This window comes from Coffea eugenioides, chromosome 4 (genome assembly GCF_003713205.1).
Source record: "Coffea eugenioides isolate CCC68of chromosome 4, Ceug_1.0, whole genome shotgun sequence".
Lineage (NCBI taxonomy): Eukaryota > Viridiplantae > Streptophyta > Magnoliopsida > Gentianales > Rubiaceae > Coffea > Coffea eugenioides.
The window spans coordinates 11005981-11078069 of NC_040038.1; the positions used below are offsets into that span (position 1 = coordinate 11005981).

The 72089-nt window shown below is 34.8% G+C and overlaps 4 protein-coding genes across 4 annotated transcripts; 1 reads left to right on the forward strand and 3 right to left on the reverse strand.

Annotated features, from left to right (window-relative positions):
• Window positions 1-11456: 11456 nt before the first annotated feature.
• Window positions 11457-11891, reverse strand: LOC113769008 (premnaspirodiene oxygenase-like). Its single transcript, XM_027313498.1, has one exon. The coding sequence runs from the start codon at window positions 11889-11891 to the stop codon at window positions 11457-11459; it is 435 nt and encodes a 144-aa protein (XP_027169299.1).
• Window positions 11892-19524: 7633 nt separating this feature from the next.
• LOC113769009 (cytochrome P450 82C2-like) lies at window positions 19525-21991 on the forward strand. Its single transcript, XM_027313499.1, has 2 exons — window positions 19525-20475; window positions 21365-21991. Exons 1-2 carry the CDS (start codon window positions 19525-19527, stop codon window positions 21989-21991), a joined length of 1578 nt encoding a protein of 525 aa, XP_027169300.1.
• A 14325-nt stretch (window positions 21992-36316) lies between these two features.
• Window positions 36317-38078, reverse strand: LOC113769010 (cytochrome P450 82A3-like). Its single transcript, XM_027313500.1, has 2 exons — window positions 37311-38078; window positions 36317-36955 (listed from the first exon to the last, which is right to left on the reverse strand). The coding sequence occupies exons 1-2, from the start codon at window positions 38076-38078 to the stop codon at window positions 36317-36319; spliced, it is 1407 nt and encodes a 468-aa protein (XP_027169301.1).
• Window positions 38079-48790: 10712 nt separating this feature from the next.
• Window positions 48791-51023, reverse strand: LOC113768740 (cytochrome P450 CYP82D47-like). The gene is made up of 2 exons (XM_027313202.1): window positions 50062-51023; window positions 48791-49666 (listed from the first exon to the last, which is right to left on the reverse strand). The coding sequence occupies exons 1-2, from the start codon at window positions 50827-50829 to the stop codon at window positions 49028-49030; spliced, it is 1407 nt and encodes a 468-aa protein (XP_027169003.1). The 5' UTR covers window positions 50830-51023; the 3' UTR covers window positions 48791-49027.
• Between the last annotated feature and the right edge of the window lie 21066 nt (window positions 51024-72089).

The following is a 72089-nucleotide window of genomic DNA, read 5'->3' on the forward strand; positions in this document are numbered from 1 at the left end:
AGGTGCAAGCCTTTGAAGTGAGTCATTAGGTTACTCCTAACGTGTCGTAGACAAAATCTATGAAAGGCCAAAGGTTCTTGCCAATAGTCATAATGTGTCATGGCATGGATGATACCATGATGCCGATCCGAAATGACACAAATAGGATATCGATCACGGGCCACATTGTATCTTAGTTGTTCCATGAACCAAGACCAACTAGAAATAGTTTCTTCGTCGACAATGGCATAGGCTAGCGGAATAATGTGGTTGTTGGCATCTTGCGTAACTGCAACAAGTAGTTTGCCTTTATATTCGCCCCGTAAATGAGTGCCATCAACACATATAACCGGTCGACACATGTGAAATGCATCAATAGCCGGTCCAAAAGCCCAGAAGACATACTTAAATGTCTTCACGCGATCCGTACTATTAGAATGGTGCAACCACCTGATCACGGATCCCTGATTTGACTGCATAAGTGCATCAAGATATTTCGGTAGTTCAGCAAAATTGGCATCCCAAGAACCGAATATAAGTTCAATAGCTTTGCGTCTACCGTACCAAGCCTTTTTATAAGCGACATCCACCTTCAAAACTTCCTTAACATGGCTTACTATATTTTTTACTTTAAACCCAGGATCATCTTCAATCCTACGAACTATGTGTCTAGCAATAACCGAAGATGTAAGGCTAGCATTGTTATTACTCATCAAATCACCAACACAATTATGGTCGTTGACCCATTTGGTTATTTGCCACAATCCATGAGTTCTTTTTTTCACTGCTCGGACACACCAGTCGCATGGAGGATACGATACGTCGCCCGCAGTGGTGGTGCTCCTTTCAAATGCAGATTTACATTTGGCAACCCAAGTATTACTCTTACTCTCAACAACCCTAAACTCCCTATTATGATTGATAGACCACATTCTAATAGCCCTGCTCAGCTGTTGTTTGCTCTCAAATCTCATATGTAAACATATGTGATTATTATCCTCACTAAATGTCACAATACGCTCCAACTCACTTTCATCTGTGAGTTGGTCGTCATCATCTATGTTTCCAAGGTTAGAGAAGAATTCGAATCCTCGTGGAACATACGAAAGGTTGGCAGATGCAGCAAAGGCCTGTTGGTGTGTAAGATCCTGGTGAACTCCACGTCTTTCATTTGCGCCATCTGAGTCACTGTCTGACACATCTACCGACTCAGATTCTTCCGCATCTTCTACATCATTTTCCAAATCATCATCTACCAATGTGTTACAATGACTTGGACCGGCAGTCGAATCGAAGCCATAAGAAGGCACGTGATTCGGCGATACGGGATCTCTAAAACTTTGAATCGAGTCAAGGCCTTGAACATATTCAACATCCGTCCTTAAGCCTGACGTGAACCGTGGCTCTACCAAGTCCCTAACACAATCCTCATGTGCTCGCTGTGATACCGATGCTGTCTCTGGTACCACTGTACTAGAGTATGATCGATACCTAGTTGGATCCATGCATGCATGGACAAGCGACATCATCGGACCAATATTGGTAGTTGGTGGAATGAATGTGCTACTGACTCGAGGATTTTGGACTATTTCCTCCTTCTCGATATAAAGTTCAGCGATGTATGGGACAACTTCGTTCCAGACATCATACATTATCTCCAGAGTTTCATCATCCACCACTGGAGAGACATTATAAGAAGTACGGCCACAAGGTTGGCGGAGAAATAAATTCAACTTGAACAGCCCCCTATCGACCCCCATGTATTGATAAATTCTATCCACCAGCTCATCATATCCAATTCTATGCCGTAATGAGAATGTGCGGTTGGAGGTACGAGGCAAATAACAAATTGACCCATCTTCATAGTGTATTTTACCTCCCCAATAAAGAGATACTCGTAGAGGTCTTTCTATAGACATATCAAAGAAAACAATTCCTACGTTCGAAAAAATAAACTATCATTAGTAGTACAAAACTATTGATAGTGTATTAATCTAGTACGTTTAGAATTTTTGCAAAGTGTATTAATCTAGTACTTCAATAATTTAAGTACCTATAAACTAATTAAGAATTCGTAGTTACTCAACTACTTATAATAAAACCAACATATTATATACCACATAAGAAAGAAAATAGTACAATTATTATTTGTACTCATTATACAAAATAAGAATGAACAACGATAGTTGTTTATTTTTTTTTGTTATTGATACTACTAATAATTGATTAATCAATTTCTCTATTTTGTTAATATATATTTGGAAAGTTAAATTTCTTAAATGACATTGAATTCAACATTTGGGAAAATAATCTTTTACTCACATACATTTTTTTTGTATAAAATATTGACCTACGAAATTAGATATCCACCTTATTCTGACTAATCTAGTCTACTTATTTACACAATTGTTTATAGGGGTTTTTTTCCATTTAAATAGTTTATAGGGGTTTTTTGCATTTAACCCTTTATCAAACAATTATTTCGTGATTTTTTTTGTCTTATAGAGTACAAGATATAATTTGTGATAAATGCAAAAATAAAGATCCAGTATAATAATCATTTCCAAATTTTATTTGTTAATTGTAATTTATTATTCATAATACATATATATATATTTTGAAAAAATTACTTTTTATTATATATATTTTGAAAAATATATATATTTATTATGATTAACAAATACACATTGTCATTACTTTTTTTTAAAAAAAAATTTGATAGAATCTCCCCTTAAAAGTCTATTTACTTTTTTTAATGCTCACAAGAGCTTAGGGAAGGTTTTTATTGTGAAAAATTGGAATTTTTATGGATGAAATGGAAAATTAGGGTTTCGGTGAGAAGAGGGAAGAGGAAATCTGGAAACTGAGGAACCGAGCCCTCGGTTATAGAGTATATTGCGAACCGATCCGAGCACGTATCGGTTCGCAATAGACCTCGGATTTGTCAAGCCTCGGATCCGTCTCACCAGGAACACAGACGATCCCTCGGATCCGGGCGGGTTTACGTGAATCCGAGCTCGTATCTTATGGATCCGGGGTCGGATTCGTCTGGATTGAATTCGATCCGACCTCGGATCTTTCTTCGTCTGCACTAATTGCAGAAACTGCGATTTTCCAAACTTTTTGTCCCTTTTCCAAACTAATTGTCAGACTAAGCATGGCAAGCTAATGCGAGCCAAACCGAAAGAACAAGAAGGATTAATAAATTGCCAAAACAGAACAGCCACCTCAATTCAGCAAAACCAAAAATCCTGTTGAAACAACAAACAAAAAAAACACATAAATTCATACCTCTTATGGCAAATTGGGAGGGAGGGGGGGGAGGGGGAGGTGCACGGATTCCAAACAGCTTGGCAGAAATGAGACAGCTTGGTTTCAGCAGACAGCTTCCGACGACACGGATGTGAGGGATTTCGTCTACAATGGCAATGGCGGAGAACTGTGATGCTTGGAGCACTGACTACCTCAGCAAAGGAGACGAGAAAGTGACCTCCAATTTCTGCCGGCTAGGAGAGTTTTGAATTGGGAAGAACTCGCATTGGTGAAATGCGAGGTAAGGTACCTCGCATTTCAAAAATGCGAGCTACCTGTTGGCTTTTTTCTTTTCCGCACATCATTTCTCATCTTTTTTCGGGTAGACTAACCTCGCATTTGTGAAATGCGATGTCAGTGAACGCGCATTTCACAAATGCGAAGACCCTAATGCCAGAACCAAACTCAAAAATTGCCCCCCTTGTAGAATAACTTATTTTTTCCATCACCATTTTAGAATTTTCCCTGACTTTTTATTCATTGCACTGTACGTGATTTATCTGAATTTGCAATTCACTGGAGTTTCAAAGTGCAATCTTTGTTATTTTTTTCTAAAAAATATTACATTAAGTGATTTTTCATATTTCTTGTATATGTTGTATGCTCGTTGTTTTTCTGCCATTAGTATAAATCTTATTGAACGAAAGTATATATTTTTTTATCAAAAAATTATTTCAATTTTACAGGAAACTTTGGATTCGTGGAAAAATCAGACAATTTATAAAATGTCATAGGAAATCATCAAAGTTTATACTTCTTAGGATTGATCTTTGATGGAATTGGATGAATGCCACATTATTTGAATTTGAACTTAAACATCAAATTTTGTTTATATAACATGTATTTAAACTCGTTAATGTATACATTATCAGTGTATAAAAGATTTACCCTCCATCTTAATTCGGTAATACTACAACTTATGGATTCAATAGATTTAATTTCTTAAGTCCTTATGTAGACCACATTTACCAAAGCAAGTAATGAAGTCCATCCTTAAATAATTAAACTCATAGATTACTGTACTTGTTTATCATTTCCTTTGGATTTGCTAAACTCATCCTTGGATGATTAAAGATAATAAGCATTCTTTCCTTCTGCTAAGGAACATGGGAAATGGGACATGGATTAGACATCAGAAATTTATACCTAAATTTAATTAGAGCATACAAATTGATACTTAAAATTTCCGTGGCATCCACAAAAACCAAAAGTAGAATACCATGCAATTTTTATTTCAATTAGAGAACAATTCTCTTCTTTTTTTTTTTTTTAAATTTTCTGAGGAGACGTCGACTATGGAAAATAATGAAAGGTATTTGATAGAAAGAAGCATATAACTGTAAGAGAAAAAACAAGGAGATTGAATATATTATCAAGGACTATGATCAATTGATGAAAGCCGTATTTTAATTTTTTTTGTTTGTAATTTTCATCACTAATAGTAATTAGTACCAATCAATTTACAATGTAGTTTATTTCAAAGGGATTTAAATACCATGCAGTAGTCTTTTAAGATAAGCCAGCATTTCCATGTTTTCTCTCTAGCCTTTGTGGACACATTTCTTTACTTTTTTTTTTTTTGATAAAACATAAGTCAATATTATTGATAATCTAGAGGGAAATTATCCAACATGATTTGCTTGACAAAGTAATCTGCACTAATGGCATAAAATACATTGATCATGTCATAAATATATTTGATTTGAAAAATTATAAAATTTAACAGAGTTACAAAATATAAAAAATTACACTGTGAATCACAAATCATCAAATCTGATCAATTGAACAAACCACTACGTAGATATCTGTGCATGTCTATTCCCTCAAATCTGTTATTCAACTGGTTCAAACTCAAAACTGATGTTGAGATCTGACGAGAATACCCAAGAAATTTTAGATCTAACATAGAGATCTGAAGAAATTCTAAAATCTGAGAAAATAAATAACAAAAAAAATAAAAACTAAACAAAACTCTCTTCAGAATAGCTTGGGAAAGAAGAAAACTCTCACCAGAGTAGTTTGGGAGAGAAGAAAACTCTCATTAGAATATGTTAAGAGAGACTTTATTAAATAAAAGTAAGAACAAAGAGAAGGGGAGAACAAAGGAAAAAGAAGGGAGAATTTGGATTAAAGCCAAGATCTTACATTTAGATCGTTACATTAGATCTTAGGAATATCCACTTCATGCATGTTCAGGTAACAATAATAACAAAACCGTGATTTGCTAATTATAATTTACGACAAACTTCAAAAACATTTAAATATCTAATTAATATAATGAATGTGCTCTTCCATAATTTGTAATCCACTGGATCGAGCACCTGAATTTAAACATTAGTAGAATAACAAATGCATGCAAAATTAAGAGCTTAAATAAATGAGTTTTCTATATTGTAAATTGAAACACATACCAAACTAATCAGATGATTATTGATGCACTGGCCTTGAAGAATAGAACTTCCTGCTGCTGGGTCATTTGTTGTTTTGTTAACTGCTAAGAAGCAAATTTCCACTTGATGGGAGCAGTCATTACTAGTTAAGGGGTCATCCCTCCTATGATACATTGAAATCAATTGATCGCACAGCTAAAGAACCTTTTCCAGTGCTGCTAAGACTATGAAATAGGGACGAAATTAATAAATGATAGGAAAAATAACACTTTGAATCCCAAAAGTATGAGGTTTGGACAATTTGCCTCCTAAAGTTTTATTGGTGAGAATTTCGTACGTAAATTTTTTTTTTTTAAGTGGGAGGTTTCGAACCTGGAACCCAATATATAAAATTAAAACTCTTTTAGTTCGATGCGATTGTAGTTGAACGCATGTTTTCAAGATAAGTTGCACTCTTGAACAATATTTGATCCTTAAAAAAGGATACATAAGGATCTTACCATAGACACTGATCTCATATATGTGCAATAATGGATTTTCAATCACAAAAATATTGGTCGAGATTTGTTCATCTTAAACTGTGGTTTAAAAAAAAACAGTAAAGGAAAGAAGTTTAGGATCCAGATTTATTAATTCCAACGACATGCATATTGTCAAAATCTCATGAATCTCTTTAAAAGGGCAAACTGGTTTGTCTGTAAATCACACGAAGAAAGAAGAAATTAGTTGAGAGAATTGTGAATAGACTTCTTTAACAAATCGATGATATTGCATAATTCTTCTCTGGAACCATACTTCTTGAATAAATCATCCAAAGAGTTATCAAGACGACATTTTGAGCATATGAAATGCGAACTTCAGACATTTCAGGGTTAGAAACATTGGAGGCAATTACCAAATAAGCAATATATAAGGCATGTCTGTAATCCTTCATTTGGTCAAGCCTATTTTCCTTAGACCATCTGCCTACGTATATAAAAAAGGAAAGACTAGGTGTTGGTACATTTGTGTTTTGTGTAATTTGGTCCTCTTATTGTACATGTATAAATTTTCAATCACATTATTATGTTATACTGAAATTATATAAAGTATTTTATTCATGTACAGTATTTTTTCTACGCGTACAATAATGCAATGTGATCGTACACCAAATGTTATAAAAAATACAATAATTGGATTGAATGGCAAACAACCTCAACCGCACCGGCACCCATTCCAAAAACCAAGAAGAAAGGTTGTCAGAACATCTAGCTGCAGTGAAACCTCTGAAACTCGAGGGTAGTCCTTGGTCAAAATTAAATTACCTCTCAAGTTTTTGAAGTTCTGCTTGGTTTTGAGCTTCACAATTATTAAAATCACATGTATTGACGAGTAATTGGAAATGGCTATTATCAAAGTTGGTGATCTAGATATCCAGAAAAGTACCAAGGATTATCTTAGTATTCCAGTAGTAGATCATTGAAAGAAAAACTGGGAAGCTGTTAAAGAATGATAAAGCCTTCTCCTATTGCCCACCTTCAAGTTTCAATGAATACATGGGATCCGATTATGCAGCCGTTGGTTTTGTACCATACGGCCCTTATTGGCGTGAGACACAAAAGATTATTGTGCTTGAACTACTTTCAAATCAGAGGCTAGAAAGACTGAAGCATGCCAGGATATCTGAGATAGAAATTAGCATCAAAGATGTGTTCTATGGTTGGAAAAGCGATATGGCTAATGCTGCAGCAAAAGTTAATATCTACCAGTGATTCGAGGAATTGTTTTTGAGCATAATGGTGAAAAAAATTTCCGGCATGAGATACACTGAGTCTGAAATTTGCTTGAAAAGAATTGCTCAATGTAGAAGGCTGGTTAAAGAAATTGTACAATTTTCCGGGCAATTTGTTTTGTCAGATGCGGTTAAATTTCCATTTATTTAAATGGATTGACAAGCAGGGACGTTCTCATGTTCATCAAGCGTGTCTCTAAAGAGCTTGACAATCTTATTCAAATTTGAGTAGATGAACATAATGAAAGAAAGATGAAGATCAGTGAGTCGGAGGATGAGCAACAAGACTTCATTGATTGATTGCTTGCAGAAACTAAAGACAAGAACCTAATTCGGACACACAAGGGCCAGTAATCAAGGCCACACTAATGCTGATCCACTCTCTTCAATACTGTGTTTGGATAGAGATTTCTTATACTGTTTTTTTGTTTTTTCATTTTTCATTACTGATTTTATGGCGAACATGAATAATACATGTTTTGGGCGTTAAAATACAAATGGGAGGACTAGTTTGGTCAGATACCTATTTCTATGGCGTCTGCATTTTAAGTTTGTTGGATATGAGCAAATTGTCTTTTATTAGAGAGTTTGGTCAACTTGTTTCTCATTTTTGTCCAATTAACCAAGAAACTTGATTCAAGAGAGTTCAATTGTGACAATCTGAAAGAAGAGAAGTCAACAATTATCCTACAATTGTAGTAAAAACCTCGTAGCTAGGGTGAGTTTTACCAAGCCACTGGCCCTTTGGTCCAGTGGTCATCCCTTTCTTTGGGATGCTGGAGGTCAGGGGTTCAACCCCTGCCTCCCACAACTTGCCACCTTACGTGGCTGGTCTTTGCCCCCACGGGGTAGCTCGAGCGGTCCGCTCCCCTCCTTAGGGTATGGCGACCTTCCTGGCTTGTTCAGGGTTCGAGTCCCGCTGTTAACGTGTTCGTGTGGAGTGGGGCCTCCTCTCCCGGACCGCAGGGGATTAGTCGGGCCCCGTAAGGATTGACCCGGACACCCCTGTGTCAAAAAAAAAAAAAGGGTGAGTTTTACGTACCATGCTTTGCCCTCTCGCAAGTGTATATGTGCATATACGACATGATGCTTTAGTGTGCGATACAAGTCTTATCTATTTATTATTTACTTTGAAACAAGTTTGAGATCTTACAATGATTGATAGGAAGAGTACAAATATATAGAGTATAGGTACATACAGTGCAAGGAAAATCAACATGGGTATGTGTAAGTTGTCACATTTACTAAATGGATTGGTGATTAGAAGCAAACTCTCTTGTCTGATATCAAGAGTTTAATCTATCTTCAGACTATACTGAAAGAATCAAAATGATTATATCTAATCCGCAAGCCCCTTTATCATTGCCTCGCCAAGCCTTGGAAGGCTGTCATGCTTTCCAAATCATGCACTTTATGGGTGGGAATTTAATGCATCAGACTTCAAGTATCCTTGTGGCAGAAAAAAAATATGTATTAATTTGAACAAAATCTTATGTATAAATACTTAAATAGTAATCAAACAGGGAAAAAAAAAAGAAGCTTTGAATCGATCACTTATGAGAAGGTAAAAGACATGCAAGCATAGCCCATCCTGATGCCTGCAGTGATTATCAAATTACTCGATATTGTTTGGTAGAAGATTAATAGGTCATGTATGACCGTCTTTATGTTTCTACTGGAGTAATTGACATATCCCTAGACGAGTGACAAAAATAAGGGAATTCCAGATAGGGATCCTTGGAACTAGGCTTTCTTTTCTTTGAAGAACCATTTCTTGCAGCTCTCTTCACTAGTACTATCTATCATTAACTTCGGGTAAATTACTAATAACTTGTAGTTGGTCATAGTACTATAGGACTCCTCTAATGTTTTAAAATATCTATATCATTCCCTTATAGTTTTATGTGAAGTAAAATTTTGAATGAAAATAGTCGCCATAATTTTTAGTTGAAATGCCAGTATTAACATGAAAAAAACTTTAGTGCATAAATAATTATATAATAATTGAATACGGAGGAAAAGTGTTCCGATCGAGTTTATGAGAAGGTAAAAGACATGCAAGCATAGTCTATCCTAATGCTGATACGTTTATGCTACATTTGAATTGAATGATTGATGAAAGATTTAAAATATTCGCATGTTCCTCTAAGTTGTTTGCAAAGTTTTTGAATTTGTAATCACCAATATATCACGTCAATGTTTACTTCACTGAAGCTTTCGTGATCTACGTTGATACCTGTGCCTAGCTACCATGATCCCCGGGAGGAGGGGGGGGGGGGCGCTCTTCAATACAATACAAAACACCCATGTCATTTGTTGTAGGATTCATCTTTTTCTTCAGTCTCAAGTTTGCCACTAAGACAGTAACTGTGTTTGGAGACCTTTATCCACCGAAGACAAACTTTACTAAAATTGATCAGAATTGAATGATCTAAAGAAAGAATATGGTTTAATGAAAGATGACTTGGCTGTTTTGGTAAGCTCAGCTAAGCTAAGAAGAATTTGAGAAGAAAATTTTGAAGAGCATGTGCCGCTTTGAACTTTCGTCTTTCATATTTCTAATTTAGTTTATATTTTGATTTTGCTATGACCAAAAATCTGGAAGGTATTAACTTTCCGTGTGCAACCAACTACCTTTAGAGTAGTTGACCATCAGGTGCAGGTCAAGGGATTCGATCCCTTGACTTGCATTCATGTTCAGGATTTCTTAGAAGTTTCACTAGGCACCCGTTTGGTTCAATAGTGATTTAGTCCCCTTCGAGTTCTCCTTGACCCATTTGGGCCCACCCTCTTCCCTGAGTATAAAGTAGGAGTAGGAATAGGATAGGAAAGCTATCATGTCAACAAAAAAAAAAAATTAACTTTCTGTGTGCATCGGGAATAATGCTAGTGAAGTTTGATATATTACCATTTTGGTTCCTTCTTATTTTCGTTGTCCACTGATTTGGTTTCAAAAGTTTATTCAGAACTAGCTTAGTTCTTAATTCTCAATGTTGAACAATTTGTATTATCAAATTTGCAAGCCGATTCGGTCTTGCTGTGCTATGATACCCCTTGAGCTGATACATTGTTCTAATTCCATGATAAGTATGTGTGTCAAGCACAGATGCCCCCTCAGTTCATGGTCGATTAAATTTGTTGCTTATTATGTACGTGCAGATGTAATTGGTTTGTGTATATTTGGCTACACTTTCTTCAAGAAGCTAGATTGCTAATTGCTTTAGTGCATGATCGGCTATTTACGCATTTCACAATGACCAGGAATTGCTATCTAATTTTACCTACATTTATCTTAAGAATGAATCTTATATACACTGATAGTGTATATACCATCACCATTAGATTTATGATATATGTGCAAAAATTAGATTTTAAATTTAAATTTTACATAATTGTCATTTATCTAAAACTGACAGTATATAAATTGAGGAGGTGTTGGATATCAGTTTCTTTGATCTTTTTTTTGTCTTTTTCCCCTCTGAAAGCTTCCCTTGTTTCACTATGAGCCTTAGCCATCACACCAGGATTTCTAATCATCTCGGAAACCGCCCACTCTATAGTGGTAAATGGATTGTCAATTACCCCAACAAGCATATCCCGCACCAAATTCAATGACAAAATTCTTTGTTAAAAACTAAAAAGTAATGATAATAAAACAAAAAAAAAAAAAGGTTGAGCTACCACTTACGAGAATAACAGCTTTGATATTATATTTGGTGATCGGAACTTGATATTTACAGCTTGCTTGAATTCTTAGCAGGACATCAACTAGATCTTCATGACCTAACTGACCAGTGGCTGCTTTTGTTCCTTCTAGTTTGTCAATATGCTGTTCAATAATGTTTTCCAAATATTTATCTTAGCTCATAGCGGATATTCAGAAGTTGAGTCTTCACAGAAAATGGGGGGTGAAGAATAGTGGATGATGGAAACAGATCAGAAACATCGAAGCCACCTGTTAAGGGAACTATTTGTTTGAGTAGTTGTAAGAGGCTCGTCTTTGCTTACTTTCCCAAATGCTGCTCTGCAAACCACAGAACTCGTGTATGAAGACGCCAAAGTCTTGATCGATGAATTAGGCGCAAAGCCTCATCTTGCCGAATAGATTCAAATGATCTGACATTTTTAGCGCTCAGAAGTTCCAAGGTGCATGCATATTTACGCATTTGTCTCCAAAAGCCACCATATTCACAGAGCACCATGTCTAAACAATTATAGTCTAAGATTTCTCCAGCTCGAAATTGAGTGCGATTTGCAAAGGCAAGATCATGAGTTTTCATGATCTCTTTTGCCAACCGTGGTGACGAGACCACAACTGAACAAATTTCACCTAGCTGAAGGTGCATTAGGGCTCCATGTTTTTGAGCTAATTTTCGGAGAGCATGATGGGTGGGAATCCTATCAAATGATGCAAGTGTCCTATAAAAGGTAGTTTCCATGGAGATGGTGGCAGTTTTTGGGCTACTTTTGGTCTCCTCAACCCCTCAAAACAAAGCATAGGAAAAGAAAGGAAGCAATGAAGTTGACAGGAACTTCCATTGGATGGTTTTCTTCTTGTACGCTCTCTTTACAGTTTGCGGTATCTGCTGTATATAGAAACTTAAACATATATTTAAGGATAGGGAAAATTCCACTTTTCATCCCCAAACTTTGGATTAGGGGGCATATTTCATCCCCAAACTTTGTGGTGCAACAAATTTAGTACATGAATTATCAATTTTTGGACACAACTAGTCCAGAAACGGTAAGTTTGATGAATTTACATGGAAAAGGCTCACGTGACCAGCACGCGATCATGATTGGCTTGTTAATACAGTTCTTTGTTAATGGAAATGGTGACAATTTGTTCAAATTGGCTTGTTAATATAGTTCTTTATATTTACAGTGCTTAATAGATCATCACAACTTGAATTTCTACTATTTTATATATTACCAACTCTTTTGGGCAATGGAATTTACTCTAATAATTGGATTTGTTTAGCTGGCCTGTTTTTGCCATGCTTTAGAAAATTAAAATACGTGTTTGGATAGAAGATTATTTAAATTTTTTTTTTTTGAATAAGATTGTAGTAGTTTTATTTTTGATATAATATATGAGATTGAAAATTGTGTGTGCGACATAAGCAAAACAGTTTTTGCAAAATTTTTTTTCTCAAGCATGCTATCCAAACAGAGCCTTGTCCATTTGGAAGGTATGTTTTTCGAGTGTTTGTCCAAAACTTTATAGTTAACTTATTGTTGCTGTTTTAGAAGAATGTTGATGTTTGTTCAAAACACGCAAAACATCCTCTATTTTTCAAAATACCATCTTCCTTATCCCTTGTGACCCACCAACAGCCACCACTACCCCACTCCGCCACTAGTAACCTACTTAATGTAACCTTGTTCTTGATATTCTCTAAAACTTGTAGGTGTCCTAGAGTATTACTGTAGGTTGTGTTTTAAACAAACCATTATGGTCCTGCAGGTTTGCGTTTTATTGCGCCCAACTTGTACCAAACAGCTTGTGTTACTCGTTTTGTACCGTTTTAAAGGGTGACTTTTTTTTTTTTTTTTTTTTTTTTTTCTCTTCTTCAGGATTTGTTTATAAAATATTGTCACACCGGAAGATGCATCCTCGTTAGCTATTTCTACTCTTCCATTAGACAAAAACTTTCGAGACTGTTTCGAGACAAAACTTTCCCAAAATGCTTAAGATACCATCTAAATATTGGAAAACCATTAAACAAAGAAATAGATAAAGGGTCAGTCTATGGCTGTTGTAAGAGGGAAAAAAAAAAGGGCTGAAATATGAGAAATGTCTCTAAATTGGAAAATTAATACGGTGCCTAATTTAAGATCTCTCCTGCAAAAAATTCAATTATAGATGTGCAAAGAAGCAAACTTTGGGCATCAAAATCGGCCGCTAAGTTGAGGAACTGATTCCATACGTTGTCTTGATCGTCTGTTTGACCCAGAAAACTGCCTATGAAAATATGCACAAAAAAAAAAAATTATGCCTTCCTGGTCTCACAGTTGTCAATTTTGATCATTCAGATTTATGCCTTCTAGCGTGTGTTAGGGCAGTGTAACAGTCGTGGGTGAATGAATTAGAATTCGAAGGCGCCAAAGTTGTACTTGAAGCCACAGATATAAATGGTCATCTTAGGTATAAAATATTAACCAAAGTTTGTTTGACGAGTCACGAGTGTGCCTCGTTAAGAAGTAGTTCAAGTGTTAAATTTTTAAAAAAGTAAATTTAATTAAAGAAAATGTATAAATTCAAAAAAAATAATTATAAGAGTGTACATTTAACTCGGCCAGCATGGCGATACCATAACGCCTAATTTAAGGCTTCCAATAAATGTTAACATGAAGTTGAAGGCATGATCTAGATTTGTTTCCAGGATAAATTGATGTAGTGAAGTGTACAAATAAACTGGTTCAATTGATTGATTAACTTAAGTAATTAAAATCACATAAGATATTTGGACGTGATTAGTTAATTATTAGTGATGGGTAAAAATTGTATAAAATGGTGCCTTGTCAAGCAAATTCGTCAAACAAAGCAAAGTTATTGTACATACTAACCAATAAATAAAGACATATATGAGGTCATTATAACTCAACACTTTAACATAATTTTTTTGACATGCAACATGCATTTTTCTACTTACACTATAAACAAGAATAAAAAATGCATTTTACTTTGAATTTTTCTTGTTTATATTGCCGTTAAGTAACTAATACTGATAAAACTTTACCATCTTTTTCGCTTTTTCACTTGTCATGCAAATCTTGACTTTTATCTTTTATCAAGTATTCATATTTATCATGTAAGACTTGATTTCTATCAAGTATTCATATTCTCTGATAATTAGATGAAAATAAGTTTAAATTACATTACGTTACATATCCCGTAAATATTGAAGGAAAAGTAAGAATATTGTTTGGGATTATTTTCATGTTAAGCTATTATTTATTTTTACTTAAATTACATTGTGTTTGAAAAAAGAACTTGATGAGTAAAATTTTAAAAATAAAAAAATAAGAGCATGTATAATTAGTATACGAGAAATTATTAAATCCAAGGCCAATTTTATGAATTATGAAAACTTGTTGAACTAATGTGAGAGAGAGAAAGAAATAGAGAAGAATGTGAGTGAGTAGGAAAAAACCTTAATTGGAGAGAGAATAAGAGGATTAATTAGAGTTTAGTAATCTAAAGAAAATCAAGAAAAATATATGGAAGTTGACTGATTGAAAATAATATTGGTATTTGAGAAAAAATTGCTCTAACAGAACTATTGTACTGCTCTAAAAATGTCGCTAACCAACACAATTAGGTATTTGATCCTAAAATTGGCAAAGCTGGCTTCATGCCAAGCGAAGTAGATGCAGACACACAGTTATTCGCAATGTTTTTAAACCCGAATTGGATAGTGAACCGGAAAACCTTTCGGTTCACAGTTCGACTCCGGTTTAAAGGTTTAATAATTTTTTATTCATTTTAGTATTAAGAATTTTGAATAAAACTAAAATATTTATTTTAGAAAATAAATACTTAATAAAAACCAGTTGAACCTCCTGATTTTTACCAGTTTTTACCGGTTCAACCGATTTGTGACCGGTTTTAACTGGTTCAATTAATTCTTTGATTTTTTAATTGAATCAGACCGGAGGCATGGCAGGTTCACGGTTCAACCATCAAACCAGTCTATCCGGTTTGGTTTTCAAAACATTGGTTATTCTGGAAAAAGTGCTTCAAAACTCCGAAATTTGTGTTCCACGAGAAGTAAATCAGACATTCCCGGTTTAGTGCCAGTTTAAAGGGCCTTTTGCCCTCCATAGAACCAAAAAAAAAAAGAAAAAAGCAGACATTCCTAACGGTGGCTAAGGCGTTTTATTACTCAGCCTACTGTGCTTGGCAAACTATTGAAGCTCACATATCTAAAGTATTTTTTGAGCCAATTCTATTATTCTAATTTATCAACTTTCACGGATCCATTATTTTATATATGTTTATGCAATTGAATCTATAACTAATGAATTCTATTGGACTAATTCCATTTTGCACTCCCAAACTTGTATTTCATTCTTTATATTCTAAATTTCAGTTTTGAATGCTTTACACCCTAACCTCTCATATTTCTCCTACTCAAGTCCCAACCAATAATTGCGTTAGCAAAATTGACGAAATATATTGAGTACCGTGCACTCGATTTCATAACATAAAATTTAAGGCAAAACTTAATATTGTATGCCATTGTAATGATCCGCTTGTACAAACACTTTAATTTAGATAAAGCTATGAAGAAAAAAAATAAAGACAAAAAAGCAATTACCCTAGTAGGAAATCAAGAAAGTAACTTGTAAAAGCACTACAACTTACGAGGACTAAGTTACTAAATTAAAAGCATTATATGGACAATATTTTGCGTATCGCAATTTGTTTGGATTGTGTTTTATTTCCCCAATTTTATCTGCTTACATCATCATTACAATTTCCAATACACCTTTTTATCTCACATACATCACATCACAAAAAGTGCTACAATAAAAATATTCCAAATAAAACACAATCCAAACAAACCCACGAGGACCAAATAGCATATGTTGACCACCTCTAATAAAGAAAAAAAAAACATGCAATTTAGGGTAAATCTAATCCACCCTTTTTTGATTCATTTTAGGCACATTTGTTATTCATTTATTAGAACATTATGCATCTCACATTTCCAACCGGATTCAACTTGGCATTATTGAGGTAATTTTATGAGATTGAGGGGTGTAAAGAAATTGCTCATTGAATGTTTGGTTTAGACTCGGTCAACACCGAGTCAGACATAAATATCTCTGGTTAACTTTTATAGTCATGTGAATTAAAAGATACTCGACTTATAGATTAGCTAAGCCTAGTAATATATATTTATGTAATTTATTTTTTATAGTATTCATTAAAGTAAAAGTCTATTTTATCATTAAAAAATTTTATTTGAGCTCGATTAGGCTTAAAATTCGAGATTGGCTAAAGTCAAACTTCAGCTAGTAGATAGATTGAGGGTGCGTTTGATGAAACTAAAATCTGAAATCTGAAATCTGAAGTTTTGAATTCATTAAATTATTGAATTGTTAAGTTGCAAATCTAATGCATTTGAGTATATCACATTTAGTGATACGTGAATAGTTTATCACTTATTTTTCAAAATAAGTTTTGCCTAGGAGATTCAGTGCTACTTAATTAATTCAGATATTCAATTTTTGGTCATCAAACGTATCCGAACATGTTAAAATTTGAATCCAGTAAAGTTTCGAAGTATCAAGGGAAGATACAATAAGGTGTAAGAAAACATTTCTTTTTCCCATACACAGGGGAGGATGCCACCCTTATATTTTATTAAAATAAAATTAAAAAATGTAGGGAGACATAAATCTTACTGCCAAAACACAATGGCAAATTTACAAAAAATAAATAAGGAATATTACTCCCTTACACCATAAAAAGCAATACAGTTCCTAAATGATGAAACTTGTAACTTATCCATTCTAATAGCACCGCCACCCATGTAATAATTGTGCGTCCCAAATATTTTTTTTCCCTTTCTTTGACTTAATCGTGTTTCTATGATTACTTAGCAAGGAAACCTAGGGCTACCTTTGCAAACATATACACTGAATCACTTACTTTTTATTAATTCTTTGTTTTTGGTCACTCTAAATCTTACCAGAGGTGAGACAGAAAGGGGCGGATTTGAGAGTTGAACCAAAGACTTCATAGTTTACTATTTAATGTCCCCACTAATTAAACTTAGTTTTAGTTATATGGAAAAAAAAACAAAGTTTAATACATTTAAGAGATTCTCATTATATAATTCTACTGTGTTAATGCTAATCTAAGTTCTCAGTTCAATCCAGCAAAGGAAACACATGGGTTCAAAATATTTTACCAGTTGCACCTAGATCATATGCCGATGCATTTAAATCCTGCAACTTTGCAACATTTAAAAATGATTATAAGAATTAGTTAGAATTCACTTAAACTTAGAAGGTTCCAATCAGATTACAAAAATTCTTTAGAATCACAAATGACAATGATTACTAAAAAAATTATTGCATATTGCATATTGATCAAATTTACGAAATTAAAGCATCTGATTGTGAAACTTGCACTTGAATAATCAACCTTGTTCTTCTCTTTCTACTAATTGTTCAATGAAACTAGAGCTGCAAACGAACCGAGTCGCTTGCAAGCGGCTCGAGTCAAGCTTGACTCGAGCTCGAGCTGGCTCGAGTCGAAATTGAGCTCGAACTCGAGCTCAAGATATTAAGTTCCGGCTCGCGAGTTCGAGTGTATATATATATATATATATATTATTTTTTTATTTTAAGTATATATATTTTTTATTTTTTATTTTAATAGTAAAATTATATATATCCTTAATATTTTATTATTTATTAAGAAAAAAAATATTATTTTATTTATTTTTTAAAAAATAAAATAAAATTATTTTTTATTTTTTTCGAGTTCGAACTCGCTCGAATCAAGTCGAGCTCGAGCTCGAGCTTGAAATTGTCGGCTCGTCGAGCTCGAGCTCGAATTCGAGTTCACTAAAATTATGTCAAGACTCGGCTCGATTAGGCCAAAACTCAACTCGACTCGGCTCGTTTGCAGCCCTAAATGGAACTTATTCACAGGCAATAAACAAAACGATTTTAGCTTCCAAGATTGAAGAAATAATAAAAAAAAAAGGTGTTGGGAAAAAAAAAAACAAAGCAAACCCCTGCCAGCTGCACCCATTACTTCTCAATGTTCTCATGCACAGCCTAGGTTTAAGGAGAAACCCATGTGATCTGTCATGTGACAACACCCTTCTTTGATCACCAAACACGGGCTAAAATTCATCACCCTCATTATAAAATTGGAAGATTGTCATCCATGATAGTAATTTTTTTAGTATGTGGTAGCGTAACTAATAAATTTCCTCGAAAAGGGAAACTACTCTTCTTGTCCTCTTCTTGTTTAACGAGCATTTATCCTTCTGTTATGGCATCCCTATCTAGTCAATCAAGATTCAAGAACATGTGGTCTCTTATATCAATTTAGATATGGATCCATATCCGTCGAAAAGATATATTTTCATACTTGAATCGGACATCGATTCGGTCGAACTTAGGGTCAGAGGTTAATGAATTCAACCAGATATCATAAATACATCATTCACACACACAAATATAAATATATCATTCTTTTTCCTGCAAATAAAATCTACAAAATATAACTAAGAACCTAGTGATCCAAATCCATATCCAATCCACCAAATTCATCCAAACTTAGAAAATTCACAAAATAGAAATCTCATACATTTTAACTTTGAAGTGTTCGTCAATTTGTTTGTCTATTTTTTTCGCATTTTCCCTCTTTTTTTGAAGTTTTATTTGGTCAACAAGTCCAAAGGTCTAACTGGTCAAAGATAAAAAAGAAAAAGTAGAAAAGGGCGAAAAAAGAAAACCCGATTTGGTTCGGTTCTTCTGGTTCCGATCAAACCCGATCAAAAATTGAGTTTGACCAAGTTTTAAATCATCTGACTTTATGAGGTGATTCAGACCGTCTGTGTGGCCAGCTCTCGATTTGATTGATTGGTCTGATCTGAGTCTGAAAACAATGTCGAAAAGAGAGCCTTACTTGAAATATTTTCATTGCCTTCCCTAAAATTTGAAATGATTCTTAAACTACTTCATTTAATCCAAAATTTTCTACACAAAAATAGAATGATTTATACATTTTACACTAAAAATTTAATTAACAGATTTAATGGGTTCATATTGTTTTTAAACTTCCTTTATCTTTAAACTAGTAATATAATGCGGCATTGCTCGTTAACTTTTCAACATTCGATAGTTCATTAAAGTATATAATTTCTTATGTTTTATTACTTTCTTTTCAAGATTTATGTATGATTAAAGTAGAGTATGTAATTTTAGACCGGATGAAGGTCTATAGTTTGACTTGTCAAAAATCAAAGACGTAAAAGAAGTGTAAGCAGTTCAATCTTCATAGAACTTTGGCTCGTCTACTCTGCGAAGAAAATCAGAATGGATCTCCTCCCACATCTCCTAGCACTTTCAGGGCTTTTAGCTTTGTTTTTACTCTACAAACAATGGAGACCAAGGGTTGATGCCAATCCAAGAAGCAAGGCCGTATCACCCCCAGAAGCCGCAGGTGGCTGGCCTGTCATAGGCCACCTTCTTCAACTGAGTCCCAATGTCCCAATTGCAAGAAATTTAGGAGCCATGGCTGATAAATACGGTCCTGTCTTCAGCCTTCGTCTAGGAATGAGGCAAACTCTGGTGGTAAGCAGCTGGGAAGCTGTTAAAGAATGCTTTACCACAAATGACAAGGCCTTTTCTTATCGACCACCTTCTAGTTTCAATGAATACGTTGGATACAATTATGCAGCCATCGGATTTGCACCATACGGTCCTTATTGGCGCGAGATAAGAAAGATTGTTATGCTTGAACTGCTTTCGAATCGGAGGCTTGAAAGACTCAAGCATGTGAGGATATCTGAGATAGAAAACAACATCAAAGTTTTGTTCGATGGTTGGATAAGTAGCAGCAATGATCCTCCAGCAAAAGTGAATATGGGGAAGTGGTTTGAGGATCTGTTCTTGAACATAATGGTGAGGAAGATTTCTGGGACGAGATATACTGACTCTGAAGTGGGCTCAAAAAGAAATGCTCAATTTAGAAGAGTCGTTAAGGAATTTGTACATTTTTTGGGACAATTTGTTGTGTCAGATGTGATTCCATTTCCACTATTGAAGTGGATTGATATGCAGGGACATCTGAAGTCCATCAAGCGTGTCTCTAAAGAGCTTGACAGTATCATTCAGATTTGGATTGATGAGCATAATGAAAGAAGGATGAAGATTAGTGAGCAAGGGGATGAGCAACAAGACTTCATTGATGCATTGCTTTCAGTAACTAAAGATGAGTACTTATTTGGACACTCGAGGGAGACTGTAATCAAGGCCACACTAATGGTAATCCACTCTCTTCAATACTGCCTTTGCACTCTAGCTATTAGAGATTTTCTATAGTATATTTCGTTTTGTAATTTTTTTTTGTTTTTTCTGGTACTGATTCCAGGTTGAATAAAAACATTAACTGTTTTGGAAATCTAAAATATGAATGGGAGGATATTTTGGTTAGGTACTTGTTTCTAGGGTGCCTGGACCTAGATTAGTGATATGAGCAAAGTGTTTTATGTTTGAGAGTTTGGTCAACTTGTTTTTCTAATTTATTCCAATGTACCAAGAAGCTTGATTGAAGAGAGTACACTCTATCGTAGAAACATCTTTGAGTGAGTTTTACTATGCTTTGCCCTCTGGCAAAGGATATCCAATATAATGCATTAGTATAGAATACAAGATTTATTTGAGAGTGTAAAATTAAGAGTCTAATCAAGGTGAATAATCTAGCATGCACGGTTTTTTTTTTGTAGCGAGCTTGAAGTTGAGTTCAAATTTAATTCATTTATTTATCGAGTCAAACACAAAAAAATTCTGTCGAGCTGACTCAAGTTGAGCATGAATGACTAAGATTTTTTGTACACAAATTTCAAGTTTTAAGCTAATCGTGCCAAGTTCTAATTGAGCTTGCAAAGGATCACCACTCTTATAACCATTAGGTATCTCGAAGTCAAACCTAGGGTATCTACGATTCTGATAACCAATCTTATAACCATCAGTCATTCCTAAGTCATCCCTAAGAATGACAATACCTACGTCTCAAAATGTTCAATTATTGGTAATGGTATGTTTCTAGTTATTGATCTTTCTATAACTACCACATGGTTCTGTGATTAAAAGTAAACGCATTAGCGTTTAGGATCAACTCGTTAACGTTTCACTTGGGTCTTTCATCTTGCAGAGTCTTGTAATAGCAGCATTTGAAACCACATCAATTCACTTAACATGGACCTTATCCTTGCTCTTGAACAATAAGCATGTTATGAGGCAAGCGCAGGAAGAGATAGATTCAAATGTTGGCAAAGAGAGGTGGGCAGAAGAATCTGATATCAATAATTTAGTATATCTTCAAGCTATAGTGAAAGAATCAATACGATTATATCCACCAGCCCCTCTATCATTGCCACGCCAAGCCATGGAAGACTGTAATGTGAGTGGTTACCACATTTCCATGGGGACACAGTTATTTGTGAATGTGTGGAAGCTACAACGTGATCCAAGAATTTGGTCAGAGCCAGATCAGTTTCTGCCGGAGAGATTCTTGAAAGGTGAAGTCGATTTTTCTGGAAAGAATTTTGAGTTCAGCTTCACCCCTTTTGGCTCTGGTAGACGATCTTGTCCTGGAATACCATTGGCAACACAAGTGACACACCTGACACTTGCTCGGCTGCTTCAAGGTTTTGATTTGACCACACCATCAGACTTACCTGTGGACATGACTGAAGACACAAGTATTAGCATGGGTAAGGCCACTCCTTTGGAAGTAGTAATCTTGCCCCGCCTTCCAAATCATGACCTTTATGGATAGGAAGTTAATGAATCAGAACTTCAAATTATGCTTGTGCCGGAGAAACAATATGTATTGAGTTTTGACAAACTCTTATTGTATAAACAATTGATTAATAAATGTCTATTAGATTTAGAAATGCAAGCATAAATTAAGGAACCCTGATGACTATTCTTTTAGAGCCTTTTAGAGTTTTCAATTCTGAGATCTAACTGAAATCATTCGATATTGTTCGATAGAAGATTGATAGGCTCATGTGTAACTGTATTTATGTGATTAAGCATTTCCATTGGGTGCTTAGCTCATCCCTACAAGACGAGTGACAAAAACAGGGGATTTCTGTAGTAGTCCAGAAGAGATCCTTGCATACTTTTAGAACTAGGCTCTCTTTTCTTTGAAGAGCCCTCTGTTGCAGCTGTTTTCGGCTACTTTTCTATCATTTCTTTGATCTTTTTTTTTTTTTGACCTCTACTCAGTACCACCTCCTTTACCATGAACTAGTTGCAGGAATGCAGTGCTATTTCGCTTTCTTTTCCAGCCTTCCCTCTTTAGAAATATGGGTAAGATAAGGATTATTTTCGCCACATCAAATTGCATTGAAAAGAAAATAGGGATTCGTCAGCATTTGTTATTTAAAAATGGTTCATCTCTGGTTGATGCTAAATATTGAGAGACGTTCAAGTAGAGAAAAAGCAGAACTCCTTGTGATGCCGTGACACTTCAAATGAGAGAGCATCCCAACTTGAGTGTGCTGTGAACTAGATTTTCGAGACAAAAGAATTTAGGAGAATCTGTAAGAAGAAAGGGAAGAGAAAGAGGGAGAACAGAGATAAGAAAAATAATGAAAGGAATTTTATTCATCAACAATCAGCCATTGCTAAGAACAAAATCGAAGACTAAGTGAGAAATATGAGAGAGCAGAAGAAGGAAGGATAAAGAATCAGAATTAAGAAGAGTAAGAGGGGTTGATAGAGAATCGGAGAAGCAGATTTGGGGAGTTTAAAAAATGAGAAATAAGAAAGAATCAAAAATAGAATAGAGGGAGCAAAGAAGAATCTGATATAGAATAGAAAGAGGAAAGAAACAAAGAGGAAGAAAAAATATCCGATTGATAGTTAAAGGTAGTCCAAGAAAAGACTGCCTTGATACCAATTATCAAGAACTAGGCTTCAAGAAGGAGATGAAGGAGACGGGTTGAAGATGAAGAAGGAAAAGAAAGAATTGAGGGAAGTGACTTCTCTCAGTCCAGTTCCTCTCGCTCTCTCTAATTTCTTCCCTCAATTATTTAGAGGAAAAAACCTGAGGAGCCCTTAAACTATTGTCGTTGTCATCTTTTGGCCCCCCCATCTAAAATTTGTTTCCGATTGATCCTTAAACAATTAAAAATGCATACTTTGAGGACTTTTGATGACTTTAACCACAAATCTGACCGGAAGTAAAGGGCATTTTTGTCCATTCATGTTTGCATCCTCGGGACCAGCAACTAAGTAGCGTAAAAAGAGATTGAAAGATGCAACTCTTCAATTCTTAAGCAAGGCAAAATCGAAACAACGGAAATCCTTTCCAAAAATCGAGTTTTGCCCATAACAAAATCCCATTTCTTGTTGAAATTTCATCTAAAGTATAAGAATGGCTAGATAATCTTTCAATTACAGCTATTGAAGGTTGCATGGGAGAAATTCTGCATTGAAAGCTACAGATGGACAGAGAAATGAAATGGATGATCAGAAGGAGGGATGCATATTTTGACCCATATCTCGTATACGGTAATGTGCCTCTTGATTTGTAAGCTTATATCGTCGGGGTTTGTGTGTGTAATTGTTGTGTTATTATTGAACAATTTAAGGGCCGTTAAAGAATTAGATGTTGGTTGATAGGGGCTTAGATATAGTGGAGTTTAATTAAATTAATTGGGTGGAAACAGGGTCTGAGAGTTTTGTCCTGTTGGTAGGTTGCATGGGGTCCTACTATATCTGTGGTCCATTATTAGTTTACTAAAAATAGTAAATTAATGAAATTTCTGGTATAGAGTTTGACAAAAAATAGTTGATGTTGCATGGGCAATTGTTTATTTAGCAATTTTGCTGCTTATTTTTTACTACTCTATGAATATAGTGAATTTTGATTTTAATTTGATACATGATTGTGCAGAACATGGGAGTGAATATTTTACTATTAGATTGCACTATGGGGGCAAGTTTAATGGTTCGGATTACAGATTTTATACTGGTGGTGAAGTTGATCATATAGATTTGTGTGATGGTGATAGAATGTCAGTGCTTGAGATTAATGAAATGTTAAAAAAACTGGGGTATGGGGAAGAGGAAGCTGTGTTGTACTATTACCTTGAGCCGACAAGTGTTCTACCTGATGGACTAAGGCAATTGCAAACTGATCAACATGTTAACCAGTTCTGTAGTTGGGTACAGGAATATAAGGTGATGGAAGTTTACTGTGACCATAAGACCATTGAAGAGGTATTGAAAATGCAATTCAATGAGCCTGTAGAGACATATGCAGCACCACCAAAATCTGGTGTTTTGATAGAAGAAATAGATGATGAGGGCAGAGTTATAGAGGAGCCTTGTACTGATATGGTATTAACCAAAAAGCCTTTGAATGCTGAAACTCAAAATCAAAAAAAAAGTGGTGCAAGTGTAGGTGAAAATTCAACAGAAAAACAGGTGCAGAAAGACATTGTTAATGAAAAGATTCCAACCTCACAGGCTGAAATTGAAAGTGGCAAACAAAAGACAGCAACTAAAACAGTGGGAGGGGTAGGTACTAGTAAGGGTAGAGACAATGATGCTGCTGATGACACGAGCAGCAGCTCAGATAATGAGCAGTTCAGTGCTGATGATAATTTCTGCAGAGATGACTTGATGTTTGAGGATGCAGGCAGTATAGATGAAACAGAAAATGACCAGCAATCTGTGGGAAGGCAGCAGCAGGAGCATGAAGATGTGACTGGAACTTCTAACATTCCTACCCAACAATCACAAAAGAAAGGCAAAAAAAATAAAGCAAGACAGCCTGCAACTTTTGGTTCAAAATCTATAGATGTTGGAGCTGCATTTGATGGGGACAAAATAGATGATCAACTAGATAGTGGGGAAGAGTCATCTGAGGAAAGGGGAGGACATATCCCCAAATTCATTGACTTTATCCCAGAGAGGGACATGAAGAATCCAAAATTCTTTAAAGGGCAAAGATTTGCTGATAGCAGGGAGTTCAAAGAAGCTCTTAAAAACTATGCAATTGTTAATGGTAAACCTGTGAAGCCTTGCAAAAATGAGAGAAAAAGAGTTAGAGCAAAATGTAAGCACCCCTGTAGGTGGTTTGTTTTTGCCTCAACAGTAAATTGTCTAGGCACAAATGACTTAGTGGTGAAGTCAATCTATGATAAGCATGAAAACTGTGGCCATGCTTGGAAGAATAGAGCTATTACCTCAAAGTGGTTGGCAAATAGGTATGAAGAGAGGTACAGATCCAACCTACAACTGCCTGTGAAAGAGTTAATACAAACAGTTGATGAAGAGTACAGGTCCAAAATCACTAGAGCAGTGGCATATAAAGCAAGAGCACTAGCTACTCAAACTGTGAAGGGTTCAGCTGAAGAGCAGTACAAACTTTTGGGTAGGTACTCTGAGGAGCTTAAAAAAACTCATCCAGGTACAACGACTGAAATTGTATTCACTCCATTCAGAAAACCTGGTGGTAATCCAACATTCATGCGATTCTATTGCTGTTTGGGGCCACTTAAGAGGGGATTTTTTAGTGGTTGCAGGCCACTAATAGGTCTTGATGGTTGTCATACTAAAGGAACTCATCGTGGTCAATTACTAACAGCTATGGGTGTTGACCCTAACAATGGATGGTGGCCCATTGCATGGGCAGTTGTTGAAAAAGAAGCTGGAGAGCAATGGAAATGGTTCCTTCAACTCCTGGCTGATGACTTGAATATTGACAATCAACATCATTACACCTTCATTTCTGATCAACAAAAGGTAAGAATATCAATATAGTTTGAGTGTTAACAATTGTTCCAATAGAAATGATATCCTTCATATTTATCAGTTTGAGTGTTGACTCATGTTTTTTTACCTTTGTAAAGGGATTGGACAGAGCTTTGTCTGAGATACTTCCTGGGAGTGAGCATAGATATTGTGTACAACACATGTACAGAAATTTAAAAAAAAAACATCCCGGCAAAGCTTTGAAGTCCAAGATGTGGGGTATAGCCACTAGTACAAGTATGGAAGAGTTCAACAAGGCCATGGAAGACATGAAAGATTTTGACTGTGAGGCCTTTAAATGGGTGGAAAAAGCACCTCATGCCAGGCACTGGTGTAAGGCATTTTTTCCAGTCCATACGAAATGTGATATGCTGGTAAACAATATTTGTGAAACCTTCAATGCGTTCATTCTTGAAGCCAGAGACAAACCAATAATATCAATGCTTGAACAAATAAGAGAGAAGGTGATGCAGAGGATCCAACAAAGAAGAGAAGGGATATCTAAATGGACTGAACCAGTAGGGCCCCTAATCAAAGAATTGATTGAGGATAGAATTAAGCAGGCCTGTCTTTGGGAGCCAATCTGGAATGGTTTGTATGGCTACCAAGTGAAAGGTCCTCGGGCAGCTCAATATGCAGTAGATTTCAGAAAAAACACATGCACGTGCCAACTTTGGGAGATAAGTGGGATTCCGTGTATTCATGCCATTTCTGCAATGCTGGTGTCTGATAGAAATCCAATGCAGTTGACAGCCCCATGCTACTCAAGAGAGTTGTTTGCTAAAATTTATGAGAATGTCTTGGAGCCAATTAGTGGGGTCTCACTTTGGCCTAATTCTGAGCATTTGGAAATGGATCCTCCAGTCGCTTGTGTACAACCTGGAAGGCCAAAAAAGGCTAGAAGAAGGGATATAACAGAGGAAAAGGGAAATAGTACCAAGCTGCGCAAGATAGTTGTGATGCACTGTAGAAAATGTGGAGAGACTGGCCACAATGCTGCAACTTGTTCAAGAGATAGAGGGGCTGAGCAGCAACAGCAAAGCCAAAATTCAGAAAAGCAACAGTCCAAACGAGTATGAAATTTGAATTTTCACTAACATTGTTTGTACATTAATCCACATATTGATCTGGCCACATTTACACTTTCAGGGAAGGAGAGAAAAGCAGAGTGTACCTGAATCTTCTCATGCAAATAAAGAGCAGGGACAGCAATCTAGACAGCCTACCCAACAGCAGAATCAATCACAAAACAACCAACAACAACAGCCATCTCAGGTTAGACAACAACACCAACCACCACCCTTCAATCAGTCAACACAACAGCAAAAGCAACGGCAACCACCCCAGAATCAAGCCTCCAGGACAAAGAAAAACAATACATTGACTGATGCTGAAAAGGGAAGGATAAACTCCAACTATGCTTATCTTGGAAAGCAGCCTCCTTTTTCTGTAGGAAGATGGAAAGGAAGATGGGGCCAAGGTAGATCTACAAGAAGTGGTACTCAAAATCAAAGTGAAAGTGCTGGTGGAAGAGGAAGAGGAAGAGGAAGTGGGAAGCCAAATCAGGATGAAGTTGCTGGTACAGGAGGAAGAAGAAATGTCAATCCAACTCAAAGTGAGGGTGCTGGTGCAAGAGGAAGAGGAAGAGGACGTGTGCCTTCATCTTCAACTAACTATTAGATTTGTTGCCTAGTCAATGGCATTGGATGCCATTTTACTTTTGCTTTCAGAACATGACTTATCTCGTGCTATGTCGAGCATGAAAATGACTTGTCTTTTTGGTGGTTTATTCGTAGATGTCGTACAGTTGGACCACCTTTTGTTTGTTAATTAAGTGGCTTGACTCTTGGTATTAATGATGTAATTATATGTTGGCAGTTGGTATTTAATCAAAAAGGTTTTTGGTTTCCCTATGTTCTATCATAATCCAATTTTACACTATTCTAGCTTTTCCATTGTTAAACATGTTAAAATGAACACGTCAAATATACCATTGTTTCAATTGTACATTGCTCACAAAAACAGAATAAACCAATATGATGCAATCATTAAAGCAAAACATGCTTGTCCAATACGTTCTGTGTCCAATTAAAGCAAAACATGCTTTTCCATTCACCCATGAACTACATTTGTACATATTACATTCCAGTTCCACTTTCTTCATTCCTTTGCTTATAATACATCTTTCTGGGGTAATTGCAATAGATCATTATTTCCTAAATTTCCAAACACCCAGACTGCAAATACTGCTAACACAAAGCCATAGGTGATTGCAAGAGCTGCAGCAAACTTCCTCTCCCTTGATGCATGTTGTTGCATCATAATTTCCAACCTTCGAACCTTTGTCTGCAATTTTGCTGCTTTGCACTCCCACTTTTGTGCAGACTCTTCGGCATTTGTGAGCTGTTTCTCCATTTGATTGATTCGCCGAAGCAACCCAGGTATAATCTCCACTGAACGCGGACACATTTCTTCATCTATCCATTTCCAATACTTGCATCCCTAACCCAAATTCAAATTCATAACAAAATAGCAATTACTAACAACTTACCTCAGCAATTACTAACAACTTCACTAAATTACTGCTATCCATTACCTGAGCAACTGGACATTCCGCATATCTTCGACCTGGATTCCGTGGAGTCCATGACATTTTCAGAATGGTACTCAATCCGCAGCCACACATTGGAGGTATTGGATTTGATATTGGCATCTTCCACCTCGTCGTTTCCAATGTTATACGTGCAAGAAAACCCTAATTTTTCTTTCTTTTGCAGAAGAAGAAGATGAAATTTCAACAAATGGGCAAAACTCGATTTTTGGAAAGGATTTCCGTTGCTTCGATTTTGCCTTGCTTAAGAATTGAAGAGTTGCATCTTTCAATCTCTTTTTACGCTACTTAGTTGCTGGTCCCGAGGGTGCAAATATGAACGGACAAAAATGCCCTTCACTTCCGATCAGATTTGTGGTTAAAGTCATCAGAAGTCCTCAAAGTATGCATTTTTAATTGTTTAAGGATCAATCGGAAACAAATTTTAGATGGGGGGCCAAAAGATGACAACGACAATAGTTTAAGGGCTCCTCAGGTTTTTTCCTCATTTATTTTCCTCCATCTTATTAGAGGATGAAAGGATTGTGGTTAACATGGGGTTTAGCACAAAGTGAAAATGATTAGGAGCAATTGATATCGTCGAATGTACTTAAGCTGAATAAACATAGAGTTAATTGATTGAAATACTTTGGAATTTTGCAACTCATGTTGGCATAGGGAAATGTAAAGGAAAATAGGTGCTTCATATTTTAATGTTATTGGAGAAAGGATAGAAAAACTTGGAAGGGATAATTTGCAGGAAGTAGTATGAAATTGCAATTTGTGCATTTAGAGTGACATCTTTAATTAAACTTGGAGGATGACTTTATGATTTTGAGAATTTTTGTGGCTTAAGTTTTGAGGACGAAACTTTTATGAGGAGGGGATAATGAGATACCCAAGTCCTGAGTTGGGAGTTTTAAGAGAAAATCAAAGAAATTAGGGATGAAACTTGAAGACATAGAAATTGAGGGACTCATATAGCAAATAAATAAAAGTTCTCTTCCATTCTTATCTTCTTTCCTTTTATCTTATCTTCTTTTTGCTTTCTTCCCCCTTCATTTTTCTCCTCAAAGACACCAAAATTTAGAGGTTTAATTTGCCATCACCGGAGCACTGGGACTATGCACGCGCCCCACCATCTGATTGCCCATGACCTCAAACACCTCCTCATTGAATTTCATGGTTTTTGGTCATCAGAGATGCCGGCAGTTGCCGGTCAAAGGTTTGGTGGGTACTATTCACTGCAGTTTAATATTTTCAACTTTTCTCCCAAAATATTTAGAATTTTTGAAAACTAAAAATATCACTTTGTTCATCTTCTTATGGCTATCTTCAGTTACATTTTCATGATTTTTGGATGTAAGATGAATTTTTGAATATTAGTCAAACTTTTCTATTTTCTTGGAATTTCAGGCTTTGATTATATTAGCCTAAATTTAGTTTATTGGAGATTTATTTAGCTTCTTAAGACTACTAAACATTGGTATTCATGATTAGTTTCATTTGAGTTTGTTGGGCTATAAATGAAATGGAATTGAAAAGGTTAATGGAGACTTTTATAGGCTTTTAATGTTATTTCAAATTTAGTTTAGTTATTTTGACTATACATGAAGTAAATGTACTTGTGGGTAGTATAATTAGCTATTAAATTTGTGTATGTCATTTTGGATCATGGATGATGATTTTATGTAGGATAATCTCTTATTTTTTAGTAAATTAGGCAATAGAACATCTTAGCACACATATTGTTATGTTAGATAAGTATAATAGTTGGTAACCGATTGTTGGATGATTTTAGAATCTTTGTCAAGGATTTGTCAATATTAAGAAAGATAAGGAAATGATCTTTATTAGCAATTAGTGGTTAAGAGTAGTATTAGATTCCTTTTTATGATAATTAAGAGTAGCTTGGTATTTTTAAGATTGTGATTGAGTATTTTATTATTATGTCTAGGCGATAAAGTAGCCATTATTCTGAATACTTGAACTAGCGTGGGTATCCGTTGGACCGAGATAAGTGGTGCATGTATTCTTTATTTTTGAAAGATGATTTTTGAAAGCTACTTGTTTAATTGCTAAAGTGGCATGAGCATGTATAATTTGTGATATTTGTTATTACTCTTGACATGGTCATTTGTGAGATGAAATGCTATGTTTGTTGAGCTCTTGTATAAGCAACTTTTGACGGGACTAGTTCCTCACATATAGTTGGTATATGAAACGAGCTAACCGTGTTATAGTTAGCAATATGAAACGGACTAACCGTGTGGTAGTTAGCACTATGAACCGTGTTAACTGATTAAGTTAGCAACTAAATATCCGAAATCAATTGTTGTCTTCTGGTTTGAGCTCGTTTATGTTATGATGTATGATGTGCCATTGAAATGTTTATAATGACCATGTTCTTATAAAGTTATATGTATAAGTTAATGATATTTGAAATGTACCATGTATGTAACATGCTTAGGTCAATAATGAGATACATGTGCTACTTATTGAGTGAGATTTTGCTCACCCTTGGTTGTTATTATGCAGTTAATTATGAGTTCATTGAGGTGGATCTTGATAACTCGTGGGGGGTGGTAATGGAGATGGAGATGTCTTTTGGCTAGAGAATGACTTTTGCACTATTGTATATGATAGACACTTTAGGATAGGATTTGAATATTGTATATATTGTAGAAGGTTTAATTTTACTTTTATTTTGGAAGATGCACAATTGCTATTATAGATGATCTTGTATTTGTGGATTTAAAAAACTTATATAAAGGTAAATGTAATTTTTTTGGAAATTTGTTGCATTATGCCTTTAAATTTGTCTAGAATATGGCGGTGTTATGTTCCGGGTACGAGGCGTGACAGGTGGTTACTTTATTCCTAAAGGTTCACAATTAATTGTGAACATTTGGAAGTTGCATCACAACCCCAAAATTTGGTCGGAAGCCGGATAAGTTTTTGCTAGAGAGATTCTTGAGTAGCCAAAGTGGTGGCTTAGAAATTGATTTCTCCAGTCGTATTTGGGATTTCACCTTCACCCCATTCGGATTTGGCAGACGATCGTGTCCAGGAATGGCCATGACAACAGTTGTGACACATTTGATGATGGCAAGGCTGCTTCAGGGTTTTGATTTCGTAACGCCATCAAACTTGCTGGTGGACAAGACAGAAAGTCTAGGGATGAACTTGAACAAGACCACTTGAAGTACTAATCAAACCCCGACTGCCTAATCACAAACAAATTTCACAACTTTGTCTGGTGAAAGGGGGTACTAGTTGCTTATTTATGGAACAAGATGCATGAGATCCATGTATGGATATCAAATATTGCCTGTTCAAAATTGCTTGTTACCATAGAAGCAGCTATATAGGAAGCAACATTCTTTGGATTCAAAAATGAAAGTTGCCATTATAATAATTTTAGGATGCAATGTTGACGTGCGCGGGATATACATATATCAATTAGCTCATCAACAATCAACTTTTACATTTATAAATCTTAAATAACCCACACGCGATTTTTCGCAAGTATACGAATCGTTTATTGAGCATAGGGGTATTACTGATTACTTGTATGTTATTATCTTGACTAGTTATGGCGTAATTTCCTAATGTATGTGAAACCTACTCTCGTAGTGAATCAACTATACTTGTAACTAAACCATACCTACTCTCATGGTTATGAAATTAACTACAAGTTCATTTCTTCTATGAAATTACATGAAACAAGTCACTTAAACCACAAAGGTGCACATCTACTCTCGTGAGTGTACTCCCTAAGTTTATCATTTCCTTGAACTAGTGTTAAATTTCAATTTTTATTGCAAACTTAATATCTTAAGATTATTATAATTAATGGCTAGTTAATCAATGATTAGATAAGCAAAAGTGATAAATAACTTGCTCAAAATAATATCATCAAATAACCAAGTAAACATCATTAACAAGATATAGAAAGTTCATCCATAACTTTAGACATAAACTTTAACTAAACATGAAAATAAATACCAAACTTGTATTATAGTTAAACATGAAATCAAATACAAAAGAGAAAGTGATAGGAGAGAAGTCGCCATTGTCATATGAGTTTCAAACTCTCCATTTTTTGCTTCTCAATCTTTATCCAAATCTAACTACAAATACAAGATGAATAACCTACACTACCTATACTATACTACTCTAACTAATGAACTAAGAAAATTCTAGTGAAAACTACATTTTTGTGGAGTTTCTCTAGCCTCCAAAGTTATGAAAATATTCTCCAAGGCCTCTATTTATAGAGGAATTCAATATCAAGGTAAGTTATTAAGGTTGATGTAAATTGCTCCTTGGAATCACCAAAAGATGCTTCTTGAATTCTCTATACTTGCTTGCTCAGTTCCAGCCGAATTTCTTGTAGATAAATTGGTCAAAAAGCTTGTGTGAACAGAGCACAAGTTGCAGAGCAAGTTGTAGAGCCGCAATTAGGGATTCGAGGGCAAGATCCAAGGTCAGACTGCCCAAAATACCTCTCGGATCTCATTTTTTTCAATTTTATCTTCACTGCACATTAGGATCCAAGGCTTGTAACATGGGGATATGAGTTCAGATCCTCCCCTTGGATGTAGTCTCTGATTACAGAAATTTATTCGAGATCGGGTTTAATACAAATCTGAACTCGAATTTACTTGCTCTATTTTTTTCCAACTTCCACTGATATTTCTTGATGATGGAGGCTGAACTAGTTCTTGTACAAAACATGAAAGTTATAGCTCTTTGAGTTAGCTTTCCAATGCATCAAGAATCATCCAATATGAAGATCTGTGGACTGATAAATGACCAAAATACCCTGAACTGGTTAGAACTCTTTTTCAGCTTTCGATCATGAAAATGTACTTCTATATTTCGACTTTTTGGCAATGAAAATGACTGAACTGGACTTTGATGTCTCATACCAAATGTAGATATATCTCTTAGCTTCAAAATGGTACAAGAATCACTTCAATCTGATACTTGTAACTCAAGATACAGCCAAAATACAAAAAGATGTCAAATTTTCACTTGCATTTCTTCCTTTGAACATTTTACACTTCATGTCTTCTTTAAATAATTTGAAATCATCAATAATCATCTAATTATCTTCTCAATTCATTCCATTTGATGATTGAATCATTAAACCTATAAAAATATGAAGTTTTCACCATTAAAATCCATAGAAATGCAATTTTTAGCACTTTAACCACAAAAAGCATATTTTCCATAGTTATTAAACCCGGTCCGGGGAGGAACCCGGTCAAAAAGGTGAGTCAATGGGTTACTGATTCAACCAGTGGGTGAATAGTCCAACCGGTGGGTCACTAAATATGTTTAAATATTATGTCTTATAATTTTTTATGCCATAATAAATATTCAATTAGTCTAATTTATTATAGAATCATTAATTCTTATAAGAATTAACAACCTAAATTTAATTAGTAATCTACCAAATTTCAAGTATAAAATTTTATCTAAGTGTAATTATCTAGTTTATTTATTAATTTTAAGTGCAAAAGTTTATTAAGAATGATATTTGCCTTTAAAAGGAATTGTGAAATATGTTATTTTTCAAGTCAATTTAATAATTTATAGAGTTTGGGGAATAATAAAATGTTAATAAAACATTCAAAATAAATTTTGTTTTGAGAAATAAAATAAGATTAAAAGTCTAATATATAATATAAGAAGGACAAATTAACAAACATATGGGTAGTTGGTCCAGCGGCGATTGTATTCTATTAACATGTACAAGGTCGGTGTTTGAATCTTCACTCTAACAACTTCATAAAATTTTTCCATGTCAACCGGGTTCCTCATAAAACCGGCCAGTTCACCAGGTCCGCTGGTTGAACCGCCAGTCCATTGAAAAGTCAACGGGTTCAATGCAGAAACGATCTAATTCATAACTCGGCTTGGCTCAATTGCCGGTTCATCGGGTTGACCGGTTGAACTGCCGGACCGGGCCGGGTTTAATAACTATGATATTTTCACTAGAAACCTAGTTCATTAACTATAAACATGACTAAAACACATCAAAACGAAACAATAAAATCCATAGAAATGCAATTTTTACCACTTTAACCATAGAATGCATATTTTCACTAGAAACCTAGTTCATTAGCTATAAATATGACTAAAACACATCAAAACTAAATAATAAAACACACTTAAAACACTCAAAATATGCACTTATCAAATGTGTCCACGAAAAAAATTTTAAGATTGGAAAGTGAGAATAATTAAAAACATGAAGGTAGCAAACTGGATTTAGTCCGCATTAGATGTCATCGAAAAGTATTGCTTCAATATTTTCTCTTTTTGTTTAATTCGTTCTGTGAAATGTATTTCTTTCTTTTTTTAATCAACTCTTGTAAATCTTTATAAGTTGACAAATGATTATGCAAAATGGCTTGTCTTTCTCTTCTTTTTCCGCTTTTAAGTTAGCCGTCAAACCAATTACTTAAGTTAATGTTTTGCTTCCCTTTCCAGATTAGTGCTATAAAGAAAGGCCTAATGACAGACCAATTGGGTGGATTTTGAACCACTCATTTTGCCATTTGAATTAATTACATTTCCCTGTCTAGGAGAATTGTCCAGGTTACAAAATTAACCACATAGTTGGCCCAATCAATCACAGTCCACTATTTCAAAAAACCAAACATTTATCAAAGAAGCTTCCTCCATTAGTGCATTGCTGTAACGACTTAAATTGCTATTAATTACTCAAGATGTAGGATGGAAAAGTATGGTAGCAATTGAGACGCGCCATAAGCAGAGAAAGAGATAAGCTGTGAAGAGGTTTTGTTGATTTTTTTCCTTCCCTCTTTGTTTCCATTTTCTATTAGTTAGCACTGAGTTGTTTTTGTTGACAAGGGAATTAAGTAGCCGCTATCCGAGAGTGTGCGCTGAGTAAACTTCGCCCTGTGTAATAACCCACCAATCACACGGAGAGATAAAATGTCTTAGGCAAACCTTACGCGACGAACGGAAATCTCAGAAAAGATTCGAACTCAGGTAAACAGGAAAGCATGATATCAACTCTACTATATCGTGTAACACAAGAGACATTGAGTTACTTTAGTTAGCACTGAGTTGTTTTCTTTTGAACTTTTTTCAGATGGTGTTTGGGATTTTCTTATATACAGCTGCCTATTAAAAGGGTTAGGTTGCATTTTGATCAGATTACACGATCCTCTCTATAATTTGGCAAAATTCTATCGGGATTAATGCATTTCAAGGTAGGGCGCATTTTTTGCCCTCATCATTAACAAGTAGATCAGTGTAATTAAACCAACTTTCATAGACTAAATAATAATTTGGACAAATCTCAGGAAGGTACAAGATACTAACAGAAGATTTTAAAAGCATAAGCATACCTAATTGACTTGAAGAACAAATACAAATCTAACATTAATCGCTATAGAAAAGAAAAGTAATAAAATAACTACAGTAATACGAACATGTTTATCTTTTCAACAACAAATCTTATTGAAATAAAAGTAACGGACTACCAACTGGCAGTAATACCAAATGGTTACCAGTTTATGTGGTCTAATACAGAGTGGTGAATTCATTATTCATAGGTCGCACATAATTTACAAAACTATGAAATTTATTTTGTAACTAGTAAAACATAACCATATTTAGCCAATTGTCCACTTGCTACTCATGTAAAAGCTTTAGGCACAACTGCACAAGCCATGGTTCCGTTTTAACCATCTAAAATTATTCATAAAGTGCATGATTAGGCAGGCGTGGCTTGATGAGCACCTCCAGTGGAGTAGTCTTGCACAAGCGCGTACCCAAACCTTCAGTCATGTCCACTGGTAAGTTTGATGGGGTTGTGAATTCAAAACCCTGCAGCAGTCGGGCAACGATCAAGTATATCACCTGTGTTGCCATTAGCATTCCTGGACATGATCGTCTTCCAGAGCCAAAAGGGGTGAAGGCATAATCGAGGCTATAGCCATCGTCATGCATCTTTCGGGGACCATTGCAACTATTCAAGAATCTCTCTGGTAAAAACTTATCTGGTTCCGACCAAACTCTTGGGTCGCGATGCAGTTTCCACACGTTCACCAACAATAAAGTATTTTTAGGAATGAGGTATCCGCCAACGGTACAATCTTCGATGGCTCGGCGTGGCACGGATATAGGTGGTGGATATAGGCGGAGTGTTTCTTTCGAAATAGCTTGAATGTAGGCCAAACTCTTGATATCTGATTCTTCTACCCATCTGTCTTTACCAACATGTCTATCTATCTCTTCCTGCGCTTTCTTCATGACATGTGGATGGTTTAGTAACAGGGACATGAGCCATGTTAAGTGTGTTGATGTGCTTTCAAACCCTCCTACGATCAGAGTCTGCAAAGTATAGATAATATGGTGAGTAGTTTCTCGGTGAATAAATAAAGTCCCATGCCGTAAACACATGCAAAAGCTTGATACTATATTAGTAGTGGAATGTGTTGGGCTAGTTTCCAACCGATTTTAAAGATTTGATTTTAGGTTTTGACTCTCAAAAAACAAACTATTTCATTGTTTTTTTTCTCCTTTCAAGGGAGAAAACCTAAAATCTAATTTTTAAAATAAACTTTTGAAAATAAACTGTCATGGTGCTATGAGAAAATGTCCAAGGCTGTGAGATACATGAAAAATCCTAGCAAAAACCGTGTAGAAAGTTGAGAGATAATGATACGGTGAAAGTGTGGCAGCTTACCATGATTGTGGCCTTGATCGCAGTCTCCCTCGAGTATCCAAACACAGACTCGCTTTGGATTTTTGAAAGCAACACATCTATGAAGCCTTTCTCATCTATTGTCTCACTATTCATCCTTCGCTGAGTATGCTCATCCCACAAATCCTGAACAACAGCGTCAAGCTCTTTCGCGAACCCCTTCATGGACTTAATGTGCCCTCCTATATCAAGCCATTTCAAAAATGGAATTGGAATCATATCGGACAAAACAAATTGCCCGGCATAGTGTACAAGTGCCTTAAAAACTTTCTGGAATTGAGCATCTTTATTTGTGCCAACCTCAGTTTCACTGTATCTCATCCCAGAAACTTTCTTCACAATAAGATTCAATGTGAATTTCTCGAACAGCTTCCTCAATTCCACTTTGGCTGGACTTCTTGTACTACTTTTCCCACCAACATTGTTGGCCTTACTGAAAATTGAGAACAGTTCTTTCATGGTATTATCGACCTCTGAGACTCGGATATGCCTGACTTTCTCAAGCCCCCGAGTTGAAAGTAAGTCAAGAAAAACTATCTTTCGCATCTCGCGCCAATAGGGACCGTACGGTGCAAAACCAAAAGATGCATTGCCAAAACAAAGAGTTTCAGCAAAAACTGATTCAGGGCGTGAGGAAAGGGCTTTGTCACTGATGGTAAAGCAATCTTTAACCGATTCCCAGTTGCTCACGACAAGGGCTGGTGTCATACCAATGCGTAAGGCGAAGACAGGGCCGTATTTCTCAGCCATGGCTGCTAAGTTCCTCGCCACTGAACTTTTGGTATTAAAGCTAAGAAAGTGGCCTATGATAGGCAAGCCACCTGCCGCTTCTGGTGGATATGGGAGCTTACTTTTTGGAATTTGGCTCCTTGATTTCCATTTTCTTTGGAGTTGAAAAAAAGTGAGAACGGCTACAATTGTCACCAGATATGGAATGAATTCCATTTTCTGATTTCTCCGGGAAGTAGATGAGTGATGTACTGCTTAGCTTCTATCAGCTCTTTATATAGGGAAATTCTAGCAGCTTCAGAGCACAATCCCAATATAACGACACAGATATTATATAATGGGGACAATTCCATTTACGTTTTACACTTGCTTACATAATGGGGACAATTACATGGCATCGGCTGATGCAGCAATGTGGCAAAGTTCAAAACCACTTCGTTAATTCTGAAAATGGCAGGAATTTAAGAGTTTACTTGTGAACGCTGAGCACAAACAGCCAATTCAAAGAGTTGAAGTATTCGTATTCTTCCATTCTCCATTAACTACCTATAGTTAAATATTCCTCATCCAGTTCATTTTACTATCTTTTTTTCTCTTTCCGTGCATTATGAAGCGTGACATAGTAGAGATGTAGTAGTTCTTTATATACTGAAGTTAGAGCCTTCAAATATATTTGGCAGTTAATTTGAGATTTGTGCTTTTAATTGTTAATAACTTCAAAAGAAGCTGCCTAAAGCGGTTAACGTGCATTGAACAGTGTCAAATTTCATCTGTGAACAGTGTCAAATTTCATCTGTGAACTGTGAAGTAGTAGAGTTCAGCACTGCTTGCTCTTGATGGACTTCGTACAGAAAAATGATCGCATGTCTATACAAAAGGAACGAAAAATGTTGAGTTGATTGTCAATAATTACAAGAACTCTATCAGATACCTTCCCTTTACGACATTTACAAGCTATTCAGGGTTCTTTTTTTTTTTTTTTGGTACGAAAGATGTAATGCATTAAAACAGAAATAAAAGAGTTAAGTAGCATTTACAATGACTCCTACAGTCCTCTTCTAACAGCCTACACATAGCTGTGGGTTTACAAGACATAGCCGGATGTTATTCCCATTTTTACTAAAAAAATCTGTGCATCTGTTGGGTTCTCTGTAGATGTGCGTAATATGTGTTTGCTGGAAGTCCTGCAAGGCGGTCCTGCAATCAAAGATAATAGTGGAAAATTCACGTGTCAAGGTTGAGTGTTTAGGATGTCCAAGACAACTTTTGCATCCACCTCAATGATAAAATGCGAAATGTTAAGGGATTTAGCTTAGGCAGAGCCCATTCCTTAGTGCCCATAATTCAACAGCAATGTTGATAGCAGTTCCCAGGTTCCTGTAGAATTCCCCCATCCATTCTCCTATGTGATTCCTAATTAGGCCACCTGCTCCTGCTTTCCCTGAGTTCCCCAGGGATAATCCATCAGTATTGAGTTTGAAGAATCCCTGTGAAGGAGCTTCCCAATGAATATTGATCTGCTGCTTCTTTCTAATGGTGGGGCCCATTGATGGCCCCATATATAGAAATTCTGATAGTGCTACTAGGGTGTTTTTGCAGGGTTCCACTGAATGTTTGGATTGCTCTTTACTTGAGAAAAAAAATTAGCATTTGCCATAAAAAAGTGTATTTTTTAATCATCTTATTACCTTACATACATCATATTTTAAAAAAGTATTACAACAATTTTTTTTTTTTCTCAAAAGCTCTTGAAGAGTTGCAATCCAAACAACCTCTAAAATTAGTTAGTTGTGGAGGAACTTTGGTTCTTGTTAGTATAGGATGCATTGAGTCAGGTGTAGCTAACTGGTCGAAATTTAGCGAGGAAATTTTTATCTTTTGTTAATGAGATTTTTTGCAGAATCTTTAGAGGTGGGCACTGGCTATGCGTAGTCGAAATTTAGCATGGAAATTTCTATCTTTTGTTAATGCGATTTTTTGCAGGGTCATTAGAGGTGGGCACCGACTATGCGTAGTCGAAATTTAGCGAGGAAATTCCTAATCTTTTCTTAATGAGATTTTGTTTAAGGACATTAGAGGTAGCACTGGCTATGCGTAGCACAGCCGGCCTCATCTAGGATGGATATAAATGCATACATTTATTAGACTGAACTGTACACTGGTTTCTACCGTACACTTGATTTAATTGTTTCGATCTGCACTCAGCTGTGAAAGCTGCTGATAAAATACATTTAACACCAGTGATTGACGTTGTAACAAAAGAATCATAGACTAGCACGATCAATATAAATTCATTCACCCTCAGATCTTTTATTTTTCTTTATAAGGGCAATAATGCCCCTTCAGAGAAGTAATATTGTTGTCACATTGTTATCTGCTAAACTTGATCTAGCACGATCAATGTAACTCGTAATTTGCACGATTATCAAGGCGTCACGAGAATGCTAAAGTACATCAAGTTTTTCAATGTACATTGTAATACGCATTATTTGGAAATGAGTTAGTTTTTCATTTGTTTACCATCCAATTTTCATCAAGGATAATAGCCATGATACTCAGGCTTTAGTTATGTAACCTTTGCATTTGATGTCCGATAGCTAAAGAAAAAGAGCAACTGCAGAAAAAGATTCGGAACTAATCTTTAAGTGTTAATTGAGTCCCCAACTTCTCAGTTGTTCCTTAGCATTCTGCTATTCTTTACACGGAAGCCATGGAATAAAGCGATTGTAGGAATGTAGAAATTGATCAATATTCCTCAAAGTTCGTCTAGCTGATGTTACAAGGTACCAGTACAATTTGCACCTGGTACACTCAAGACAGATACTAGAATCTGCCGAAATAGACAGTGCAAGTACCATCCTTCGGTTTCCTTACTTCTGTTGAACATCAAGGCCATAGCCAAATAACATTTTGAATGCATTGTGTCACTTTAGAATTATAAATAAATTATTTAGTGTTTTTGAGCATCTGGGCAATTAGTGAACAGGTAAGAATCGACCCCATAATAAACAAATCGAATTCGAGCACAACATTAGCCTCGTATAGCAAACCACTTGGATAAGTTCTTGAAAATTGATATATCTATTAAACATAATCAATATAATATAAATGCATTGTATATGCTCAAATGTAAATATGTACACCTTCTTTTTTTTTCCCTCAAAGTAAATATACAAAAAATTAATGTTATTTTTTATAAGACAAAACTAATATATTTTCATATACTCTAAATCATGTACTATTTCAAGGGAGGAGGGACGGGTTGAGCGGTACGAGAGGAGAGGAAAGAGCACAAGTAAGAGGTACTATTCCCGAAAAAATAGAACTAAATCATTCTAGAACTCAAGTTCAAACGCAAGTTTAGTTTGTTGAGTTGAACGAGTCAAATTCAAATTCAAACTCAAATATCTAAATAAACTTATGAATCGAATTTGAATCAAGCTTGAAATTTGTGTAATAAAAGAATGAATTTAAATACCGTATGCAAACCGAGCATGAACATCAAATAATATGTGAATAGCCTCTGAATATTAAGTATTCAACTTAATTTGACTCGTTCAAAGATCTAATCTCAGTCATGCAAAAAATTTTCTCTAGTGGACCAACGTGTGCCAGTTTGCATGATAAACAATGACGTAGTCCTCCCATTAACAATCCCGTATTATAGCTTTATTAGTGTCAACCAAGTTGTTAACCATTTCCATCAATCCTTTTATCTTCTCGTCCTGTTGACAGTTTTAAAAAGGTGGCTGAGCTTTCCTTTTTTTTTTTCTTTTTAAACAAAATATGCACAAAAGTCTCCTACGGCTGTAGACAAGGCGGGAGGGTTTTTCTATTGTTGGTTAGATTGGGAGGGTTTTCTTGTTGTCGGTTTGATCTGTTGCAAGTAAAGCGTCTTTGAATTTTAACCCTGTTCACGTGACTAAAGATGGGGGTAATTTCACAAACCTTCCCTGAGGTATCTGATGATTTTACTAAACTCCCTCAAAATTTTAAAAGTTACACTTACCTCCCTTATTCACATAAAATGTCAATACTAGCCTTAACATTTTGATAAAATTTCCTTGCTTGGTGTGCATATACAAAGAATGGGATTTATAATTATTTTTCTTTTCTTTTTCTCTTCTTATTCTTTCTTATTATATTTTTTGCTAGTGAAATCATAGAAAACTATAAACACTAACTCTAAATGTTGAATTAGTTACTTCTTTTAACAACTTTGAATACCACCCAATTTTTATTTATTTATTTATTTATTTTTAATCAAAAGGGACACTAACTCAAAAAGAAATGGTCAAAACTACTACCAAACTATGATAATTCCAATAATTTAAAAATTTACAAACTCTAAAAGTAGTATGATGATGCTTTCTTCTCTAATTTAGAAAAATATGTATCCTGTAAAATGTCATTAAAAGTATTCTATTATAATGTAGAGCTATTGTCATAATTGCTTATCAAATAATAAGTATGGTATTAAAAATTTGACACTCTTTTCTTATATTTGTGCTAACAATTGCTTTGGAAAGTAATTAAATTTTATAAGCTGAGGGTATTTTGGAGTGTTCATTTAAATTATTTACCAAGTCTAAAGTATGGTTATCAAAAGTGTAAAATCAAGAGATGTATATATAAGTTTTGAATCTTCGGAGGAGCTCAGTGAAATTGCAGAAATTTCAATGGAGGTTTATGAAATTATCCCCTAAAGACATGAAACGTGTGCTTCTGGGGCTTGACATTGGTGATTCCTCCAACTTCTTGTTTTCATTATATTGCATGCTTGACTTCGATCCTTAGAATATAGGATCAGCCCGCAATAATCCTAGATGGATCCGTTTTGAAGAAGGATCCATTGTTGTACCTACTTCTGACTTAACCATTTGTCCATTCATCAAGACCTTATGTCCATTCATCAAGTTGACTTGCATGGTAGTCTGCTGTTAATTGCTTGTACTGCCTGCTTGATTCCAAGTCAAATGTTAGAAATGGATACTTAATAATCCATCGGCTGAGCCTTCCAAAGTCCACGGATCACTAATGGTCGTCTTTTTTCATAAGCCAACGTTGTATTTGGGTCCACAAGAAGAAAAAGGGCTGCTGACATTTATCTCTGTCTTAGACTCCTTGCAGGATGCCGTGATTCACTTGCCAGGGAGGCGAAAAATGCAGCATAGTATTACGGGATAATTTCACAAACCTCCCCTAAGGTTTTTGACAATTTCACTCGGCTCATTTCAGATTTAAGAAACTACACTAACCTCCTTTGGTGTGATAATATGACTATAATGTCCTTCACTTAATAGATAATTCACAATATCATGCAAGGGTTAAATAAAATCGAGAAAAAGAAAAAAGAAAAAGAAACCCTACCTCTTCTATTCTCCACTAACAGCCATTCTTTCTTTTTTCCTTTCTCTTACTCTTGTAAGCAACGATTTTTTTTTCATTTCTCTTATTGTCTCTTTGCCTTTCCTTTCCTCTTACTTTTTTTCTATATCCATATTTTCTATTTATCTTAATGATGACCAACCATACCATAACCATCTCTGTTTACTTGATGAATATGGTACTAGTTTACTTGCATGAGCAGATTTCATTGTCAACTAAAGACAAATGAATATGCTTGTAGTGATGATAAAGAAATAAATAATGCAATTGATAACTAAGAAGCATGGAAGAAGAGAGATTAGTGGGAAAATTGTTGGGTTGATTATTATCTTGAAAACTTGTATAGAATGTTAACAAATGCATTTCATTTTCTTTACTTGATTAGTATTGTTGGTTCTGGTTTTTGTTATGGATGGCTTTACTCTGTTTTACAATGTTAATACTCCCTTTGTTCCATTTTGATAGTTCTAGTTTTTTTTTTCACACAGTTTAAGAAAAAGTAATTAATTTTGTTGAAAAAACAAATTTAGATTGCTATTTTTCTAAAATACCCTTACATTAAATAAAGTTGGCTTTTCACATATCAATATGTTCTGGAAAATCTAAATGCATTAAATGGGGTATGTTATATTCAATACTAACAATCTATATTAAATAAGGTAGTTTATAGTAATAACAACTTATATTGAATAAGGGTATTTTAGAGAAATTAAAAGACAACTACATTTTTCAATTGGAAAGTGGACTACAATTTGGGATAGACGAAAAAGGAAAACATGACTATCAAAGTGGGAAGGAGGGAGTATATATTTCTGTGGAGGTCGGAGTATTGTTCTACTGGTGGTGGTAGGTTAGATTATTACTTGTTTTGCGACAGTGCTAGGTATTGAATTGAAGTTTAGAGTGTGAGTTTGGTTGTTGGTTGTTAAGGGAGAATTGATTTTTCAAAAACATTTAGACTAGGATGATATTACAAGGCAGATGTTGGGATTTTTGAAACTGCTAAAATTCTTAAACTGTTCAAATTATTTGCTTAGTAGGTTTGTCGCATGTTTGGAAATAATTAGATTTGGCGTTGGAGTTTGAAATGTTTGCTTGGTGGTAGTGTTGTTGCAAATTTGGAAAAAAGTGTTGAGAAAACAAGTTTTCTTTTGTGTTTTATAGAACAAGAGTAATTTAGGATATTTGAGGAAAAATCTAGCCTGATGGGTCTATCTTATTACCTAAATAGTAAAAGCAAGGAAACTAGGTGTAATTTCTAAAACTTGAGGGGAGCTCTCTGTAACTGTCAAATATTTCAGGGAAAGTTAGTCCAATTATCCCTAGTATTATATAAACCAATTATTAACACTTAGGATGTGTTTGATAAAATTGAAATCTGAAATCTGAAGTTTGAATTCATTAAATTATTAAATTGTTAAGTATTAAATCTAATACATTTGAATGCATATCACATTCAGTGATAAGTAAATATTTATCACTTAATTTTGGGAGCAAGTTTTGCCTTGAAAATTCAGTGCCACTTAATTAATTCAGATGTTCAATTTTTTGTTATCAAACGGTCTAAATATGTTAAGATCTGGATCCATTAAATTTAAATGCTGAATTGGATTATCAAATAAACCTTTAGTCTTGTCTACACCAAATAATGAAAACTAATTTGACATTTTTGCAATAAATATATAATAAAGGGCTCAATTAGATACGTTTGTGCGAGTGAATAGTTATGTCAAATAAGTTTTTTTTTTTGTTATTTAAATGAATTATGCAATCGTATGAAAATGGTAAAGGGTCAAGAATGAGCAACTGAAAAATTTAAATGACTTAACAGTTTTGAAATGATTGATAGTACTGGGGTTAGTATCCAGTTGGGAATATAACATTATTTAAATTTAGTAGGGGGATCCTTTTTTCTGGATTGCTTGGAACCCTCCACATTTACAATTAAACGTAAGATAGAAAATTTAGAAAGTGAGCTTGATGTATTGCATAAATAGTGTGAGATTTATAGTGCGCAAATAGGTAACCGAATATTTGAGACAACTTGGATCCTGTCCTAATCAGAATTTAATACAACATAATGGAGTATTGCCCCATTAGCAACACACAAAAGTGCATTGTCCTTTGTGAGAAATTTAGGAGACTGCCTTTAAAATCATGGAGATAAAAGGGGGATTGCCTCTTTAAAGATGGGGAAAAAGAAGATGTGCATTAAGACACAAAAAATAAAATAAATAAAAATAAAAGGAGGGTTGCCACTTTTTTTTAAAAAAAATTCTAGTAAGGAAATGATGGAAATTTTTTTTTTTTTAAAAAAAAAAAAGATGGGGCCAAGATTTCTAATTTTTAGAGTTTCAACCTTAGTTACTTCCCCCTTGCCTCCTCATTAAAAAAAAAAAAGAAAAGGAAAATTAAAGAGGGGTTGGTTCATCTCCTTGTATGTTGGTTCGAGTCCCAGGTCCAGGCCGTGGCTATCGTACACACCCAACAAGACTTTGAAGCTGCCAATGAATACTAAAAGTTGCAAAGTTGGACAAATATTTTGGTGCTTGCACGTACAATCGTGCTTAGGATCTAACTATAGGGTTATACGGTTTCCCTTCAACGCTGCAATGGTCAGATTGAAAATTTATTGAAGCCATGACTAAAGAATAACTAATACATTGCTTTTTTTTTCACAGACAATAAATTTCAAATGTAGACATCAAAACAACAGAGTGAAAACACACTACCAATTTATCTGGTTCGAAGCCTAAAACTCAATTGAACCATTCGATTTTAAATTTATGGGCAAATTATATTTTATCCCCCTGTGATTTAGCATTTTTTTACATAACCCTCCTATAGTTTCAAAAGCTATACATAACCCCCTCATAGTTTGAATTAAAGTGTCAAAGTGACGGGAAAGATCATTCGTAATGGAGTCACCTAAAATGTCAAAAATACCCTTATAAATACATGACACATTAACCTCGTATGACTTTTATATTTTACCATTTAAACACCTTATGGTTTAATACTTTACCATATAACCCCCTTATAGTTTTCAAAATATACACATAACCCCCCCTGGTTAATAAATAATTTTCAACTTTACATAAAGGTACGAATGATCTTTCCCATCACTTTGACACTTTAATTCAAACCATAAGGGGGTAATGTATAGCTTTTGAAATCATAGGGGGGTTATGTAAAAAAATGCTAAACTACATGGGGGTAAAGTGGAATTTGCCCTGAATTTATCCATCTCTTTTCGTAAACTATTTTCTACAATTACAACTGTAATTATAGAGAACCCTTTCCACACAAAATTACCACCAGGCTACGGCAAGATATTTGGATGTCCTGTCACCATGGTGTGCAAGTCTACAACACCCAACAAAGTTGCCTTTCCATAAATGCAGTTATGTAAGAGTCTAATGTGCAAATCTTTCCCCAACGATCCTTAGAATCAAAGGTGGAAATTCAACGTTGTAATAAGTTTAGAGTGCAAATTTCCGGAAAAAAAAAACTATTATTCCAAAGTAATTAGAATAGATGAAAACATGAAGGACAGAAAACTATCATTGTGATACAAATAAGTCTCCTAGCAGACCAATTTGCGAGCCTTTGAACAATCAATTTAATGCCCATAAATGAATTATTTCCATGAAATTTCCCAACTTGCCGACTAGCAAATGTCGTTTTCTTCCAGAAAATGCAAGCATTCCTGCTCATGAATGATGTCAGTCATGACAAAATAAAGTAGAAGTGCGAAATATTAGATAAATAGAAATAAAAGCAACGGACATTAATCTGTTTTAGTGAGAATTAAGATGTGGAAGCATGGAAATAAATTGCAGGAGTTATTACTTGTCCACGCCAAAATGACTTTTTGTAGTTTGAATAAGATGCGGCACCGTCATGGAAATTAAAGACAAAAGCGAACTTTTTGTGTTCATAAAAAAAAAAAAAACTTTTTGTGCATTTTCTCATGTGATGATTGGAACATGGTGAAAGAAGAAATAAGCTGTCTGCATAAAGGTTTTAGTTGAACAACGACTTATATGAGAACTCATGATGCTATGATGTAGTAGGATCATTCGGCAGAAAGAGAGTCATCCTCATGAGAAGTATCATACACTAGGGAAATGCGGCATCTTCAGTTCCAGTTTTGTCCAGTTATGTAAATAGATAAAAATTATTACGAGTACCACATATTTGATTCAAATTTAACTTCTAACATCACTGCAAAATGAAAGAAAACAATGCTAAAGTGTTGCTTATTTTAATTTTACTGCAAAGAACATGTAGGCCATATGAGCATATTATTTGCTATTTCCAAAACAAAAATCTTGCACTAATTTTATAAAAGGGTTTTGATAGGGCATAAATTGTACTACATTTATATATATAAGTTGCTAGTTAACTATATTATTTAAACTTTATTGTGAATGGAAACTACTTAATTTTATTCTTATATTGGTCTAATAGGTGAAAAGTTTAATTGAAAAGAAAACAGACTAAAAACACGGTGCGAAGAAGCAAGGGAAAATGAAAAAGTCAAAAGAAAGGGGTTTGGCAAGATTAACATGTTTATGTATTTTGGTGATAATTTGAGTTATCAAGATCGGATTGAAATGATTCTTAATTCATTTTAAAGCTAAAAGAATGCTCTATAATTCTTATGAGACATTAAAGTTTGATTCTCATGTTTTTCATAGCCAAAAATCCAAAGTATTGAAATATAGTTGCGCTGCAATGCTCTTATATATGACTAATTCTAAATATTTTGGGTATATCTCAACATTCAGATCTCTAATGACATGATTTTTATGCCATTGCAAAGCTAATTCAAAAAATTACAACTTTCATCTTTTGAACAAGAGCTGATTCGGCCTCGTTGATAGAGTTACTTATTTGATTCAGAGGTTTTGTTGATTTTTTTTCTTACCTCTTTGTTTCCATTTGCTGTTAGTTAGCGCTTAATTGTTTTCTTTTGATTTTGATTACTTTTGTGATGGTTTTGGGGTTTTCTTATATATAGTTGCTTATGCCTATTAAAAGGGTTAGGATACATTTTGATGAGATTACAATATCCTCTTTATAATTTGGCAAACTTCTATTGAGATTAAAAGGTAGGGCGCATTTTTTGCCCTCATCATTAACAAGTAGATCAGTGTAACTAAACCAACTTTCATAGACTAAATAATAATTTGGACAAATCTCAGGAAGGTACGTGACACTAACAGAAGATTTTAAAAAGCATAAGCTTACCTAATTGACTTGAAGAACAAATCCAAATCTAACATTAATCGCTATAGAAAAGAAAAGGTAATAAAATAATTACCAGTAATACGAACATATTTATTTTTTCAACAACAAATCTTATTGAAATAAAAGTAACGGAATACCAACTGGCAGTAATACCAAATGGTTACCAGTTTATGTGGTCTAATACAAAGTGGTGAATTCAATAATTTACAAAACTATGAAATTTATTTTGTAACTAGTAAAACATAACCATATTTAGCCAATTGTCCACTTGCTATTCATGTAAAAGCTTTAGGCACAAGCCCTGGTTCCGTTTTAACCATCTAAAATTATTCATAAAGTGCATGATTAGGCAGGCGTGGCTTGATGAGCACCTCTAGTGGAGTAGTCTTGCTCAAGTGCGTACCCAAACCTTCAGTCATGTCCACTGGTAAGTTTGATGGGGTTGTGAATTCAAAACCCTGCAGCAATCGGGCAACGATCAAGTATATCACCTGTGTTGCCATTAGCATTCCTGGACATGATCGTCTTCCAGAGCCAAAAGGGGTGAAGGCATAATCGAGGCTATAGCCATCGTCATGCATCTTTCGGGGACCATTGCAACTATTCAAGAATCTCTCTGGTAAAAACTTATCTGGTTCCGACCAAACTCTTGGGTCGCGATGCAGTTTCCACACGTTCACCACCAATAAAGTATTTTTTGGAATGAGGTATCCGCCAACAGTACAATCTTCGATGGCTTGGCGTGGCACGGATATAGGTGGTGGATATAGGCGGAATGTTTCTTTCGAAATAGCTTGAATGTAGGCCAAACTCTTGATATCTGATTCTTCTACCCATCTGTCTTTACCAACATGTCTATCTATCTCTTCCTGCGCTTTCTTCATGACGTGTGGATGGTTTAGTAACAGGGACATGAGCCATGTTAAGTGTGTTGATGTGCTGTCAAATCCTGCTACGAGCATAGTCTGCAAAGTATAGATAATATGGTGAGTGGTTTCTCGGTGAATAAAAAAAGTCCCATGACGTAAACACATGCAAAAGCCATCGAAACAAATTGTTAGGTTGACAATTGCTTTCCATATATGGTGTTTTTGGATTTAGTAATATGAATGAATTTAAATTCCATATTTCGAATCACATCCACTGCCATATATGGATGATCTAAAGGAGATTTGGAGCTGAAATCCCTCAACAAGAAGAAGAATAGTGCCACTTAGGAAGAAATTCCAACAAAAGCTAAACTTTTGAAAATAAACTGTCATGGTACTATGAGAAAACCGAGACAATAAGGCTGCGAGATACATGAAAAACAGTGTAGAAAGTTGAGAGATAATGATACGGTGAAAGTGTGGCAGCTTACCATGACTGTGGCCTTGATCGCAGTCTCCCTCGAGTATCCAAACACAGACTCGCTTTGGATTTTTGAAAGCAACACATCCATGAAGTCTTTCTCATCTATTGTCTCACTCTTCATCCTTCGCTGAGTATGCTCATCCCACAAATCCTGAACAACAGCGTCAAGTTCTTTCGCGAACCCCTTCATGGACTTAATGTGCCCTCCTATATCAAGCCATTTCAAAAATGGAATTGGAATGAGATCGGACACAAAAAATTGCCCGGCATAGTGTACAAATGCCTTAAAAACTTTCCGCACTTGAGCATCTTTATTTGTGCCAACTTCAGTTTCATTGTATCTCATCCCGGAAACTTTCTTCACAATAAGATTCATTGAGAAATTCTCAAACAGCTTCCTCAATTCCACTTTGACTGGACTTGCTGTACTACTTTTCCCACCAACATTGTTGGCCTTACTGAAAATTGAGAACAGTTCTTTCATGGTATTATCGACCTCTGAGACTCGGACATGCCTGACTTTCTCAAGCCCCCGAGTTGAAAGTAAGTCAAGAAAAACTATCTTTCGCATCTCGCGCCAATAGGGACCGTACGGTGCAAAACCCATAGATGCATTGCCAAAACAAAGAGTTTCAGCAAAAACTGATTCAGGGCGTGAGGAAAGGGCTTTGTCACTGATGGTAAAGCAATCTTTAACCGATTCCCAGTTGCTCACAACAAGGGCTGGTGTCATACCAATGCGTAAGGCGAAGATAGGGCCGTATTTCTCAGCCATGGCAGCTAAGTTCCTCGCCACAGAACTTTTGGTATTAAAGCTAAGAAGGTGGCCTATGATAGGCAAGCCACCTGCTGCTTCTGGTGGATATGGGAGCTTACTTTTTGGAATTTGGTTCCTTGATTTCCATTTTCTTTGGAGTTGAAAAAAAGCAAGAACGGCTACAATTGTCACCAGATATGGAATGAATTCCATTTTCTGATATCTCTGGGAAGTAGATTACTGATGTACTGCTTAGCTTCTATCAGCTCTTTATATAGGGAAATTCTAGCAGCTTCAGAGCACAATCCCAATATAAAGACACATATATTATATAATTATTCCATTTACGTTTTACACTTGCTTACATAATGGGGACAATTACATGGCAGGGGCTGTTGCAGCAATGTAGCAAAGTTCAAAACCACTTCATTAATTCTAGAAACGGCAGGCACTTAAGAGATTACTTGTGACCGCTGAGCACAAGCAGCCAATTCAAATAGTTCGAAACCACTATCTTTTTTACTCTTTCCGTGCATTACGAAGCGTGACATAGTAGAGATGTAGTTGTTCTTTATATACTGAAGTTAGAGCCTTCAAATATATTTGGCAGTTAATTTGAGGTTTGTGCTTTTAATTGTTAATAACTTCAAAAGAAGCTGCCTAAAGCGGATAATGTGCATTGAACGGTGTCAAATTTCATCTGTGAACTGTGGAGTAGTAAAGTTCAGCACTGCTTGCTCTTGATGGACTTTGTACAGAAAAATGATCGCGTGTCTATACAGAAGGAACGAAAAAAGTTAAGTTTATTGTCAGTAATTACAACAAGCTATTCAGGGTTCTTTTTTTTGGTATGGGATTCTCTTTTCAAATAGTTTGGAACCCTGTTCTTTAGAATTAAATGTACTATAGGAAATTTAGAAGCTGAACTTTATGTAGTCCATATAAATAGTGCGAGAGTCACAGGGCGCAAATGGAAAGCCGAGTACTTGAGACAACATGGATACCATTTACTCAGAATTTAATACAAGATAAATGGAGTATTGCCCTATTAGCAACATACAAAAGTGGATAGTCCATTGTGAAAATTTAAGTGAGAAATTAAGGAGATTGCTTTTAAAATAAAAGATGGAGATAAAGAAGCATGTGCAACAAAACACCAGAAAAGTAAAATAAAGGGCAAATTACATTTTAGCCCCTTGTGGTTTTCGCAAAAACCACATAACCCCCCATCGTTCAAAAAGCTATACATAAACCCCCTGTGGTTTGGGTTGAACTGGCAAATAGACGGAAAGCACCCACCGTAACGATTCGTGGGCAAAATGTCCAAATTACCCTAATATAAATACAAAAAGGAAGCAGATGAGTCAGATTCTTCCTTGTTCTGTCTTTGTCGTGAGAAAAGGAGAGAAAAACATGACCACCGAATGAAGGAGAGAAATTTAACCCACAAAGATCTACCATTGAAGATCAAAAAGTAGCTGTGAAAGAGCATCACGAAAGCTGTTGTTGCATCTGGTAAGTTTTTTGACATCATTTTAGCATATAAGATACACTTGCATGGTTTTTGAACAGAAACTATCAGGCATTGGAAAGTTAATAAATCAGTGATTATTTTGCTTAAGCGTTGATTAATTTAAAATTTTGCTGCTTTGGGACAATCTGTATTATCATATTTAAGCATAGAATATTTTATCGACTAGAATTGAATTTATGCATTAAGATTAGGGTAAAGAAAATTGCATTCGGGAGTAAAGAAAATCCCGCCTGCATAATAACGTTGAAACCCGCAAGCGGGATTCTGTGTTTTTTCTATTTCAAGGTTAGCTCGCATGCGGGTTAATGTTATATTTGAGCGCGAGAAGAAAAAATTGGTAATTAGGCTCTTTGGGAATTATAAGTAAATATTTAAATTAATGGCAGTTTTATTACACCAATATTATTGTATTATCATTATTATGATTATTGTATTATTTCTTATGCAAATATAACATTTAATTATTTAAATTTGATTTTATTTTTACAATTTATAAAATTTTTATCACTTATATAATATTTTTAAAACCCTAATACATCTAAATTTGATTTTATTTTTCAAATTTATAAGATTTTTATTTTAAAAAATGGGATACGGATAAGATATCCGATTGGTTCGATTTGCATAGGTGCATATGAGAATATCCGAATACTCTTTAAACCCGCATGCGGGTTTAAGGAGATTATGGCAACTCCCTGACACACTAGTTACCCGTCCAACTTGTGTGTAACTAAAATATATTTAAATAATATATTTCATATTTTTGTTATTTAGAGTTTAACAAAACATTAATATTGGGTAGATTTGAGGGATATGCATAATTTTGCATATTTGTAGGAATATTAGAAAATGGAAAATTTGGGTAAATTCCCAAATTTTGGAGGTAAGGTGCAATCCAAGAACTAAAACAGTCATTTATAAAACCTTAACAGTCATTTATAAAATAGTCATTTCTAAAACCTTATCATCACTGCCTCACCAGTTGAACGAAAATTGCAGGTTTGTTCAGCTTCTATCTTCACGGCATTTCTTCTTATTTTTCTTTCGTTCTCTATCTTGGGTTCCTTCACCAACTTTCAGTGCAAAGTCAGCAACAAAGTATTTCGGAAGATGGAAAGAGATGAGGAGCACCCATCTAGGCTTTATTGGGTACGTCAAATTGGTCAGGGGTAATATGGGTATGTTTCCTACTGCTACCAGAAGAACAGGCGCGTTTTGCCCACGAATCGTTACGGTGGGTGCTTTCCGTCTATTTGCCAGTTCAACCCAAACCACAGGGGGTTTATGTATAGCTTTTTGAACGATGGGGGGGTTATGTGGTTTTTTCGAAAACCACAGGGGGCTAAAATGTAATTTGCCCTAAAATAAAATAAAGAGGCTAGGGGTTGCCACTTTTTAAGAACAGGGAAATTAAAACCCAAAACCTCTAATTTTTTTATCTTAATTTTAGCTATTAGGTAAAAGTTTTCTCCACGAATGTTGGTTCGAGTTGCTTGTAGTAGGAGATTGCGTAGCTGCTTGCATCTCAACATGTAAGCTGGCTTCTCCTACAATGCAGTGATGTGCAGATGGAGGTCCCGGCCGGCCGTCCCTACTGTACGGCCAAATAAAAAGACTTCGAAGCTGCCAATATTAAATTCTGAAAGTTGCAAAGTTGGACAAGTATTTCAATGCTTGCACGTAAAATTGTACTTGGGATCAAACTATGATGGACCGGACCCAAACAGACAAACACATAAACCTAAAAACCTACGGGAACAATGACAAGAATTTGATATAGGAGGCAAAGAAAACAATTTTCTTCTATTACTCAATGGAGGCTGTGGCTACAAATAAAACGAACGACAACAGACCACGTTGATGCAAGGACTACTGACTCTTAAAAACTAAAACAAACACAGAGGCTATGGAACTAATCTCTTCTTTTTTTTTTTTCGACACTCATTAATAGTTTATTCAACATCTATTTCTACTCTTACTTTAACCTATTCTAGGGGAGAACCCTACTGGCCCTATGGAAAGGGCCGACGGGGACTGAACTACTATCGGACCAAACGGTGCACTACGCACCCGTCTGGATTTGGGAAGCCACACCTGTGACAATTGATGGGACTCCACCAGGCTTGATGGTGACCGCAGCCCAAAGGCTGGTGGTTCTATGGTACTAATCTCTTACTAGCTGACTTCTACTCCTAAAATTATGAGCCAAATCCAATGTGGCCAACCCCACTAACTCACAATGCAACTTATTGTATTACAAACTAGAGGGTTATACAGTTTCCCTTCCACAGTGCAATAGTCTGATTGAAAAGTTATTGAAGCCATGACTAAAGAGCAACAACTACTTTGCTTTTTTTTTTTTTCACAGACAATAAATTTTAAATATAGACATTAAAACAACAACATGAAAAAACTCTACAAAAACCATCTCTGGCTTGAAGCCCAAAACTCAATTCAAGCCATCCGATTTTAAATTTATTCATTTTTCTTCATAAGCCGTTTTCTAAAATCACAATTGTAGTTGTAGAGAATCTCAATCTTTTTTCCGCTCATAATTACCACTAGGCTAAGGCAAGATATTAGGGTGTCCCCTCAACAAGGTGTGCATGTATAATGTGAAAATCTTTCTCCAACAATCCTTAGAATCAAAAGTGGGATTTCAACGTTGTAACAAGTTTAAAGCACAAATTCCCCCCAAAAAAATATTATTCCAAAGTAATTAGAATACATGAAAACATGAAGGGCAGAGAGCAGTTCCTCCGTATTAGAGCTTAGAGATATTACTAATTAATGTAGGAAACTTATTCCTGCTCTTTGGTTAGTTAAACATCAACAATCATCTATCTCTCAGATCATTGTGATACAAATAAGTCTCCTGACAGACCAAATGAGTGCATTTGAACAATCAAAGTAATGCCCATAAATGAATTATTTCTAGAGTAGTGGTCTTGATTGCTAACATACTAATTCACTATATATTTTATCCTTCGATCAGCAAAGGCACGATTAATAAAAAGAAATAGTTCAAAATGTTTATTTAGTTAATACTTTGTCTTGGTCAACTAATTACTAATGCTTATTTAGTTAGCAATCAAAAAGTCAGACTCATGACTTTTATCTTGGGAGAGTCCTTAATTTCTTGTGTTGCAACTAACAAATCCAGCGCCAATAGCAACGTCCTTTTCAATTTGATCAATTCTGAAAATGATTTTTTTTCTTTCGATAATACCATGCTTGGTAGTTACTCTTAGGTTATAACTTTCTTGACGAATATTCATGCAGAAATCAGTGTAAGTTTACCATGAAACAATTCAACCTACGGTCTACCGATTGCAGAAAATTGAGAGGGTAAAAACGGTGGTTGGTCAACTTAAGGTAGAACAAATGGCCTCCCAATCATTACTTTCTATCATATGAATATTTAGAAAATAAGGGATGTAGATACCTCAATTTTACAGATAGGAAGATAGAATAAAAACCATAGCCTCTGTAAATTTTTCATTTTCCTTGTTCATATATTATACTATCTAAAAGACCAAATGACGAGTAAGTGCTAATATTTTCTTTCTGAGAATGTTTTCGGCTAAAAAAAAAAAATGTAATCCTCATACTATGTTTCAAACTTAATTAATGTCTATCTTCTTCTTTTTGTTCTCGTATTTACTTTGGCTCATCAACCAACAAGGCTTTGTTTTGCATTTATAAGAACGGCTCAAAGTTTCTTTTTCTTTTTCTTTTTTTGGTAGATCAAAGAAACAGGTCGGATTGAGAAATTATTTTTTGATTATGATGAAGCATCTGACTAATTGAAGAGTTTATGATGCAAATCAAATTACAACTCAGCAACAGCGAACGTTGATGGGACTGATCAAAATCAAGTCTCAAGCATAAAGACAAGGCGTGCTTTGAAAATTTAGTAGCGTCTAAATTGTGAAACACTAATGCTGTGTCCTATTCAATCAATATAAGGTTTATGGGATGATTTGAATTATATATTTGTTTTTCTTTATCATTGAAATTTAAATTAGGTGGCATACATTTATTAATTAATTTATGCATTGCCAGTGTTTATAAAATTAATTTTTTTTAAAAATTATGCAAAAATAACTTGTTAAAGAATGAATGCAAGTACAAACATAAATCTTGAGATCGGACAAATCTAGACAACCCGTAAACCTTTGATTAGTCACAAAAAAAGATATCCAAAGGCCCGAATATCTAAACAAGCAATATAGCCCCAGAAATAAGGCTAGAGAAATTTCCCATACAACATGTAACAAAGCTCAAAGTATTGAAGAGGCCAAAATTTTATTATTTGGGTATTCCAACTCTCTAACCAAGAAACACATAGTGTAGCACACCCAATTTTAATTTCGGTATTAAAATATGACCCAATTCTACTTCCTGAACCAATTTTGAAATCAATTCTAGTGTAACTTGTAAGTGTGATTATTAAAGAACAAATCTATTTTTAAAGTTAATTACCAAAATTCTAAATGATTTAATTTTGTCAATACACTTGAAAGGTACTCCGACTGTTTTTGAACAAATTTAGGCGCATGAATATGCCATGCCATTCAGTGCCGTCCAGTAAATTTTCAGATTGGACCGCCGCGTGGCAGTTTACATGATAGACAAGTTGTATCAATCCTTTTAGCTTCTCATCAAGATGGGAATTCTAGAAGGTTGGGCAAGTGCGGATAAGTCTTCTAGGGTTGTAAATGAGGCGAAAGAGTTCTACTGTCGTAAGAAAAGCATCTTGAACGTGACTGAAAGATACGGAACGACAGTTTCTCGGACTTGACATTGGGGATTCCTCGGACAACTTGTTTTCATTATAATGCATGCTTGACTTCGACAATTCCGTAGAATAGAGGATCAGGCCGCAATAATCCTAGATGGATCCGTTTTGAAGAAGGATCCATTGTTGTACCTACTTCTGACTTAACCATTTGTCCATTCATCGGTTAAGTTGCATGGCCCTCTACCATTGTCTTCAAAATCGGACCGGTTGGATCACGAATCGTTCATAGCTCCGGTCCGATTCATACTTTGGATTGATTGAATTAAAAAATCGGTAAGAACCATTCGAATTATGCGAATCGAATTGAAGCGTTGAACGGGCGGTTTTTTTTGTCTATGAAATTAAAATAAATAAATAAAAGATTTGATTTTCCTTAACTCTAAAAACTAATTATGAAATACCACATCCACTCACTTTTTTCTCATTTTTTGCCACTTATCAAGTTTGCATCTATATTTTCTTTTTTCCTGACTTTCTCCAAACTCAACTTTCTTTTTTTTAAGTTGTAACAGGTGTCGAGTCTGTACAATAATAAATATCTACTCAAATAAAATATAAATTTTGTATACAGTGGTAGCATGGTTGAATCTATAGGGATTGGAAAAATTCATTTCTCCTCAAGTTCAAAGTATGGGGAGATTTTTATAAAAGTATGAATAACTAAACAAATCAAATAAAAGGCCTAACTAATAATTTACTAAAAATGAAACAATAATAAATAAACTTTACTCAAGAAATAACTTTGGAGATGGTTCACTCAATTGATCATGGATGCACTAATAATTTCATTCACTCACTGATAAATAAGTTATAACTGCCTAACAAGCAATAACAATCAATTTTTTCTTACTGTATCGGTGATCAAGGTATAACCGTTAATCACTTTCCTAATCAAGAAATAACCCTAGATACGACCATAGAGTTCAATTTCCCAATTGCCTTATGAATTAGAGAAACTCTGTTCTAATCAAATAATATGTTATGAGAGTTATTTTAAATTAGCTCATACGTACCCCTGACACAAACCCAATCATGCCAATCACCACTAATTTAGACCAATTAAACAATTACGGATTTAACTACTCTAACTGGTTTTAAGTTATTAGATTAATTAAATACCGGGCGCCCTTGATGTTTAAATAAAATAATAACCATAAGAAATTAAATCAGAAAACATACGAATACCAGTAAATAAAAGAAATAAAAATAATCAATTTGATCTCACAATTTTAGATGAACCAAATTCTCCATTGTTCCTTGACTAGAAAGATAAAATTAGTTCATCCCCATTGAGAAAATCCCACGCAAAATTGTAGAAGCAATTGCCAAAAACATTCTCTCAAGATTGCGATGAAAGCATGCGATAGCCAGGAAAAAGAAATAGAATGAGATGCTAAATATCCTCCATTCTCTTACGGCTGACTCCCTAAAAGATAACAAAACCTAATTGACTAACTACTAGTCTGCCGCCGCCCAATCTCGAAAAATAAGGAAACAAATAAGGAAACTACTAATTAGTTTCCTAATACTATTAAGGGTTAATCGCACTTTATCCCCTATAAGTATGGGTAATTTCTCAGTTTACTCCCCAACGTTTGTTTTTTCACAGTTTATCCCCTCCGTCGGTCCAGCTAAGCAATTGCACCATTAAAAACTTCAAGATGCCAAAATTGCCATTGGAAGAGAGCCATTTGTTTTGGCTGACTAAAATGTCCCTCAATGAGTTATAAAAAGGGATGTCTGATGCTTTTTAGCCTATTTTTTCTCTTTCATGCTTCCATTTAGTTGCAGCCTATTTTTTCTCTTTCATTTCAACAGATCCAATAGCTCCTAAAATTTTTCTTTGTCAACCAAAAGTATCATAAAAATGTCACAAAGTGCTTCAAATAACATTGAAATATCGCCCCAAAAAATGTGTGCATATGGTAAAGAGGCACCATTGTGCACCTTTTGGACACTTGAAAATCCGAGAAGAAGATTTTACTGCAACTCAAATTACAATATAAGAATTTTTCATTAATAATCTGTTATTATTGTCTTTAATTTTGCTCTATACATGAATAAGACAAAAAGAGTTTTAGACAGTTATATTTTCTTTTTATTCAGAATCGGCATGCATGTGGGCACTTTTCATGGGTAGATAGAAGAGAGAGAAAAGATGGAGGAAAAAGTGGCTGATAAAGGAGAGAGAAAAGATGACCCAGAATTAAAAAAGGTTCTGTACTTTTTATCTTCCAAATTTCTTTTTTTTTTTGGTCCCATGTGCCAGATGGAGGGAAATTTCCCTCCTCTATTATTCCAGGGTAATTTTGGAAACTTTTATTTATCCCTTTCATAAATCTAGAGATATGGATATTTTGGGTTGTTCATTATTTTTTTAAGGGTATTACTGTCTTTTCATTATTCTGTTTATCTCCATTAGGGTTGACCGTTAGTGTTTAGGGTAAACTGTAGAAAAATAAACATTGGGAGGTAAATTGAGAAATGGCTCATACGTAAAGGGGATAAAATGCGATTAACCCTACTATTAAGCTACTACTATTGTTCTAAATTAAACTGTCCAACAAATTCCATCCTATCCGAAAACATTAGTAATCCTCTGGTCAAACCTTACGACTCCACTTCCAAGACTTCGATTTATAGCTAGACATCATGCCGAACAGCAAGTCTATTGGAAAATTGCACCTTTTAATTATTTTTTCTTTCAAATCCCTACAACTGCAGAAATTACCAAAATTAAGTAGAGTCAACTAATTAACGCAATATTTGGTAAGATAAAAGAGGAAAATAATTATAAAATTAATGACAAAATTTCAATCTATTAAATTCCCCTACACCTAAATCATACTTGTCCTCAAGTTTAAGAACAACTAATCAAACAATTGAATTCAATCATATATTGCCAAAATATAATTAAAGTACATGTCAAGCATTAATGGCTAATTTTCAAGAAATATCTTTCCAGTAAGATTTCAAGATCAATGACTCTTCCAATTTATGACTAACTAATCTAAGAATATAAAATATTCAACAAGCGTCTGTCAGCAAACGGTTCAACTATTAAGCAAAATCTCAACATTAAGTTCCATGGATCAGCAGGCTAATGTAACTATCCACAATCTCGTACATTTTTTTTTTTACTCCTAGCACAACTTTTCTTCTTTTTTTTTTCAAGAAAAATGCTTAGTTTTTAGCTATTCAAATCTTTTGGCGCGAACTCCGACATTTACCAAATGAATAAACCCGGTTACTCAACTCTCATCGCTTAAAATCACGTACTCATAGCTATCGTCGCTTTTTGACGCGAAAGTTGATACTTGTGATGAAGATCTCCGGTTACTAGGCGACAATACTAATGGGATATAGTCAAATACTATTCATAAATAAGCATCAAATTAAGCATCAAATTAAAATTAAAAATCACAAAAATCCACTTCATTTCTTAAACATGGAAAATTAAAGTTAATAGTTGAACCAATTTACACAAAAAATGCTAGACAAATATTTACAATACTGAGAGAAGTTAATCAAAAAGTGCAAAAGTCACAAAATCTCAAATATTTACCAAAAAGATACTCTTAAACTTAGCCATGTCATGCTTGACCCATTAGCATATAAAACCTTAGCAATAATTAAATTTAAAAATTTAGCCATCGTTGATCAAGAATAACCACAGAAATATACAAGAAGTGGCAAAAATTGGATAAAATTCGACAAAGGCGAACAAAAAATTTCAACAAAAATGCATATACTTGCACTTTTCCAACATACTGCCAATATACTACTCCCCCAACACCTAAATCTTACATTGTCCTCAATGTAAGAAATAAAGAATCAAAAGATGAAGTAAAAGGGATAACAAAATTTCCCTAAAAACTGAGGGGGCCCGTGGATAGCTACGGGTGAGGAGCAAATGACATGTGGAGCTCGACACTGGCCAACCAATTATCCATTTAGTGAACTCAGCCACGCAAATGGTTTAACTCTGCAGCCCATGTAGTGGTCTTAAACTTAGACAGGTGCCTTTGTTTTAGCCATTTACAAACAGTATTTGGAATTGTTTCGACTACAGCAGAGCAAAGTGCCAAGACAGAGTGGCTCCCCGTCGATGTTGTGAGGTAGAGGCAGGCAAACAACAAAGTGAATTCACCCAACAAGCAATCAGCAATAGCAATTCAGTCCAATCGAAATAGCCTCAACCCATCTAATCAGCCACATAAATCCTTCAAAAGTTAATCAGAGTTGAGGCAAATGGTAGAACAGCAAGCTTTGTTTTCTTCTTGCTGGATGACGGCTTGTGCGATGAGAAAGAGAGAGATGGACGGCATGCAGTGGCAACAAACGAGCAAGGGGGTAAACGGTGGCGGCGCGCGGTGACGATTGGCGAGAGAGAGAGAGAGAGAGACGGCGGTGCGATTGGTGGGCTGCGATTTGGGGAGAAGATAGAAAAGGGAAAGAAGGAAGAAAGAAAGAAAGGAGAGAGAAAGAAAGAAAGAAAGGAAAGAAAAGAAAGAAACAAGAAAAAGAAGAAAAAAACAAAAACAAAAACAAAAAAGGAAAAAGAAAAACAGAAATAGGAAAAAGTTTCGATGAAATTTTTTTTTTTTACCCTTCCCTAGGACACGACATGGGCACGTCATGATGGTAGAAACCCTTTTGACGATGACTCATTGATTTGCAAGTTACCACGTGCTCTGTTGACGCGGGCACGTCATGATAGTCCAAATGCTTCTGACGAAGAACTTGAAAATTTGCACATTACCATGTGCCCTCTAAACGCTGGCATGTCATGTCGGAAGGTCGTCTCCTAATCATCAACAACAGAAAATTAAATCAAAAAATGTGAAAAATCTAAGAGAAATATATTGGAATAGATAACAGAAATTAACAAACAACTAAAGATAAATTGGGTTGCCTCCCAATAAGCGCCTTTCTTTAACGTCTTTGGCTAGACGTTAAGCATCACTTATCAATCTGGATGTAATTCAAATTTTCTTGCAATCGGTGACATTTTTCCAGGATCCAAATAGCCATTGAGTGCAATCATCTTCTTTAATTTTCTACTCATTTTCATTTCATAATTTGCTTTTATCTTATGATACTTGTTTGCAGTAACTTTGAATTTACACCTACAATCAAACTCAGAAAATTCTTGCACAGAGGGATTAGTAGCATGAAGAACAAACATAAAATGAGAGTTAACAGGATGTTTCATTGTATCAAAAATATTAAAGTGGACTACTTCTCTATCAAATTTCATTATAAGAGTACCCTGACTAATATCAATCGTAGTTTGTGCAGTACTCAAGAAGAGCCTTTCTAATATAATGGGTGATGGATTTGGAGCACTTCTATCATCCATGTAAAGCACATAAAAATTAGCAAGAAAAATTAATCCATCTACTTGCACTAATACATCCTCAATTACCCCATCCGGATAAACAAATGTACGATCAGCCAATTGAATTATTATTCCTATTTCTTTCAAAGGTCCTAAATTTAGGGAATCATAAATTGATTTAGGCATCATGTTAATAGAACCTTCTAAATCTAGTATGGCATTTTTAATTTTAAAATTTCCAATCTTATAGGGGATAGTAAATAGACCTGAATCCCCGCATTTAGGTGATAGTTTTCTTTGTAAAATCATTGAGACGTTCTCACTTACCACAATCTACTCATCCCCCCTCAATTTCATCTTGTTAATGCATAAGTTCTTCAAGAATTTAGCATATTTTGGCACTTGTTTGATTGCGTCCAATAAAAGGATATTGATTGCCACCTTTTGAAACACCTCTAGAACCTCCTTTTTCTTATCTTGCTTCTTTGGTTTCTCTAACTTGTTCGGAAAAGACAGTGGGTTAGTTCCAATTTTAATTATAAAATTAGGAATTACCTTTGAATTCGCGCTTCTCATTTCTTCCTCCTCAAACTCTTTTTTAATTCGATTTTCATTTTTATCTTTCGGAGTCACAAGTTTAGGTCCCTTAACTTCTCTTCCACTCCTCAAAGTCATGACGCTTACATTTTTTAGATTCACTTCGGGTTGAGATAGCAATTTTTCTTGACCTTGAGATTCCAAACGATTAATCAATATCGCCATCTGACTTATTTGATTCCGTATCTCCTATATGTCAAAGTCCGTCTTTTGCTGATGCCGAACAGTGCTTGCAGCTAATTGTTTCGCCAGCTCTTCCAAAGAAGGACCCGAATCGGAAGAAAAAGATTGCGGTTGGGATTGGTACTATTGCTTGTACCCTTGTTGTCTATTTGACATGAAGTTTTGCTGTCTGTTTCCTCCATGGTTGAGATTTGGATAGTCCCTCCACCTTGGGTTAACATGTTTTGGAGTACGGATCATACTGCTCTCTTGGCGCAAACATGTAATTAGCCATATTTATCTATTCAACTCCTTCATCTTGTAACACTAGGCACTAATCTGTGGGATAACTTGTGTCCTTACAAATACCACATATTTTGGCCTGCTTCAAATTCTCTATAGTCAACTGTCAAATAATTGAAGTTAATTCAGATAATTGTTGTTAAATTGATGAGACATTTATCTCATTTACTTGATGAGTATAGATATCCTCTCTTGTGCCAAATTTTTGAGAATTTTCTGCCATCCTTTCTTTCAATTCCCTAGTTTTTTTGGAGGTCTTATTCACCAAATCATCTCTACTGGCAGCATCTATAAGACTTTTATCTGTATATAGCAAACCTTCATAAAAATATTGAATTAGGAGCTGCTCGCTAATTTGGTGTTGGGGGCATCTAGTACACAGTTTCTTGAATCTCCTCCAATAGTCATAGAGAGACTCTCTCGGATGCTGTATAATGCCACATATGTCCTTCCTTAAACTGGCGGCTCTGGACGCAGGGAAATATTTTTTCAAAAAATTTTTCTTTAACCATTCCCAGGTTGTTATACTACTTGGTGATAGATAGTACATCCAATCTTTTTATTGCGTCCTTGAGGGAAAAGGGAAATGTTCAAATTTTTATCTGCTTCTCAATAATCCCCGGAGGCTTCATATTTGAGCATACTATATCAAATTCCTATAAGTGCTTGTGGGGCTCCTCTCCTGAAAAATCATGAAAAGAAGGTAAAAGATGAATTAGATCAGACTTTAATTCAAAAGGAGTATTATCATCTAAATGTATGAAGGTAATGCATAATGGTTGTTGATTTAAGTTTGGAGCAGTCAACTCCCTTAATATTCGAGCATTAGCCATTTCGACGTTTTCTTGATCAGAATCACTCGATGTGGCATTATGCGCAGTTTTCTCTATCTCAGGGTTGAAAATTAATTTACCTGTACAAGAGGAATGGGGCATAAAATTGAGAAAAAAAAGAAAAAAAAATACCAAAAAAAATAAAAATAACATGAACTAAAAAAAAAAAAAAACAAATTAACTAACGCCAATCCTTGGTAATGGCGCCAAAAATTGACAGGTGTCGGATCTGTGCAATAATAAATGCCTATTCAAATAAAGTATAAATTTTGTATACAGTGATAAGTAGGGTCGAATCCACAGGGATTAGGAAAATTCGTTTCTCCTCAAGTTTAAAGTATGGGGGGATTTTTATAAAAGTATGAATAACTAAACAAATCAAATAAATGGCCTAACTAATAATTTACTAAAAAAGAAACAATAATAAATAAACTCTAGCCAAGAAATAATTTTGGAGATGGTTCGCTCAATTGATCATGGATGCAATAATAATTTCATTCACTCACTGATAAACAAGTTATAACTGTCAAACAAGCGATGGCAATCAACTTCTCCTTACTGTATCGGTGATCAAGGTACAACCGTTAATCACTTCTCTAATCAAGAAATAACACTAAATACGACCATAGAGTTCAATTTTCCAATTGCCTTAAGAATTAGATAAGCCCTGTTCTAATCAAATAACACGCTACGAGAGTTATTTTAAATTAGCCCATACGTTCCCGTGACACAAATCCAATCATGCCAGTCATCACTAATTTAGAGCAATTAAACAATTAGGGATTTAACTACTCTAACTGATTTTAGGTTATTAGATTAATTAAATACTGGGCGCCATTGATATTCAAATAAAGTAATAACCATAAGAAATTAAATAAGAGAACATACGAATAGCAGTAAATAAAAGAAATAAAAATAATCAATTCGATCTCACAATTTTAGATGAATCAAATCCTCCGTTGTTCCTTAACTAGAAAGATAAAATTAGTTCATCCTGTTGAGAAAATCCCACGCAAAATTGTAGAAGCAATTGCCGAAAACATTCTCTCAAGATTGCGATGAAAGCATGCGATAGCCAGGAAAAAGAAATAGAATGAGATGCTAAATATCCTCCGTTCTCTTGCGGCTGACTCCCTATAAGATAACAAAACCTAATTGACTAACTACTAGTCTGCCGCCTCCCAATCTCGAAAAATAAGGAAACAAATAAGGAAACTACTAACTAGTTTCCTAATACTATTAAGCTACTACTATTGTTCCAAATTAAACTGTCCAACAAATTCCATCCTCTCCGAAAACATTAGTAATCCTCTGGTCAGACCTTACGACTCCATTTCCAAGACTTCGATTTATAGCTGGACATCATGCCGAACAACAAGTCTAATGGAAAATTGCACCTTTTAATTATTTTTTCTTTCAAATCCCTACAACTGCACAAATTACGAAAACTCAATAGAGTCCACTAATTAACGCAATATTTGGTAAGATAAAAGAGGGAAATAATTATAAAATTAATGACAAAATTTCAATCTATCAAGTTGTGATCTCTAAATCTAAAAAATATGAATTAAAATCCAAACTCATAATGTCTAATTCACATACACGTGAATTTTGTATAGTTTTAGAATATTGTGGTATTTTTGGGTTGGATTTAGGATTATTTTTTGGGTGGATACAATGGAGATTGAAATAAAATTTATTTGTTTAAACTTATAATTCAAAAAAATTATTCGTTAAAATTCAAATTCTTTGAAAATATTAAACTTTTCATCATATAAAATCTTAAATTAGTCCATGTCTTATTTTGTGCATACATTTTTATATAAGTTATGTTTTAAAAAATTCATTGAACCAGAGTTGTACCAATCTGACTGATTAGACCTAGATCCAAACATCTCGCCGGTTCAATTAATGGTTCGAATTTCGAAACATAGGTCTCGAGTGAATAACTAGGAGTAGCGCTAGCATAAAATTAGGGTGCATTGCATGCACAAAAAATAAGCAACACATTAACATATAATAGAAGACTTTAACTTTCATGCCAATAAACAAGAAGTCAAGCCCAATCTTTACAAAAAAGATTTAATCTTATATACATTAACGGTCAATACACCAATAGGTATAGATGCATGGCACATGTATAAGAATTGAAATCGAAATTTAAATTCAAATTAGGTGACATGCATTTACCAATTAATTTATGCACAGTCAGTGTCTCTAAAATTAATCTTTTTAAAATTATGCAAAAATAACTTTTTAAAGAAAGAATGCAAGTGCAAACATAAATCTTGAGATCGGACAAATCTAGACAAGCATTAATCTTTTTAAAATTATGCAAAAATAACTTTTTAAAGAAAGAATGCAAGTACGAACATAAATCTTGAGATTGGACAAATCTAGACTTTTTTTTTTTTTAGACAACAACTGTTGTATAATTTAGCTATCCTAAATTACAGGGTGGGGGAGCCTAAAGAGACTGTATTTGGGGCTAGCAGGTACACAAATCTTACTAGACTAATGGAATGTTTTGATACAATTTTTGGACAAATCTAGACAAGCCGTAAAGCTTTGATTAGTCACGAAAAAGAAATCCAAAGGCCCGAATATCTAAACAAGCAATATAGCCCCACAAATAAGGCTAGAGAAATTTCCCATACAACATGTAAAAAAGCTCAAAGTATTGAAGAGGCTAAAATTTTATTATTTGGGTATTCCAACTCTCTAACCAAGAAACACATAGTGTAGCACACCCAATTTTAATTTCAGTATTAAAAATATGACCCAATTCTACTTCCTAAACCAATTTTGAAATCAATTCTAGTGTAAGTGTAATTAATAAAGAACAAATCTATTTTTAAAGTTACCAAAATTCTAAATGATTTAATTTTGTCAATACACTTGAAAGGTACTGCGACTGTTTGAACAAATTTAGACGCATGAATATGCCATGCCATTCAATGCTGTCCAATAAATTTTCAGATTGGACCACCGCGTGGCAGTTTGCACGATAGACAATGACGTATTCCTCCCATTAGCATTCACATATTACAGTTCAATTAAAGTCTATCAAGTTGTTAACCATTTGTATCAATCCTTTTAGCTTCTGATAAAGATAGCAATTCTAGAAGGTTAGGCAAGTGCGGATAAGTCTTCTAGGGTTGTAAATGAGGCGAGAGAGTTCTCCTGTCGTAAGAAAAGCATCTTGAAATTTAGCCCTCTCCACGTGGCTAAAAGATACTCCCTCCCTTTTTTTATAACTGACGTTTAAGAAATTTGCTCTAGTGTATTTTTATTTGTCGTTTTATTATCCCCATACAGTATTAATTATTTTTTCACAATTTTACCCTTTTATCTCTCTTTTCCAATACAGGATTCTTAATTACTACTCCTAGTTTGGTGGGAGTTAGTTTGCATTGCTTTTGGCCTAGTAAAACAACACCACTTAGTACTCTAGTGAAAGAAAACATGAGTGAATTGGATAATTAATGAGGATACAAAAGAAAAGTAGTGTATAGATTTAAGCAATAAAAAACTTTTCTTAATTGGTATGCAAAACCTTAAACGTCAGTTATAAAAAAAGGGAGGGAGTATGAAACTACAGTTTGTGTGACTTGACATGGGTGATTCAATGGCATCCAATAAATATTGAACTGTCGGCCGTCTCTGAAAATTTGAATGGCCTAGAGGACAGCGTCGCTTCAAAATGTTAGGGCCGTCCAAATAATTGAACAGGATACAGGATAGCGCCAACAAAGAAAGAAAAAATGCAGTCCGGAACAAAATGTATGCCATTAGAACAAGTGAAGGGTTAGTTGTAGAATGTAGAACAAACAAACGTAACTAAACCTCTTATTGACTCTTTTAAGTGAGCTGAGGCCTCAGGAACAAGCTAAAAGAGAGATTATTGAGTTGAATTATTACATTGTTTTTGTTGACACCCCTCAATTTTTGGTTTCGGTATTTAGATAAATTAGTTTGGAATTTACCATGTTTCAAGGATTAATTTTATTCGGGAAGAAAATTTGTTTATAAATTTATGATACTAGTCTAAAGACCCGTGCTATGCGCGGCTATAAAGAATGTTGTGAAAAAATAAATAAATAGTTATGGGAATATATAACACATAAAAATTTAATAAACAATAGTTTAACTTATGAAATGTCAAACAGTTTTTAGCTACCCCTTCCTGCTTCTGCCTTTATAAATCCCATCCCTTCCTTGCTGAAAAAAATTGAAAACAAAAAGCAATTTTAACTACCGTCTACCTAGTATAAACATGCATTACAAAAAAGAAAGTGGTGTAACACATAAAACATGTCATATTAAATTGTAATAGATCTAAGACCAAACTATATTTGCTAAATGCCAATTCATTTCACAACCATCATGTCCAACATTCAGAAAATTCAAAAAGCATTTGCCAAAATGTTAAATTCATTTCTTAATCATCATATCCATTACATTTGGGATAAAATTCATACAATATCGGATTTCTTTCAAGAAGAATAAAAAATAATTATTTCTTTCATACAATAAGTTACTTAACACAGCTATCGAAAACTATAATCCAGGTAAAGTAGAATGCTATCAATATATCAATTTTCTATGTTTTTTTCTTTTTTTATCTTAAGTTGATATTTAGCAATTTTATAGACATATTAGCCTTTTAGCTTTTCTAGAAGTTTTGTGAGCTTCAAATTGTAATTTTTTTACTATTCCAGCCATACTCTTTAACAGATTATGCATCAGCATTTTACTGATGGTGTCAAGATTTCTTTAAATGAGTGGGTATAGCCGTATAGATCAGTGGCTTGTGTATCAAAAGAATGTTAATATTTTAACAGATTATGTCACACATTTAAAATAATTTTTTTTTGTCGATACAATAGTTTCCTATACTATGGGGAAGAGGAGGGTCTGAAGAGGTTCTGGGATAACTCAGAGGGGATTGAACCACCACCGGACCAAACGGGTGCACTACGCACCCGTTTGAATTTTTTAAGCAATGTCACATTTAATTGTAGCAATTGATGGGAGGCAAGCCTTAATGCATTGGTGGTAGCCATCAGCCTTGATTGTGGCAATTGGTGGCCACACATTTAAGATAACTCATGTGAAAAAATCTCAACACTATCCCTTGTGCAAAATATTAATCCGCAAACCAAAACCATATTATTATTCTGCCATTTTAGTTTTTTTTTTCACTTATCATTCTTCAATAATGTTCCTTCCTTTGTAGATGTGTCTGTGTGAAAAAGAGCACCGATGTTATTCATATACAGAAGCAATTCTCTGTCCCTCCAAAATGACTATAAAATCAAACATGCAACAACTGGTAAGTTGCTTAAATCCTCCAACCATTTTCATCTTTTCCTCTCTTTTTTTGGTTTCTCTTATGTGCAGACCAAATATTGGTCCTCGTCAAAGATCTCTTGTAGGATGTTCTGCTGAATTTTTCCATGGTAAGCATATTAAGTTTCCATAATGAATAAACAGTTTATTAGTGTTACATATTATTATTCATTGTACTAACTTTTTTTGCATAGCAGAAGGGTCAGTTGCAACAATGAAGGAAATGGTTTGGCACAAAGGTTGAGTTATCAGTGCTCGGCTGATGACACAGCTTGGGTGGCCATGGTTTCTTCTGGGGTTTCCACAAACACATTTGTTCTCCATAATGCTCGGGTTGCATTATGGAATATCTGCACCAACGTGGGTCATGGGGTTTGCATCTATGACATCCATTGCTAGTACTCCATTTGGATAGAGCCTTTTTCAGAAAACTCATCTACCTAATGATAATTTTATCTCACATACGCATTTACTCAAAAAAATTAGCAATAAATTTTCAAATAAAAAAAAATCCAAGTATCCAAACGGAATTAACATGTGTTCTAGCCCTGAGAAATTTGATATTGATATTAGAGCCTTCAATTAGATTTGGCAGTTCGTTAGAGAACACACACTGATGAACTGGAAAGTAGCAAAAATTAATACTGGTTGTTCTTCATGGACTAGCAATGGTGGAGTCAAGACCCAAGGTCACTGGGGCAAAAGATAGAAGAGTAAAGGAAAAAACTATGTCGATAATACACAAAAATCATAATTATATGAAAATATTATTTTCAATTATATATTTTACAGTGAAGAATATGATAAGGAAGCAATACTAAAACATTGATTATGTGAATAATTTAGTTTTAAAAATTGATAGATTTTATTCGCAATCATGTAACATGATTTTGAATTGTAAAGTACAAGATAAAATACATTTGGACTTGTTTTAGATTTCTGTGGGGGGAAATTTTAGAATAGCCAGCAATGTTGAAAATTTTTGGGAGGACAATTCCAAAGAAACATTCAAAGATTTGGAAGTTTTCTTTATAATTTTGTTATTTTTCAGGAATTTTTTTGGGTGGTTCCTCAACTCAATGTGGTTCCGCCACAGTGGACTAGGTACAAAACAATGATCACATGTATATACAAAAGGAAAGAAAAGGGGATAAATTGATCATTGATAACAAGGACCAATTTATTTGTATAAATAAAATAAAATAAAATAACCTGTCTTTGAAAAAAAAAAGGGTCCAGTTTATATCAGAAACCTTCCCCTTATGACATTTACAAGCTGTTGAGGGTTCACTTGTTCGTGATTTGAAATTTTGATATTTGCAGATCAAAATCAGTCATCTCACCATCAATCCTGGTGGTACTTTAGTTATCCTGGGTTTGGTTCGTATGTATTGATGCACACCAGGATAGTCCACGTTATAATCTTGTTCAGCAGATAATAAAAATTGGGTATGGCAAAGATTGGGAATGCAGACTTAATCACACTTGGAGAAAAGGCAATATTGCGCTATCCCAAGACCAAACTTACGTAATAGTAATATTAGTCAAGTGATTGTAAACTTTCAAGACTTAATATATATATATATATATATATATACAAAAAAATTTGTGCTGACTATTTGATTAATCTAGGTCTGATTCAACCACCTGGGTGACCATTAACCAGCTTCTTTTTTTTTTTTTTTTTTTTTTGTGCTGACGGAGTAGGTGTTCGGGTCAATCCTTACGGGGCTCGACTAATCCCACTCCGGTTCGGGAGGAGAGGCCCCATCTCCCGAACATGATAACCAAGGGACTCGAACCCTTGCAGGCACTGGACACCAGCTCCTAAGGAGACGTGCTGAAACTAACCGAGCTGCCCATTAACCAGCTTCAGGCATAACTAATTTAAGAAGACTATTAGGGAATGATGTTGCTAGCTAGGGTTGTCACACCAAAGTGTAATTCCTATGTTGCAGGACCTTGGTCCCTCCATTGTACCCAAAAAAAAAAAAGTATTATTAGTCTAACTTCTTTAAACTAGTCCACCATATCAAGCGGAAGTACATAAACATCACCCTAGACTAGAAAATGACTCGCAGTTCAATTATTGTCGTAAAGTTTTCTAACTTTCTAGATTTCCCATTTTGCAATTCAAGATGGTAATTGAGTATAATTCTTGTTCTTCCCATGGAAAATAGGAGAAAAGATGAGTTTAAATGGCAAATTCAGCTACATAAAGTTTTTTGTGAGAAAGCTATGAAATAAAGTCCGATGGCAAAATGCATTTGACCATCATATGAGGGCTTTTTTTATTTTTATTTTTTTTTTGGAGCGAACTATTACATTTCATAAATACTTGAGGGGATAAAA

Coding starts and splice junctions, on each gene's coding strand:
- LOC113769008 (XM_027313498.1), bottom strand. CDS start 11,891: ATGGAAACTACCTTTTATAGGACACTTGCATCATTTGATAGGATTCCC.
- LOC113769009 (XM_027313499.1), top strand. CDS start 19,525: ATGGATCTCCTCCCACATCTCCTAGCACTTTCAGGGCTTTTAGCTTTG. Junction 20,476..21,364: donor TAATCAAGGCCACACTAATG/GTAATCCACTCT, acceptor TTCATCTTGCAG/AGTCTTGTAATAGCAGCATT.
- LOC113769010 (XM_027313500.1), bottom strand. CDS start 38,078: ATGGCTGAGAAATACGGCCCTGTCTTCGCCTTACGCATTGGTATGACA. Junction 36,956..37,310: donor CGATCAAGGCCACAATCATG/GTAAGCTGCCAC, acceptor TATACTTTGCAG/ACTCTGATCGTAGGAGGGTT.
- LOC113768740 (XM_027313202.1), bottom strand. CDS start 50,829: ATGGCTGAGAAATACGGCCCTATCTTCGCCTTACGCATTGGTATGACA. Junction 49,667..50,061: donor CGATCAAGGCCACAGTCATG/GTAAGCTGCCAC, acceptor TATACTTTGCAG/ACTATGCTCGTAGCAGGATT.